Below are 72,089 nucleotides of genomic sequence, written 5' to 3' on the forward strand. Positions count from 1 at the left end.
CAGATGAGACTAAAATTGAGCTTTTTGGCCATCAAGGAAAACGCTATGTCTGGTGCAAACCCAACACCTCTCATCACCCCGAGAACACCATCATTGGCAGGGACTGGGAAACTGGTCAGAATTGAAGGAATGATGGATGGCGCTAAATACAGGGACATTTTCTTAGGGAAACCTGTTTCAGTCTTCCAGAGATTTGAGACTGGGACGGAGGTTCACCTTCCAGCAGGACAATGACCCTAAGCATACTGCTAAAGCAACACTCGAGTGGTTTAAGGGGAAACATTTAAATGTCTTGGAATGGCCTAGTCAAAGCCCAGACCTCAATCCAATTGAGAATCTGTGGGTTTGACTTAAATATTGTTGTACACTAGCAGAACCCATCCAACCTGGTGCACGTTTAGATTTTTGCCCTAGCAAAACACTAGCTGATTCAAATAATCAAAGCTTGATGATGAGTTGGTTACTTGAATCAGCTGTGTAGTGCAAGGGCAAAACAACTACATGTGTACCCAGGGGGGCCAGGTCAGAGCTTGGGAAACAATGGGTAATGGAGGGTAGACACAGTTTACGCACCTTTTTTTGCCTAACAGTTCACCCACCTTTTGTAGAAAATGCATTGAAAGTATAGGGAGCGTTACCTTTTTCACCGCGACCTGCGATCAGAGCTTACCTGCCACCTTTTTTTCACACCACTACATCGCTGATCATTACCATAGTATGCTGTGCTGTGTAGGACTGTAGCTCTCCTAGACGGACAACAGATGGCGCCAGGGTATGAGAGGCGAGTTTAATATCTGCCCTCCCTTCCTTGTTGACAACCCTTGAACTACCGCGGGAAACTCATTGCTTGCACTGTGTCACTGAAGGAGAAGCTCAGTCCGTGTAGGTTATTTACATTGCAAAATGGTAAGTTAGTTACACCTTTTTACAGTCAACATCCTTGCTCCAATTCAATTGCACACTGGCTGAGCTAGATAGCCAGTTGAAGAAGCTTTGTCTGAACTCTAGCTAGCTAAGTATAGCTTGTTAGCACATTCACCTAAAGCTAACTAGCATGTATCCTAGCTTGGCATGTCTCTTTGCTAAAAAAACAACAGTTGCGTCCAAATGCTAGCTAGGACTATGTTATATGTTGTTGGCGTTTATTTATGTTCACATGCTCCTTTGAGCTTGCTTGCCTTGGTGCCATGCTCTATGTATAAATAAGCTGCTTGCCACCGTCCCTCAGCGAAAGTCTGCAAAGCTTCATTGACACTAATATATCAAGAGGCACATTGTTTATGTGCCTTTAAAGGGCAATGGCCACCCCACGTCTGTTTTGGTAAATAGCTGAGGGATGGGGATGGAGAGATGTAGGCTAAAAGCCAATTTGTTTGATCTGAAAATGTGGTCGGAGGCTTCGTATGGAAGGTATTACGCAATTGCGGATCCCCCAGATGCATGAAGAGGTCAAATCAAGCTCTGTACCACATCGCCCTGTGCCTCAAAAATTTTGTAACAATGTGGAGGGCTCCGCATTGACATGATTGGTTAACGGTAGGTGGGGGCGGGAGGTCCAGTATAAACACACAAGCTCACTTCCTTCACAAAGATATGCTCTGCTAAGCGCAAGAAGTATGAAAGCCCTGAAGTCTGCAGAGTCATCAACTCAGTAAATGCTGTATGGCCACTTCAGACGTTGGATGCAAGGACTGACCATCCATGAGAAATAAATTATAGTTTTAACCATGTTTTGAGGCTATACAGTTTTTTTTATACAATTACATTGTTTGCATACATTAAGTAAAAACCTATATTTGGGGTTCTGATGGGGTATGACAGTTGAACTAAGTTCATGAGGCATTTATAAGTTCAATTCTTCAAGAATCAATGAATGACTTGCAAGAATCCATTTTGAAAGTCCAAAAATGTATGTACCAATTACAGATTGCCACTTTAAGACTTTATTCTTTTTTTGTCTTGCAGTCTAAAAAGAAAGGTCTCAGTCTTGAGGAGAAGAGGACACGCATGATGGAGATTTTCTTCGAGACAGTGAGTTAAAGAGAGAGTACACCAAAATGACATATTGGTGTCCTTGCTAATCTGTCCCATAACGTGAATGGGATTTGTGCCTTTATTTAACCAGGTAAGCCAGTTGAGAACAAGTTCTCATTTACAACTGCGACCTGGCCAAGATAAAGCAAAGAAGTGTGATTAAAAACAACAACAACAACACATAGTTACATATGGGATAAACAAAACGTACAGTCAATAACACAATAGAAAATCTATATACAGTGTGTGCAAATGTAAGTTATGTAGGTAATGCAATAAATTCGCCATAGTGCAAAATAATCACAATTTAGTATTAACACTGGAGTGATAGATGTGCAGAAGATGATGTGCAAATAGAGATACTGGGGTGCAAAATAAATAACAATATGGGGATGAGGTAGTTGGGTGGGCTAATTACAGATGGGCTGTGTACAGGTGCAGTGATCGGTAAGCTGCTCTGACAACTGATGCTTAAAATTAGTGAGGGAGATAAAAGTCTCCAGCTTCAGAGATTTTTGCAGTTTGTTCCAGTCATTGGCAGCAGAGAACTGGAAGGAATGGCGGCCAAAGCAGGTGTTGGCTTTGGGGATGACCAGTGAGATATACCTGCTGGAGTGAATACTATGGGTGGGTGTTGCTATGATGACCAATGAGCGAAGATAAGGCAGAGATTTGCCTAGAAGTGATTTATAGATGACCTGGAGCCAGTGGGTTTGGTGACGAGTATGTAGTGAGGGCCAGCCAACGAGAGCGTACAGGTCATAATGGTGGGTAGTATATGGGGCTTTGGTGACAAAACGGAGGCTATTTTGTAAATTACATCGCCGAAGTCAAGGATCGGTAGGATAGTCAGTTTTAGGAGGGCATGTTTGGCAGCATGAGTGAAGGAGACTTTGTTATGAAATAGGAAGCCGATTCTAGATTTAACTTTGGATTGGAGATGCTTAATGTGAGTCTGGAAGGAGAGTTTACGGTCTAACCAGACACCTAGGTAATTGTCCACATATTCTAAGTCAGACCTGCCGAGAGTAGTGATTCTAGTCGGGCGGGCGGGTGCAAGCAGCGTTCGATTGAAGAGCATGCATTTAGTTTTACTAGCGTTTAAGAGCAGTTCGAGGCTACGGAAGGAGTGTTGTATGGCATTGAAGCTCATTTGGAGGTTTGTTAACACAGTGTCCAATGAAGGGCCAGATGTATACAAAATGGTGTCGTCTGCGTAGAGGTGGCTCTGAGAGTCACCAGCAGCAAGAGCGACATCATTGATATACACAGAGAATAGAGTCGGCCCGAGAATTGAACCCTGTGACACCCCCATAGAGACTGCCAGAGGTCCAGACAACAGGCCCTCCGATTTGACACATTGAACTCTATCTGAGAAGTAGTTGGTGAACCATGTGAGGCATTCTTAAACGTTAGCATGTGGAAACAGTGCCAGGGAAACTAAACCAAAGCATGAATTGCTGTCATACCTTGGCTTGTCCATAGACGTCCTACAGCAGCGTTTCCCAAACTCGGTCCTAGGGACCCCAAGGAGTGCACGTTTTGGTTTTTGCCCTAGCGCTTCACAGCTGACTGCAATAATCAACCAATCATCAATCTTTGATCATTTGAATCAGTTGTGTAGAGTTTGTGAAACGCTGGCCTACAGGGTGAACTATCCCTTTAATAATTTGACACTTTGTTCTATTTCATAACCCAAATGCAGTTTCACTTCAAGCTGTGTATGGAGGTCCAAGAGTATCCATGGAGAGTAGCGTGATTGTGGGAGTTTTGAGTCAGTTGGTGAAACCGATGACTGGTTTCGCGTTGCAGTTAGAAAGCTGGCGCGGACGCCTGGGTTGGCTATGACACCTGAGCTAAAGTAAACAGACCAAACACAGCACCTTGAGCGTGCCTCCGTCTCTCAAAAACACACACACACACACACACACAGGCTCTCCCTCTAGTGTGAAGCACCCTTGGACATGTTGGGGCCGGGAACTTGGTTTCTAAGCTAGGGTTAACCAGTAGAAGAGGTTTTCAGGACGATACATGCTGTATTGCTGATTCAGAGTAAAGTTAGTTTGAACATGAATTTCTGCAAATGGGAAATATCGGTTCTCCGGATCTTTTTGAAACTGAGCCAAACCCAAAATGTGTCCCTAATTGCACCCTTTTCCCTATTTAGTGCACTACCTTTGACCAGAAACCTATGGGCCCTGGTCAAAAGTAGTGCACTACATAGGGAATACGGTGCCAATTGCGACGCCGACGCACATGGTTTGAATAGCGGGAACCGGGTTACCGAGATTTCCCACCCAAACAAACTCTCTTTTCCCGGTATAAGTAACTGCTGGAAACCGGAAGTCTGCAGTTTGACAAGTCTGCAGGGATTTCCCTATGTAAACAACCTGTTTGTCACACTCTTATTGCTCGCTTAAAGGTTTAAAACCAAATAAATATAATCAATTTCTAGGTGTAAAGCATTATTAATCCCATCATGTTTGATCATGAGTTATAGGCCTAAACCGGTTTTTGGTATCCTTTAACGGTTTCCATGCCCTCTTTGACTTGAAGCAAAACCTATAAATGTCAGTTTTCACTGTCTTTACAAGAAACAAAGAATGTTGACACACTGAATGCATGCATATGGCCTATAGGGGTTATTTTCTCTTATGGCCCAGTTGAAAAGGTAGTTTCTAGAGAATTAGTTTAAGACAGCTTGGCACCCTGTCTAACGTGCTCATAATTATTTTAATAAAATATAGTAGTATGGAGTTTTTTTCTCTCTCTCACCAGAAAGAGGTGTTTCAGCTGAAGGACATTGAGAAAATCGCCCCCAAGACTAAAGGAATAAGTGAGTAATGATTAATTGAGACGAACCTGATGGGTCGTTTTACAAGTGAAACCTGGTACTCGTGATTTATTTTCTACATAAATAAAATAAAACTCAGCATTAAATTAAATCATTTCCCTGCGATGCCAAGGTGCCTTTTCTACTCAGTGACGGCGTTTGGATCCCAAATCTTTAAGACCGGCATACTAAAATTCCCAGAGGTAATTTTTCCCCTCTTGAAGTTAATAGTGTCTGTGTTTTTGGGCCAAGCATTCTGCGGATGCTTGAAGTAGTTCCGTGTCATTTTCTTCCCATGAACGTGCGGTCTGTGTCAACACGGAAAGGTGCCCTCATGCACCCATAACAACATAATGGTAAAATAGTCCCGACATAATCGTCTTGGCAACCGAGTCTAGCCCTAACCACTATGACTCATCCCATATTTAGGCTGTAGGATGGAGTGGGATGACACTACTGCCAGAAGGCACTAACTTCTAATAGCAATGATACAGATGAAACGGCTAAGTTTGAGTATTGCTAAAAACTGCATTAGCTTGAACACACAATGAACCCTTTACATGGTGTCTGTGTGTGTACAGAGAGAAAAAAACGTATGTGAAAAGTACACGTTTTAAGTGCTGGCCCCATCGAGCCGTGCTGTTTTGGTACGCACCCAAAAGGGACTTTATTTTTCTTTTCTTTTTTACAGTGGATGTTACATTAATTTGGGGAAACTTGATCGGGCTGCTCGCGACTGATTAGAATCACATGTTTTTAAAGGCCCTGCTCTGGCATCGTGATGTACTTACTGGGGCAGGAGGAGAGGGGGGTGGGAGGAGGGGGGGTCTGTAAGGGACTGTGTGCTATAAACAGCAGTTTACCACACACAGCAGAGAGGGATGGAGGGAGAGAATGAAAGGGGGAGAAAGGGAACTAGTGGGAGAGAGTGAGATCAGGGCCCTCTTTGAATACGTTGAATATGCCTCCATCCTTTTCCTTGATGTAGCCTAATCATTCATTTCAAGTCATTGGATAAGCGAAACCAAGGATTCAACTGCATCCACCAATCCAGCTATGTTATATCAGTGAGGGAAAGGAGGGAATTATATATTTTCTAAAGGCCCCAGGAGAGAAATAGTGAGTGAGCGAGTGATGGAAGAGGGAGAAAGGCAGAGGCAAACAAGCAAGACAGAGAGACTAGAAACTAGCCAGTCCAGATGTGCCAGACTAGCGAGAAATTTAAGCATGTTTGATAAATGAGAGGCCCTGAAATCCTTGTTCCAGAGTTTGCTTGAACAGGGCCCATTAGTTTGATTCTCCCTGCTGCCCAACATCCTCCCAGTACTTAAAGGGGAAGTTCAGTGTTTTACATATACACAGTAGACTATATATAGCTCAAATTTGTAGTGGCTGTTTAGAGAAAACAGAACAATGGATTACAGTTTCTCCTGGCCATAGACTACTTTCAGGATGTGGAGCCATCTAACTTTAAGTTGTAAAATACTGAACTTTCCCTTTAACACAGCTCGCTCCAAAACACACCAGATCAACTTTATTAGTGCTACGGCAGAGGAACAGAACAGTGCATGATGTGGGACTATCGCATTTCACCAGCCGTCTTCGTTCCAGATGTAAGAACGTTATTTTATGCTCGGTGGTAAAGTTTCCCCTAGGTACAGATCTAGGACCAGCTTCCCCTCCCCCAATCTATCCTTAACCATTGTGGAGAAAATGCTAAACTGACACAAAATCAGTTTCTAGGGGCAACTTCATAAGCCCTCTATCACTCTCGGCTGATTTGGGATCGGTTAAGAGAGGGAGGGAATACACAGAAGAGCCCCGGACTCTGCAAATTAAATCAACGTTTTCCCTTATCGCTGTAATAAATGTAAAGCAATTACGCGGCAGATGTGTGGGCTAGGGCTGTGTCCCAAATGGCACCCTATTCCTTATATAGTGTACTACTTTTGACCAGGGCCCATTAGCGCTTTGGTCTGAAGTAGTACACTATATAGAGAATAGGATGCCATTTGGGATGCAGATTGATTCTGCTCTCGGTACATCTGGACCACAGAGTTGGAAGATTGAACCTATATGAGCCTGGATAGTGTAATGTGCTTTACTCTGTAATATGATGATTTGAAACAAATCCAGTTGTTTTCCTATGGAGTGTGAATTGATCATTAGTACAGGTCCCAAATGGTGCACTTGACACACTATATTACCCTAGCAATGACAATGAGGTTACAAGATCCACAGTTTTTGTCAACCACTAATGACCAGGTTGAGGGAGGGGTACTGAGGTGCAGTAACACGTCCCCACTAAGTACACTTACCTGCCACCCCAAACTCATATCAGACATAAGGTGCTCTTAAAGTAAAGTGCACTTCCTAGGGAACTAGGGCACTAACACACTCCTGGGCTCTACATCAATTCACCTTTCTGTGATTCCTCACATCCTTTTCAACCGTATTGGAGGAGATGGTCCAAGGTCCCTCCACTCTGACCTTTTTCACCAATGGGTTTTGAGAAGGAGGTGAGGAGAGAGGACGCGACTAACCCAGGAAAGATTAACTGAGAGCCCTTGCTTCTCTCCTCCTGTCTGCAGCACCCATGTCAGTGAAGGAGGTTCTCCAGAGTCTGGTGGATGACAACATGGTGGACTGTGAGAGAGTGGGCACCTCCAACTACTACTGGGCCTTCCCCAGCAAGGCCCTGCACGCCCGCAAGCGCAGGGTGGAGGAGCTGGACAAGCAGGTGATTATAACAGGGGTGTATTGTGGCCTAGGGTGGTCTAAGCCACTGCCTCCAGAGCATACCACTGCAGCATGGGTTAGAATCCGACCCACTGCTACAGCAACTCTCTATCCTCTGTCTTTCCTCTATTTATCCTATCCAATAAATACAAAATATGTGAGTGGGACTGCCCCCTCAATTGTGTGATCTGTCTTCTCTGACACTGCAGGGGAGGGAGTATTTTGGTTTTCAATAGGGCAAAGTACACAGTCACCCCCCACCTGACCTTAAGCTAATGCTGCAGGTCTACTGGCCCGCCTCCCCTCCAATTTGAACAGCTTGCTGGGCTCTTTATCGAGTTCACGCCGGCGACTCATATGCTTCTTATTACAGAACATCGCATGCCTATAGACCTCATGTACCTAGGATGTGTCCCAAATGGCACCCTATTGTCTATATAGTGCACTTCTTTTGACCAGGGCCCTATTGGCTATACTTAACTAAATAACCCTATGTGCCCTGGTCAAAAGTAGTGTACAACATAGGGAAGAGGTAGCATTTTGGGCCCTGGTCAAAGTATTTCTCTACATAGAGAATAGGGTTCCATTTGGGATGCAGCCCCCATGTCTGCGTAGTCTCAAGCCCACAGACAGACTGGTCCATTTCCTGTCCCAAATGCGTTATCTGTTCTCAGAGCTGTGGTTAACTGTACTCTGGTTTCTGTAGCTAGCACACCAAGCAGGCACACTTGTTTGCAGTAAAGTATATGCTTTTACTGTAAGTGGGAGGTAAAGGAATTACTACTACACTCAAACAGGCGATAAGACTTAGGAAACAGAGTGTAATGTTTGCACAAAACTCGAACTGTCCATGTTGTGTGATCAGTATTTAATTTTGTTCATCAAATGGCACTTTACATATCTTCAAAATAATACAATTATGACTGTGAAGGCTAAATTAAAATATACCTAGACTGGCTTTGAGGTCCAGAGTTGAGTTTGAGGGAAGCGGTTAAGACCGCTGTCTTCAGAGCACACACATAGCCTACCTTGTCGGCGTGTGTTCGAAATCCAGCCCACACCCTTCTGGCACAATCTTCTCTCCCATCTTTCCTGTCTGTTTCTCTATCCCCAACAAAAATAACAAATCCGTAAGGAGTACATTGTCAACTCCGTATCTAATTTGGTCATGATCACAAGAGGAAGCTCAAGGTTCAGAACCAAACTAGCCTACATCAAAGACCTAATAGTCTCATTGCAGACTCGGCAGACTCGCTATCAGTAGCAGCGCTGAAGGTGGTGGTGGTGTGGCTTGTCGCAGGCGGCAGTGTCACTTGAACAGTTGGTGGTCCTCTCGTTAGCATTTCCTCCTCGTGATGACCAAGTTCCCCAGCCCCATGCCACATACCAGACGGTGTGAAGGCGTGTACTGGGCGGCGAATAAACAGCTTCTGGTCGCCAGTGGTGCCACTAATGCGGCCGCCGCAGAGTTGGAAATTAAACACAGTGGCGTGAATATGTGGTCCGTTGTCAGTGACATATTTATATGGGAACCCTCCCGTTTCTCATTCCATAAACAGAGGACAAGGAAGGGGACTGTTTCTTTGTTTTATAGTCAATAAAGTTTTATTAAAATTGTATTTGAGTTATTGTTTTATCACTGTCTGAACTTTTGAATACAAACTGTTTAATGCGAGTTATGATGTATAGAGAGATGTAAATTAACGTGCCCCAAATGACACCCTATTCCCTGTGTAGTGCACTCTTTTTTTACCAGGACCCATAGGTGGACACAGCCAATGCCAATGTGTAAGAATACTAACCAGTGCAGAATAATTTTGTCTCATTGTTCTTTGCCATGACTTTTGATTGAGTGTTGAGAAATATTATAGCTGCCTGACTCTTGCCTTCTGTTACCATGGGGATGACAGGCTTGGGGAGTGTCCAGATTTTCATACCGGTGTGTACGGTATTACCGGAAGTGCACACGAGGGCCACTATTTATTTTGACGCACAAAACAATATAGGCAACAGGTATTTTGATCCAGGAGGGGATTGAATGTCACTGTTGTAACCAAGAAGCTTGATCTTGACATCTAGCCGCTTAGCTAGCAAGTTAGCAAAACAAATGCATAGCTGGGGCCCTGAGCTGGATATAATTTATTTGACACATCTTAGCTTTCTTATAATTATACTTAACTGATTGTTATAAGCAGTGGTGTAGCACACACCCCTGCAGGTATTGAAAATCATACCGTTGGTATTTCGAAATACTCCGATATACATTATATTTACATTTACATTTATATATATCGCCCAAGCCTAATGACTGTAATGGCAGCTGTTTCATGAACACACGATTAAGAATTTGATAATGTATGTGCATGATATCTAGTTATGATGATATGTGCATGATTATTTAGTTGATGATATTTATGTGCGTGATGCATAGTTACATGTGTCAAGTTGAAGCACACAAAACACAACATTGATGTGAAAATGTAAATGTGGTGTTCAATTGTGTTACCTTTTCTCGCCATAGCATACCGAGGCGAAACAAAGGAAGATGTCTCTGCAGCAGGCTGTCGACAAAGCAAAAGTAGGACGTCAAGATACAGTAAGTACATTTACGCCCACATGCCAACCTTAAAAGGAAAGCAGGCCATTTATCATCCTTCAATTTATCACTGAAATTGAGATTCTGTCTCACAGCAAGACTTACGAATTTGTTAATGATGAGTGATTTGTTTTCATCTGCAATAATTTAGAAAAATAGTTTTTGTATTGTTGTAAGATATAAGGACTAGAATGTTTTGCTGCATATACAGTGCATTCTGAAAGTATTCAGACCCCTTGACTTTTTCCACACTTTGTTACGTTACAGCCTTATTCTGAATTTTTATTTATTTTATTTTTTGAAATCCCTCATCAATCTACACCCAATACCCCATAATGACAAAGCAAAAACTGGTTTTTAGACATGTTTGCAAATGTATTCAGACCCTTTACTCAGTACTTTGGCACCTTTGGCAACGATTACAGCCTCGAGTCTTCTTACATTTACATTTACGTCATTTAGCAGACGCTTTTATCCAGAGCGACTTACAGTTAGTGCATACATTATTCTTTTTAATTTTCATACCCCATGGGAATCGAACCCACAACCCTGGCGTTGCAAACGCCATGCTCTACCAACTGAGCTACCTCCCTGCCGGCCATTCCCTCCCCTACCCTGGACGACGCTGGGCCAATTGTGCGCCGCCCCATTGGTCTCCCGGTTGCGGCGGCCGGCTACACCAGAGCCTGGATTCGAACCAGGATCTCTAGTGGCACCACAGCTAGCACTGCGATGCAGTGCCTTAGACCACTGCGCCACTCGGGAGACTAGTACTTCTTGGGTATGACGGTACAAGCTTGGCACACCTGTATTTGGGGAGTTTCTCCCATTACTCTCTGCAGATCCTCTCAATCTCTTGTCAGGTTAGATGGGGAGCGTTGCTGCACAGCTATTTTCAGGTCTCTCCAGAGATGTTCGATTGGGTTCAAGTCCGGGCTTTGGCAGGGCCACTCAAGGACATTCAGAGGCTTGTCCCGAAGCCACTCCTGCGTTGTCTTGGCTGTGTGCATAGGGTCATTGTCCTGTTGGAAGGTGAACCTTCGCCCAGTCTGAGGTCCTGAGCAGGTTTTCATCAAGGATCTCTCTGTACTTTGCTCTGTTAATCTTTGCCTCAATCCTGACTAGTCTCCCAGTCCCTACCGCTAAAAAACATCCCCACAGCATGATGCTGCCACCACAATGTTTCACCGTAGGGATGGTGGCAGGTTTCCTCTAGACGTGACACTTGGCATTCAGGCCAAATAGTTTAATCTTGGTTTCATCAGACCAGAGAATCTTGTTTCTTGAGTGGCGCAGTGGTCTAAGGCACTGCATCGCAGTGCTAACTGTGCCACTAGAGATCCTGGTTCGAATCCAGGCTCTGTCGCAGCCAGCCGCGACCGGGAGACTCATGGGCGGCGCACAATTGGCCCAGCGTCGTCCAGGGTAGGGGAGGGAATGGCCGGCAGGGATGTAGCTCCGTTGATAGAGCATGGCGTTTGCAACGCCAGGGTTGTGGGTTCAATTCCCACGGGGGGCCAGTATAAAAAAAATATGTATTCACTAACTGTAAGTCGCTCTGGATAAGCGCGTCTGCTAAATGACGTAAATGTAAATGTTTCGCATGGTCTGAGAGTCTTTAGAGGCCTTTTGGCAAACACCAAGCGGCATGTCATGTGCCTTTTACTGAGGAGTGGCTTCCGTCTGGCCACTCTACCATAAAGGCCTGATTGGTGGAGTGCTGCAGAGATGGTTGTCCTTCTGGAAGGTTCTCCAATCTCCACAGTGGAGCTCTGGCAGTGACCATCAGGTTCTTGGTCACCACCCTGACCAAGGCCTTTCTCCCCCGATTGCTCAGTTTGGCCGGGCGGCCAGCTGTAGGAAGAGTCTTGGTGGTTCCAAACATTTAACATTTTAGTCATTTAGCAGACGCTCTTATCCAGAGCGACTTACAGGAGCAAGTGGGGTTATAGGATTAAGTGCCTTGCTCAAGGGCACATCGACAGATGTTTCACCTAGTCGGCTCGGGGATTAGAACCAGCGACCTTTCGGTTACTGGCACAACGCTCTTAACCACTAAGCTACCAAACCTCTTCCATTTAAGAATGATTGAGGCCACTGTGTTCTTGGGGACCTTCAATGCTGTAGAAATGTTTTAGTACCCTTCCCCAGATCTGTGCCTCGACACAATCCTGTCTCTGAGCTCTATGGACAATTCCTTCGACCTCATGGCTTGGTTTTTGCTCTGACATGCACAGTCAACTGTGGGACCTTATATGGACAGGTCCCACTGTTGACAGATCATGTCCAATCAATTGAATTTACCACAGGTGGACTCCAATCATGTTGTAGAAACATCTTAAGGATGATCAATGGAAACAGGATGCACCTGAGTTCAATTTCGAGTCTCATAGCAAAGGGGCTGAATAGTTATGTAAATAAAATTGATAGAAACCTGTTTTCACATTGTCATTATGGGGTTTTGTGTGTAGATTGCTTAGGATCTTTATTTATTTAATCAATTTTAGAATAAGGGTGTAACGTAACAATGTGGAAAACGTAAATGGGGGAGAATCAATAGTTCGATTTTGGGATGTTATTTTTGACTGTATCGTTTTGACAATATCACAATATTGTTTTTGCGGTAGTTGGCTGTACCTGCACCAAAACTCCTTCCTTCATAGCTTTTTCTCGATCTTCTTTTTAAATAGGGAGCCAATTTAGTTTTCAGCACTTTTATTTCCCTCACTTTTATTTCCTTTGTCTCTCTGCAGCAGACATATGGTGAGCAATATGTTTGGAACGTCGAATCACAATAAAATCACAGTATCGAATCGCAATACACATAGAATCGTGAGAATTGCAATACATATCATATCGGCACCTAAGTATGGCGATAATATCGTATCGTGAGATCCCTGGCAATTCCCTGCCCTTATGTGTTTGCACACTTGGTGTGTGTATACTTGTTCATATGTTTGTGTGTACGTAATGTGTGTGTTTGTGCATACATGTGTTTATGTGTGTGTGTATGTCTTTGGGTTTTCACCTGTGTGTGTGTGTCCACCTATCAAGGAGGAGCGGGCCTCTCTTCTAAATGAGCTGCAGGCTCTGAGGGAGAAGAGGAGTCATCTGAAGGCAAAGCTGGAGAAGTACAGGGAGTGTGACCCTGAAGTGATCGAGGAGATGAGTGAGTACCCTGTAACCAGCCTCTCAAAACATGGAGGCTGCGTCCCAATAATCTGACCTTTTTCCTGAAGTGTGCACTCGTTCACTACTCACCACAAATTTACAAGCATTGGATTGGTGTAGGAATGAGCTAGAGGAGTTTCCACCATTTTCTTCTACCAGTCATTTCCATGAAGGGAAGTGAACAAGTGCACACTTCGGTAGAAAGGGTTAGGGGAATCATTGGGATACACTTGGAAATACACCCAGATGTCTCTCCAAATGTCAGACATTAACTTTTATCCGTACTCCTTCGGTTCTCGAGAAAGAGGCTATTTAGGATTTTATAGGTCATATCAACATCAAGTCCTGCTTCAACCACAAGCTCATTTTACCTGGAATTTGAACCTTGCCCCCATTTTGTCTATCATCGAACTTTCGTCATTGTTGAAACCTCCCCATACAAATTCAGTTTGGGTCAAATTAATAAAAGGAGGGAATCCAATGAAACATCAGGTGCCTCATCTGGACAGATGGCCCGCTCCACAGCTGTCCATCAGGCCTTCTTATTAAAAGCCCAGAGATTGAGGAGAGGGCTGGACAGGTTCCAAGATAAAGAAAGCAATCAAGCAGCCCCATACAAGTAGCCTACGAGTCCAGGCTTGAGTCTGGAAAACCTGGATCTGCTCCAGAAATAGAATCGATAAATCGGACATGGATCCAGTCCATCACATTTAAATAGAATCCATAGAACGGACACTCCTCATGATTAGTCATGGCTCATCCAAAATGGCGACGCCATCAGATGTGTACACCTTGCAGTTGCGTGAAGCACGTAAAAAAGGCAAAGAACTGATGCACAGAGAATGTAGTCATCGAGCATTCCAAACAGCATTTTTAAACACCCACCGGTCCACCGCTACTGAACATGGCTTTGAATTGGAAGGCCCGTTCTATCCCTTTCCAAATCTACGCTTCCCAGCTGTTCTAGTTTAGTGCCTTCCCCTCCTCAACTTCTCTGGTTTCACGACTTGCTCAGTTTAACCCATGTCTTAAAGCAGGAACTCTGACTAAGCCCATGGTTGTTATTGCGTACACAACATTACTGACCTTTTGGGCCTGCACGAAATTTAACCGGTCGGGATTAACAGCTTATAACGGTCTGCCCTTTTTATCCTGATTTTATAGACTGTTTATTTTTACACACCTCTCAACTGGTATAGGAACAACAAGCGATCTGCTATTAGGAGTCTAGAAAGGAATCGTTGTAGTGGCTTTAGTTTATGTGTGTGTGTGTGTGTGTGTGTTCTTCCGTTTTGTATCTTTGCGAGAGTGTGTTTTTGGCTTTAGTTTGTGTGTGTGTATTTGCACGAGTGCCTGTGTTTTTAGACCAAGCGACTTTGCGTACCCATGTGATTAAATGTGTGATTTGATTTATCTTGTCGTCCTCTCTCCTGTCCCTCAATGCTTGAGGCCTCGCTATTGAGTTGTCAAGCACATGTACAGTGCTGTCGTTTTAATAGCCCCGACACTGCACTCCACGGCTCCGCTAGTGTCACTGAAGAAACCATTACTGTCCAGAGTGACTTAACACATAGACTCGGCTCAGAATCTTGGGGAAACAGCTGGCCTCTCATGTCAATTACAGAGTCCCCTTAGAAACAGAGCCCATTTCCCAATGATGTACACACACGGCTAAACCGCTACAACAGCTGTGTGGCTCCCGCGACAGGGAAGTCTTTTAGTCTGTCCTTTTATGGGTTGAAGGAGTTCTCTCCATTTTGCCTGTGAAATTGCTCTGCAAGACCCTAGCAGGTGTGTGTTTTCACGTTTTTATTAGTCGTATGAACGGGATACACATGGGATACACCATCCAACGAAATGCTTACTTGCAGGTTCCTTCTCGACAATGCAACAACAATAACAGTAGAATATAATAAACATTTTAGCATGAGTGCCTTCAGAAAGTATTCACACCCCTTAACGATCTGGCCTTAATGACCATATACTCTTATAATCGCCACCCAGCACAGCCAGAAGAGGACTGGCCACCCCTCAGAGTCTGGTTCCTCTCTACGTTTCTTCCTAGGTTCCCTGCCTTTCTAGGGAGTTTTTTCTAGCCACCATGCTTCTACATCTGCATTGCTTGCTCTTTGGGGTTTTTGGCTAGGTTTCTGTATAAGCACTTTATGACATCTGCTGATGTAAAAGGTCTTTATAAATACATTTGATTGATTGACCCCTTGACTTTTTCCACATTTTGTTGTTACAAAGTGGGATTCAAATGGATTTCGTCAACGATCTACACAAAATACTTTGTCAAAGTGAAAGAAGAATTCAAACATTTGTAAAAATAAATATGAAAAATAAAACTCATATAATATATCTTCATTAGATAAGTATTTATCCCCCTGAGTCAATACATGTTAGAATCACCCTTTGGCAACGATTACAGCTGTAATTATTTCTGGCTAAGTCTCTAAGAGCTTTCCACACCTGGATTGTGGACCATATGCCCATTTATTCTTAAAAAATTATTCAAGCTCTGTCAAATTGATGGTTGATCATTGCTAGACAACCATTTTCAGGTCTTGCCATAGATTTTCAAGTAGATTTAAGTCGAAACTGTAACTCTGCCACTCGGGTACGGTCACTGTCTTCTTGGTAAGCTACTCCAGTGTAGCTTTGGCCTTGTGTTTAAGGTTACTGTCCTGCTGAAAGGTGAATTCATCTCCCAGTGTCTGGTGGAAAGCAGACTGAACCAGGTTTTCCTCAAGGATTTTGCCTGTGCTTAACTCCATTCCATTTATTTTATAACCTGAAAAACTCTGTCCTTAAAGATTACACGCATACCCATAAAATGATGCAGCCACCACTATGCTTGAAAATATGGAGAGTGGTACACAGTAATGTGTTGTATTGGATTTGCCCCAAACATAACACTTTGTATTCAGGACAAAAAGTGAATTGCTTTGCCACATTTTTTGCAGTATTACTTTAGTGCCCTGTTTCAAACAGGATACATGTTTAAGAATATTTTTATTCTGTAGTCTTCCTTCTTTTCACTCTGTCAATTAGGTTAGTATTGTGGAGTAAGTACAATGTTGTTGATCCATCCTCAGTTTTCTCCTATCACAGCCATTAAACTTTGTAACTATTTTAGTCACAATTGGCCTCATGGTGAAATCCCTGAGAGGTTTCCTTCCTCTCCGGCAACTGAGTTAGGAAGGACACCAGTATCTTTGTAGTGATTGGGTGTATTGATACACCATCCAAAGTGTAATTAGAAACTTCACCATGCTCAAAGGGATATTCAATGTCTGCTTCTTTTTATTTTTACCGACTTACCAATAGGTGCCCTTTTTCCGAGGCATTGGAAAACCTCCCTCGTCTTTGTGGTTTAATCTGTGTTGAAATTCACTGCTTGACTGAGGGACCTTACAGATAATTGTATGTGTGGGGTACAGAGATTAGGTAGTCATAAAAAAAAATAAAACACTATTATTGCACACACAGTGAGTCCATCCAACTTATTATGTGACATCTTAAGCACCTGAACTTATTTAGGCTTGCCGTAGAGCCCCACAGTGGAGGCATCATAATACCCATAAAACCTAGCGGTCAAACAAAGAAATGGTTCAATCGTTTTTCTACCATTTGTTTTTCCCATAGGGGATTTTAGAAGCACTTTAAAATAAGGGCTGTGTTTCGTGTAGGCTTACGATGGTGTGACATTTTTGATAACGTGTAAATCTCTCTAGGACAAGGTGACTTTTATCAATATATTTGCGTGTATTTACCTCCCAAAAATGAAATGCTAATCAGCTGCCAATGTGGCTATCATAAAGAACTACAAATGCCATGATGGTCTGGACAAGACTGCCGAATCGAGGCAAAGGTAAAAGTATCTGGATTAACTCATGTTAGCAGCAGGATAAATAATGTCTATAGGGAATGTCTGTAACTCCAAAAAAACATATACGGCTAGAGAAGTTTATGGATACATATTAAGAAAGCAGTCGTAGTCAAAACATGTCAGCGGGGAACCAGGGAAAAAATGGAGAACCAAACTCAAAGCGAAAACAAACTACGAGACTCCTCGACAGACACTGATGATTTATGCTTTTCACCACCTGGTGTGGAAACCGACCTGCTAAAATCAATAAATGATAAATTAGGCGTACTTTAACTTGTCAGTAAAGAAATAAAGGAGCTAAAGGCGAGCCTCAAAATGAGTGATGAAAAAGCTGCGACAATGGACAAAAAAACAAACAAGCTAAAAGTTACTATTGAAACGGACGTTAATTAACTTAAAAAAGAGAATGTTTCTGAGAGGAGCCTTATTTGGAATACAGACTAGATCCATGCAAGTAAATCTAGTACTTACTGGTATAAAAGAAAATGAGGGTGAAGAGCCTGAAAGCGTGGTAAAATAATTCCTCCTTAAAGCGCTACAGATCCCAGGCGATACTGTCAACAAAATCAAATTCGAACGTGTACACCATTTCGGACAGCGATCTGGCGCCTAATCGTTGCCAAATTTGCATTCTTTAGAGATAAAACAATGGTTAAATGCCTGGGCAATAGACTCGCTGGCACGAAAATAGGAATGAAGGATCATTTCCCGAAGGAAATTGCAGAACGGCGCAAAGTTCTGTACCCATTCTTCAAGGCAAATAGACTTAAAGGGAAACATGTAGCTCTTGTAGTCGTTCAACTGTACGTTGATAACCAACTGTTCCGAGACACCAAGACTACTCCATGGCTGTCCTAAATAATATTCATAGGATTTATAAATAGATAAAAGACAGCATTAGAAGAAAATATAAGGAACTGGAACACAAAAGTACTTAAAAGCCCAAAATTAGGTAGGAATCAACATGGTAGGGATAAAAACAGAGGACATAGAAGGCACAGTATGTGGGTACGTGTGGGTGTATTGTGATGGAAGGTGGGGTATGTTTTTGTGTTTGGAAAAGTCTGGAGTTAGTGCATTCGGAAAGTATTCAGACCCCTTCCCTTTTTCTACATTTTGTTACGTTACAGCCTTATTCTAAAATGGATTAAATAAATACAAAATCCTCATCAATCTGCACACATTACCCCATAATGACCAAGGGAAAATAACTGTTTGCAAATGTATGAAAAATAAAAAAACAGAAATACCTTTATTTGCATACGTATTCAGATCCTTTGCTATGAGACTCGAAATTGAGCTCAGATGCATCCTGTTTCCATTGATCATCCTTGAGGTGTTTCTACAATTTGATTGGATTCCACCTTGGTAAATTCAATTGATTGGACATGATTTTTCCACAGTTGACAGAGCAAAAACCAAGCCATGAGGTCGAAGGAATAGTCCATAGAGCTCCGAGACAGGATTGTGTCAAGGCACAGATCTGGGGAAGGGTACCAAAAAAATGTCTGCAGCATTGAAGGTCCCCAAGAACACAGTGGCCTCCATCATTCTTAAATGGAAGAATGGAAGAAGTTTGGAACCACAAAGACTCTTCCCTAGAGCTGGCCGCCGGGGCCAAATTGAGCAATCTGGGGAGAAGGGCCTTAGTCAGGGAGGTGACAAAGAACCCGATGGTCACTCTGACAGAGCTCCAGAAGGACAACCATCTCTGCAGCACTCCACCAATCAGGCCTTTATGGTAGAGTTGCCAGACGGAAGCCACTTCTCAGTAAAAGGCACATGACAACACCCTTGGAGTTTGCCAAAAGGCACCTAAAGGACTCTCAGACCATGAGAAACAAGATTATCTGGTCTGATGAAACAAAGATTGAACTCTATGGCCTGAATGACAAGCGGCATGTCTGGAGGAAACCTGGCACCATCTCTACGGTGAAGCATGGTGGTGGCAGCATTATGCTGTGGGGATGTTTTTCAGCGGCAGGGACTGGGAGACTAATCAGAATCGAGGGAAAGATGAACGGAGCAAGGTACATGAAAACCTGCTCCAGAGCGCTGAGGACCTCAGACTGGCGTGAAGATAGCCCTATTTGGTAAAAGACCAAGGCCATATTATGGCAAGAACAGCTCAAATAAGCAAAGAGAAATGATAGTCCATCATTACTTTAAGACATGAAGGTCAGTCAATACGGAAAATGTCAAGAACTTTGAAAGTTTATTCAAGTGCAGTCGCAAAAGCCATCAAGCGCTATGATGAAACTGGCTCTCATGAGGACCGCCAAAGGAATGGAAGACCCAGAGTTACCTCTGTTGCGGAGGATAAGTTCATTAGTTACCAGCCTCTGAATTTGCAGCCCAAATAAATGCTTCACATAGTTCAAGTAACAGACACATCTCAACATCAACTGTTCAGAGGGGACTGTGTGAATCAGGCCTTCATGGTTGAATTGCTGCAAAGAAACCACTACTAAAGGACATCAATAAGAAGAACAGACCTGCTTGGGCCAAGAAATACAAGCAATGGACATTAGACCGGTGGAAATGTGTCCTTTGGTCTGGAGTCCAAATTGGAGCAGTGTCTTTGTGAGACGCGGTGTGGGTGAACGGATGATCTCCACATGTGTAGTTCCCACCGTAAAGCATGGAGGAGGAGGTGTTATGGTGTGGGGGTGCTTTGCTGGTGACACTGCCTGTGATTTATTTAGAATTCAAGGCACACTTAACCAGCATGGGTACCACAGCATTCTGCAGCGATACGCCATCCCATCTGGTTTGGGCTTAGAGGGACTGTCATTTGTTTTTCAACAGGACAATGACCCAACACACCTCCAGGCTGTTTAAGGGCTATTTTACCAAGAAGGAGAGTGATGGAGTGCTGCATGACCTGGCCTCCACAATCCCCCATCCTCAACCCAATTGAGATGGTTTGGGATGAGTCGGATGGCAGACTGAAGGAAAAGCAGCCAACAAGTTCTCAGCATATTTGGGAACTCCTTCAAGACTGTTGGAAAAGCATTCTAGGTGAAGCTGTTTGAGAGAATGCCAAGAGTGTGCAAAGCTGTCATCAAGGCAAAGGGTGGCTTTTTTAAGAATCTCAAATATAAAATATATTTTGATTTATTTAACACTTTTTTTGGTTACTACATGATTCCAAATATGTTATTTCATAGTTTCGATGTCTTCATTATTATTCTACAATGGAAAAAATAGTAAAAATAAAGAAAAATCCTTGAATGAGTAGGTGTGGCCAAACCTTTGACAGGTACTGTATGTGTGAAATTTGTTTCGATTTAGAATGGACCATTATCATGCACCTGTCTCAAAACAGGGACAACGGGAAAAAAGGCATGTCATCTATGCACTTAAATGCGAATGTAGGACGCTTTTCCCGTGATTAATTTTCATGCCAGCCAGGTAGGCTGTACTTACTCCTGTTGTAAAGATAAGCAATGCGCTTAATATTAGGAAAGTTTAGAGATAAATAATGTAAGCCTACAGAAAGCTGATGGCCTCTACTAAAAAGAGGAGGATACCATCACTCTGTTTTCTTCCGCAGTTGCATAGCCTATAGAAATGTTCTATTAGATTTTCGAAGTGATTAGAGGGACAATAGAGTGCTGAGTACCAGGCAGTTAGCAAGTTTGGTAGGCTACTAACACAAATATACCAATTTATAAAAAAAGAACTATTTCTGGAAGAAAAGTTAGGTCACACATCCAGCTTACAAAAATATATGGAAACGTCTGCTCTACTCAAAATTACAACCAACTAATTGCAGCATTACCGTAAAAATGGAAGAGGCAAGTGGAAGGGGGAGAAAGTAAGGAACTTGTCTGTCGGCCCTGCATTAAAGACAGAAATTGGCTAAAGAAAATTGTGATAAATATAAAAGTATACCAGTTTCATTTAAGGACCAAAACATTTACAGCTATGCCAAATAGATTGCAAAATAGCTGGGAAGAGATTTTCGATGTACCGATTCCATGGCAGCTGGTTTATGAACTGTTGAAGCCTCCTGCAGCTCAGTTGGTAGAGCATGGCGCTTGCAACGCCAGGGTTGTGGGTTCGATTCCCACGGTGGGCCAGTATGAAAAATGTATGCACTCACTTACTGTAAGTCGCTCTGGATAAGAGCGTCTGCTAAATGACTAAAATGTAAAAATGTAATACACAAGCTGGATTCAAAACTTAGTTTTTCAATTTAAATTATTATATGAAATTCTTGTAACCAATAGAATGTTATATACAGTGCATTCGGAAAGTATTCAGACCCCTTGACTTTTGTTACATTACAGCCTTATTTTAAAATTGATTCAATCGTTCTTTCCACCTCATCAATCTACACACAATACCCCATAATGACAAAGCAAAAACAGGGTTTTAGACATTTTTGCAAAGGTATTACAAATAAAAAACTGATATTACATTTACATAAGTATTTATACTTTTTACTCAGTACTTTGTTGAAGCACCTTTGGCGGGAGGCGAGTGGAGATGGTTGAGTGTGTCGGGGAGGAAGGAAGTGATATGGTCTTTGACTAGCCTCCCGAAGCACTTCATGATGACTGAAGCGAGTGCTACTGGTCGGTAGTCATTCAGTTGTTACTTTCCCTTTCTTGCGTGCAGGGATGATAGTGGACATATTGAAGCAGGTGGGTATAGAGGCCTGAGCTAGGTAGAGATTGAAAATGTCAGAACACAACAGCCAGCTGGTCTGCACATAACAATTTTGTTAATGGTCTTGTGCAAGTTTTAAATGAACACAATACAGTGGAGGCTGCTGAGGGGACATGGTTTCCATGTGCTTGATGGCATTCAATGACTCCATTCCAGCCATTGTTATGAGCTGTCGTCCCCTCAGCAGCCTCCACTGACACAATACCTGTTAGCAAAGGTGTCAGCTAGAGATGACGTGCAGGAGCTTGCAAGGATTTGTGGTGTTGCATGATGTCTACTTGTCTCAAATCTGAGAGGAAATAGAGGCAAATATATTAATCAAAGTCACCTTGTCTGAGAGAGATTTAGATGGTTATCAAAATGTCACGCCAGGGTAAGCCTACACCAAACACAGCACTTATTTGAAGTATTTCTAAAATCCCCTATGGGAAAAAATGAATGGTGGAAAAAAGGATTGACACCTCCACTGTGGGGCTCTATAACAAAGGGGTTGAATACTTATTGACTCGACATTTCAGCTTTTCATTTTTAAATTAGTTTGTAAAAAATGTATAAAACATGTGTGTGTGTGTGTGTAGGCCAGTGACGACAAATCGAAAATGTTCAGGCAATAACACAACACAATGTGGGAAAAATCTAGAGGGGGTGTGAATGCTTTCTGAAGTTGGTTTCTAATTGTGGCCCGTCTACCGTGGCTCCCTGGTGAAAGTGGATGCCCCCTCCGCTCCTCCCCACCCTAGCCCACACAGCCTGTCCCCTGAGCGCTGAAAGACGAGTCCACGTGAAATGTCAAACCCTCACCCTGTGTGTGTTCTGCTTAAGCCTGAATGATGAGGCGTGAAAGTTGAATAACGCGATCCATATCCTACACACGCACGGCACTCCCAGATGGATTGATGGATGGCGGGAGACAGAATGAGCGGGACCGCCCCTATTCTGGTGCTCCCCGCTAGCGGGTTTACCCACATGTCCTCCAGGAACTGATTGATTCTGGTGACACTGTTGTCGGCAGTGCGAACCGGATACCCCAGCGCAGGCGGATGCCAAGGAGGACTCCACCTCCACCCCTAATGCTTCGCCCTTCTCTCTTTCACCACCATCTATCTCTCCCCCCGCAGCTTTCTCGTTGCCGGAGGGGCTCCACAAGGCTGGGCGTTCAGCCCTGCACACATTTTCAGATAATCATGTACCCCCATGAAACGCTAATTGTATTTCCAAAGCTGCTTGTGGTTCTCGTGAGGTTATAGGACACTGTGTTGTGTCTAGGTTCAAACGGGGTGTGGATTCAGCCTGCAGAGTGTGCTAAGATCAGGCCTCTCTAGAGAGTCAGGTTCTGGTCTAGCAGAAGGCTGTGGGCATAAGGGTTCATTAAGAACCTACTATTAGACTTGCAATCGAGATTTTTCACACTTGATACAACTGAGTTTAACTGAATTAAATAATAACATTTTTACATTGAAGGACTCAGTCAAGGGATACAATTAAAACATTAAAAGCAAATAGACTACTTCAAACCTCAATGGACATATGTATAAGAAATAATACACAACCATCAAGGAAAGAAACATAAACATTATTCTGTACTGTAAATATTATGCAGCTGAGCTATACTTTGCTGTGTTGGCTCCTACAGGTGAGTCTGCTTTGAGTTAACAATTAGCCCCTAGCACTGATATCCTCGTATTTGGAGAAGCTTACTTTGAGTTTGAGTTATGGGTAGGCTACTTTCTCACAGATTCACTGCATTGTGTATCATGCCAACTCTCCAAAAATAGGTCCATCTCTCTGCACAGTCCTCATCCTTGCCTTGATAACTGTTAGGCTCCCTTGCGCCCAGTACCTTGTGGTCAGTGGGGTGCCGTCCACCCATTTCCACATCGCTTCTTTGTTGAGATCCATAATATTTTCCTCTGCCTCACCACTGTCAGTGGTGTCATAGATACTCAGACATCTCCACTACTTATGTCACTAAGTTACCCAAAAACCCCAAAATGGGGTGTACTCTTGCATGGGTCTCTGCTCAAATCATATCGAATTTTATTGATTGAGTACACATATTTTGCAGATGTTATCGCTGGTGTAGCGAAATGCTTATGTTCCTAGCTCCAACAGTGCAGTAATACCTAACAATACAAAAGCTCTGTGTCTGTGACAGTACTGTCCATTTACGGACTGTATTACCTATCTCCCTCAGTAAACAGGATGCTGTGATAGGAAGAAACATACTTTGTGAGTGGCTGTGGCTGAGGTGCAGCCCTGCTCTGCAAAAAATAGCTTTGACCTTTTGAAAACAATGGCAAAATAAACGCTGGCTCTTTGAAAAAGGTCATCAGTGTGGTCGTCGGCTAAGTGTAACACTTCTCTGCAATGGTATTTTGACTTTCGATACAAACTCGGGGCTTGAGCAGAGTTATTTTATATTTTTCCGCATTGAAGCAAATGTTCAAAATAACTGAAACTCATTCTTAAAAGCTAATTCTGTTCAATTGTATTCCAATATGCCTGTGACTTCACTTTCAGGGCTCTACAGTGCGACCATTTTTATTCACAAATGTGCCTAAATATTTTAATGACCAGTAGTTTTGTTATAATCTCTAAGTGGGGAGACAACTTGGTTTTGCAGCTTGCTAGCTGACTTCCTTGACTGCTGACGTTGATTGAGGAAACCACCAGTGTAATGGAAAGTAACAGTTTCCAGCAGTTAGCTAGCTAATGTTAACTGCTAGCAATCATGGCGAACTACTTAGCTAGCCAAAGAACGAAGAATGCCAGGTAAAAAATCAAAGTGATGGACAGAAACAACTCTCATTTGTGAAATAATCAGTCTGTGTTTATTGCTGTTACAGTGCCTTCAGAAAGTATTCATACCCCTTGACTTATTCCACATTTTCTTACAGCCTGAATTCAAAATGGATTAAATAGATTTTCTCTCCCATCTATACACAATATCCCATAATGACAAAGTGAAAACATGTTTTTAGAAATGTTAGAAAATATATTGAAAATTAAATACAGAAATCTCTCATTTACATAACTATTCACACCCCCTTTGCTATGACACTCCAAATTGAGCTCAGGTGCATCCCATTTCCTTTTATTATCTTTGAGATGTCACTACAACTTGATTGGAGTACACCTGTGGCCAATTCAATTGTTTGGACATGATTTAGAAAGAAACACACCTGTCTATAGAAGGTCCCACAGTTGACAGTGCATGTCAGAACAGAAACTATACCATGAAGTCCAAGGAACTGTCTGTAAATCTCCAAGATAATTGTGGTGAGGCATATATCTGGGGAAGGGTATAAACAATTTCTAGAGTGTTGAAAGTTTCCAAGAGCACAGTGTTTTCCATCATTGGGAAAATGAACAAATATGGAACTACCCAGACTCTGCCTACAGCTGGCTCTTCGACCAAACTGAGCAACTGGGCAAGAAGGACCTTGGTCAGGGAGGTGAAGAACTCAATGACCACTCTGACAGAACTACAGAGTTCTTTGGCTGAGATGGGAGAACCTGCAGAAAGGACAACAGTCTCTACAGCACTTCACCAATCTGGGCTTTATGGGAGAGTGGCCAAACAGAAATCACTCCTGAGAAAAAGGCACATGACAGCATGCTTGGAGTTTGCAAAAGGCACATGAAAGACTGAGATCTGTGGTCTGATGAGACAAAAATGGAACTGTTTGGCCTTAATGGCTATGTCTGGAGAAAACCAGGCACAGCTCATCCACCCGTCTAACACCATCCCTACCGTGAAGCATGGTGGTGGCAGCATCATTCTATGGGGATGCTTTTCGCGGAAGGGACTCGGAGACTGGTAAGGATAGATGGAACAATGAATAGAGCCAAATACAGGCATGTCCTTGATGAGAACCTGCTTCAGAGTGCAAACAACCTTAGACTGGGGCGAAGATTTACGTTCCAACAGGACAATGACACCAAGCATACAGCCAAAGCAATGCTGGAATGGCTTCAGAACAAGAATGTGAAAGTCCTTGAGCGGCCCAGACAAAGTCCAGACTTGAATCCCATTTAAAATCTGTGGAAAGACTTGATTGCTGTTCACCGCCGCTCCCCATCTAACTTAACAGAGCGTGAGAAAATCTGCAAGGAAGAATGGGAGAAAATCACCAAATCCAGATGTGCAAAGCTGATAGACATACCCAAGATGACTCAAAGCTGTAATCGCGCCAAAGGTGCTTCTACAAAATCTTTTAAATCTTTTTTTAATTCAGGCTGTAACACAACAAAATGTGGAATAAGTGAAGGGGTATGAATACTTTCTGAAGGCACTAAGTACCCCAGTAGTTAGGTCATTTTGTCTTTGAAAACTCAGACATTGAACATATACTTTAAATTCAGCAATACAGTGTCTCCAATGGATGTGTAAAAGTAAGTGGGGGTACTTCAAACCTAAATTTACATTCATAAGAAATCTTGGCTCCTACATGTGAGCCTGCGTTGACTTAGCAGTTAGCCTCTTAGCACTGATGGGTTTGGAGTTTCAGTTATTGATATGCTACTTTCTCACAGATCCAGAGGCGCAATTCACTGCATTGTGTATTATGCCAGCTCTCCGCTGGGTCAGAAATAAAAGTCCTTCGCTCCACACAGTCCTTTTCATTGCCCTGATAGCTGTTAGGCTCCTCTTGCGCCCAGTACCTTGTGGTCAGTGGGATGCCGTCCACCCCATTGCCAGGTCCCTTCTTCATCTCGGTCAGTCAGACCCATCCAGAATCCCTTGTCAATGAATTCATGGATAAATACCTATTCCTCTCTGCTGTTTGTGATCACCAGGTCTGAACCTCTTCTTAGACGGTCCTGTCTGCACTCCTCCCAGAATTTAGTATAAACACTACCCTCACCATAATGAGAGGTAGTAAAAACTGGAGCTGAAATATCTCCATCCATGTAGAGAATATTGCTCTAGCACAGAGCCCGTAACTGGTCTTTCTCAGCAAAGCAGTGGGTTTTAAAAACACTCGCCCCAAGAATCATTCCATTAAAGTGGACATGCATGCCTGTGATCCCAGCCGTAGAAGAATACACAGCAACCCCAGACACACTGCAGCAGCTCTTTTAGCTGAGATCTCCAAAACGAGATCCTGTTCTACTGGTTGGCTCCTTGGGGTGTTTCCCTCTGTCTCAGTGCTGGGGTCAAGGCATCTGAGGCTGCCTGCACTGCTGTAGGTATTGACAAGATGTTGCTGTAGATGTTATTTACTCTCCTCTGCCTCACCACTGTCAAGGCTGTCTTTGTTGTCATAGATACTCTGACATCTCCATGTACTACCTATGTCAAGCTGATTCAACCTAAATGTCTTTACTGCTCTATAATACTTGTCTCTTCTCTGAATGTGTGACAGAACTGTGCAGTTAGGCACTCTGTTAAGGACTTCCTGTGTTGTACCAGGAAGAGAGAAAGTCTTCTATATATGTGACTAGCTGTAACACAGTTATTTTCAACTTGAGGTGGCCAGATCGCTCTTTTAAAAAAAAGCAGCAATATGAATATTATTTTATTTATTTTTTACAACCATTTCAGAATGTACACTACTTAAAGTTTTTGTTGCTGAACAAACAATTACTGAGGTGTGACAAATTTTTGATTAATCTTTGGGAGGTTTTATTTTTCCAAAAGTACCACAAAAAAAAAACAATAGATCTCTCCTTAGCAAAGTAAAGTAGCAAAGTTTTATTTTATTAGCTGAAAGACCTCTACTTGAAAAGCCTGTATCAGTCAACAAGCTCATGTCCATTTTTACTTGAATTTCTGCTCTTAAATCTTGAGTAGCTTCAGCACCAGCTATTAGATTTGCTATCAAGAGATCTTGATACAACTACAGTGGGGGGAAAAAAGTATTTAGTCAGCCACCAATTGTGCAAGTTCTCCCACTTAAAAGATGAGAGGCCTGTAATTTTCATCATAGGTACACGTCAACTATGACAGACAAATTGAGAAGAAAAAAATCCAGAAAATCACACTGTAGGATTTTTAATGAATTTATTTGCAAATTATGGTGGAAAATAAGTCTTTGGTCACCTACAAACAAGCAAGATTTCTGGCTCTCACAGACCTGTAACTTATTCTTTAAGAGGCTCCTCTGTCCTCCACTCGTTACCTGTATTAATGGCACCTGTTTGAACTTGTTATCAGTATAAAAGACACCTGTCCACAACCTCAAACAGTCACACTCCAAACTCCACTATGGCCAAGACCAAAGAGCTGTCAAAGGACACCAGAAACAAAATTGTAGACCTGCACCAGGCTGGGAAGACTGAATCTGCAATAGGTAAGCAGCTTGGTTTGAAGAAATCAACTGTGGGAGCAATTATTAGGAAATGGAAGACATACAAGACCACTGATAATCTCCCTCGATCTGGGGCTCCACGCAAGATCTCACCCCGTGGGGTCAAAATGATCACAAGAACGGTGAGCAAAAATCCCAGAACCACACGGGGGGACCTAGTGAATGACCTGCAGAGAGCTGGGACCAAAGTAACAAAGCCTACCATCAGTCTTTCAGCATGACAATGATCCCAAACACACCGCCCGGGCAACGAAGGAGTGGCTTCGTAAGAAGCATTTCAAGGTCCTGGAGTGGCCTAGCCAGTCTCCAGATCTCAACCCCATAGAAAATCTTTGGAGGGAGTTGAAAGTCCGTGTTGCCCAGCGACAGCCCCAAAACATCACTGCTCTAGAGGAGATCTGCATGGAGGAATGGGCCAAAATACCAGCAACAGTGTGTGAAAACCTTGTGAAGACTTACAGAAAACGTTTGACCTGTGTCATTGCCAACAAAGGGTATATAACAAAGTATTGAGAAACTTTTGTTATTGACCAAATACTTATTTTCCACCATAATTTGCAAATAAATTCATAAAAAATCCCCTACAATGTGATTTTCAGGATATTTTTCTCATTTTGTCTGTCATAGTTGACGTGTACCTATGATGAAAATTACAGGCGCCTCTCATCTTTTTAAGTGGGAGAACTTGCACAATTGGTGGCTGACTAAATACTTTTTTTCCCCCACTGTATGTGTTAAATTGAATGTATTTATTTTTAACATTGAAGGATTCAGTCAAGGGGTACAATTCAAACATTAAAAGCAAATAGAGTACTTCAAATGACATTGATAAGAAATCCATACAAACCATTAGGAAAACAAAACATTATCAGCACTCAATACATTTTAAGAAATGCAGCTGAGCCATAAATTGCTGGCTTGGTTCCTACAGGTGAGTCTGCTTTGAGTTAGCCACTAGCATGGATGCCCTCGTATTTTGAGAAGCCAACTTAGAACTTTTATGTAGATTTTGGAGTTATGGATTGGCTACCATCTCACAGATCCAGAAGCGCAATTCACTGCATTCTTCTCTTGGGTAGAAAAATGGGTCCATCACTCTGCACAGTCCTCATCCTTGCCTTGATAACTCAGGTTCTCCTCTTGACCAGTACCCTGTAGACAGAGGTGTGTCGTCCACCCATGTTTATGATCACCAGGTCTGCTTTCCTCCCAGGATTTGGTCTCAAACTGGAGCTAAAATGTCTCCATCCCAGTTTCTCTAGCCCAGAGAGCTTTTCTTGTAGACTGACAATCACTTTATTATAGTGGACACTCAGGCCTATGATCTCAGCCAGAAGGACAACAGCCCCAGCAACTCTGGACGGTCTGGAGTGCTGATCTCCTTGGGGTGTTGCCCATTGTCTCAGTGCTGGGATCATGACCCTTGCGGGTGCCTGCACTGCTGTAGACATTGACAAGATGTTGCTGTATATATTCATATTGACTCTCTTCTGCCTCATCCCTGTCAGTGCTGTCTTTGTTGTCATAGATACTCTCAGACCTCTCCATCTCCATGTACTACCTATGTCCTTCTGATTCAACCAGAATGTCTTTACTGCTGTCTAATACATGTCTCTGCCATGTGTCTGTGACAGTTCTGTTTAGCTAGGGACGCAGTTAGGGACTTTCTGCCAGACCAGGAAGAGAAGGGCTTCTATATATGTGACTGGCTGTAGCGCAGTTATTTTAACTTGAGGCGTCCAGATTGCTCCGCCAAAAAAGCATGAGGCGTGTTCCTTCGGTTGAGGAGTGGGCCTAGCACATTCACATAATTTGAAAATGATGGCAAAAAAGACGCTAGTTCTGTACACACATTGTAACTGCCTGAGTGAGACTTCTAACATCTATCCAGCATGTGGTTCTTCAATTGACCCAATAGGGTTTAAAAAAATAAACTGTTACCTTTGCTGTCAAAGGCAACATTACTTTTATTATAATGAACAAAAATATAAACGCAACATGTAAAGTGTTGGTCCCATGTTTCATGAGCTGAGACATTTTCCATACACACAAAAACCTTATCTCATTTTGTGCACATTTCTTTACATCCCTGTTAGTGAGCATTTCTCCTTTGCCAAGAGATTCCATCCACCTGACAGGTGTGGCATATCAAGAAGCTGATTAAACAGCATGATTATTACACAGGTGCCCCTTGTGCTGGGGACAATAAAAGGCCACTCTAAAATGTGCAGCTTTGTCACACAACACAATGCCACAGATGTCTCAAGTTTTGAGGGAGTGTGCAATTGTCATGCTGACTGCATGAATGTCCACCAGAGCTGTTGCCAGATAATTTTATGTTAATTTCTCTACCATAAGCTGCCTCCAACGTGCGTTTTAGAGAATTTGGCAGTACGTCCAACCGGCCTCAAAGTCGCATACCACGTGTAACCACGCCAGCCCAGTACCTCCACATGCGGCAGCTTCACCTGGGGGATCGTCTGAGACCAGCCACCCGTACAGCTGATTAAACTGTGGGTTTGCACAACCAAAGAATATCTGCGTAACGTGTCAGGAAATCGTCTCGGGAAGCTCATCTGCATGCTCGTCGCCTCACCAGGTTCTTGACCTGACTGCAGTTCGGCGTCGTAATCGACTTCAGTTGGCAAATGCTCACTGGCACGCTGGAGAAGTGTGCTCTTCAGCGTTTCAACTGTACCGGGTAGATGGCAGACAGAGATCCTGAGGCCTATTGATGTGCCAATAATCCACTGCCATCACCTCATGTTTCAGCATGATAATGCCCCATGTTGCAAGGATCTGTACACAATTCCTGGAAGCTGAAAATGTCCCAGTACTTCCATGGCCTGCATACTCCCCAGACATGTCACCCATTGAGAATGTTTGGGATGCTCTGGATCGACGTGTACGACAGCGTGTTCCAATTCCCGACAATATCCAGCAACTTCGCACAGCCATTGAAGAGGAGTGGGACAACTTTCCATAGGCCACAATCAATGCCTGATGAACTCTATGCGAAGAGATGTTGCGCTGCATGAGGCAAATGGTGGTCACACCCAGATACTGACTGGTTTTCTGATCCAAGCCCCTACTTTTTTTTTTTACTATCTGTATTCCCAGGCATGTGAAATCCATAGGTTAGGGCCTAATTTATTTATTTCAATTGACTGATTCCCTTATATGAACTGCAACTCATTAAAATATTTGAAATTGTTGTGTTTTATATTTTGTTCAGTGTAGGTGAAACTCAGAGCAGATTACTTTTAAAAAGCCTGTATCAGTCAACATGCTCATGTCCATTTTTAACCTGAATTTCAGTTCTTAAAGCTCGACTAGCTTCAGCAGTTTTTAATTGATCTACACCGCTGCTTGTCTTAACTTGCCATCCTTTTAGCAGCATCAGAGAAATCAAGAATCGGTAAACAGAACTCCCTTGTAAAGCACATAACGCCGCCATTATTGCCAGGGACAACATTTACACACACAGGCGCTATGGATATACTGTAAGTCTGCTAAGGATGTTTAATCTTTGTTATAAATTCAGGATTTAGAGTTAAGACTGACAAGCGCTTTGTTTGGTTTCTATGGTCTAAGTGCTATGATAGTGTGGTGCTTTGTAAAGAATAGAGTTCAGATAAAGTTGGCCCTTGTCTTTCAGCTTCAATACTGTTGCTTAAGTCAAATGTTGTTGTTTTTTTCCTAGACCAGCATCAAATCTGTTAGTAATTTGTGTGGACATAAACCTTGACTTATGCTTACTTACGTTAAACATTTATGCTTACTTAAACACTTGAGCATTTTATGCTTACTTTTATTTATTTGCACGTACAACTTTTTCTTATAAATTTGAGTTGCCAGTGAAATCCAGTTGAGCAAGCAAAAAGCGGAAATGGTATTTGCAATTCAAAGTGCGGCCTCTGACATGTCAAGTTTGTTCCCCATAACCAGTTTTTGTTTTGTTTTTGTATCCTTTCTCTTACTGAGAGGACTCACTTATTGTTACTCATTTTACCATTTCCCAAATTGCCTTTTGTGATTAAACCTGTGTAAGTACGTTGACTTGGACATAGTTACTGTATGTATTCTTTGGTCTCAATGGGTTTGGACAATTAGTTAATGTAGTTTAAGAGATGCGAAACGGTATAGCTCTGTCCTTTTTCCTGATGGAGCCGTATTGAGTTCTTGTTCTTTGGGGACAAAGGCCTGTGACTTGCGTGACAAACAAAAAAAAGGCCACAGATATGAAATTAGATTTTATTTATTTCAAATGACTGTTGCATTCGTTGCTACAGCAATAGGTACAAATCAAAGTTACCCCCTGCCTCTACTCGCTGATCCGAAGCAAGATTTCCTTTCTCATCTAGTAACCACTCAGCATATCATCACTGGTGTCGAAAATCTGATCCAGGAACAGCTCCTTTGAGGGCATCTTTTCCCTGGAGATGGAGGTGTTACTTGGCTTCCAGCGAACAATGTGGCTTTGGCCAAGCTAATGTGGCCCAGCTCCCCCCTTGGCTGGCGCTCCCGTGCCCCTCTGCCAAGAAATTGGAGCCCCAGCGCTGCACTCTCTCCTCGGTGCTAGGCTAGGTAGCGTGTTACACTGACTTAGCAGATTGACCTGTCAACTCCCCCGAGCCATGGCTATTCACAAAGGGCTGTAATGGATGGGGCACACAGTGTAACTCTCACTTTGGAATTGAAAGTGGTTTGTGTGCGCTTGAGGTGATGGATTGGCTTGGACAGCGAGCGTCAGGGCTGGGGAGTCGGACTGCGGGAGGGATTTCTCTGGTCAGAGCATTGAAAAAGAAACGCACTCCCCCAAAGGGCTCAACTCCAATTCAATTAAAACTGGCACTGTAGTGTTTGCGTAGTAGTGTGTAAACGTACCTTTGTTTCCTGTAGTCAAGTGATATGTAAGAATATTCAATTAATTGCATCGACTCTTTCGAATGAGAGGCTGGTTTCCTGGACCCAGATTACTCCTGGACTAAAATGCATGCTCAATGGCAAATTTATCTCGAAAGGGTTTGTTAAGTCCAGGAGTAGGCTCTGGGTCATGGATACCTACCCTCAATATCTGATCAGTTTTTGGTCTTTGTCTAACATTGCAGACAGTTGCATAAGTACAGTACCTGTGTGTTGATGGTGGGTTTGTGTCTTGCAGGAAAGTCCAATGTCACAGCTAAAGAGGCAGTGTCCAGATGGACAGGTGAGTCAACTGAAAGACAAACCTCACACACACACACACACACACACAAGAAATCCAGACAAACACAAGTTTTCTTCCCATGACCTTTTTTTTTTGAGTCGTGTAGGAAGAGGCACAAACCGTTTCAAAGGGGTATTTCTCTAGGAATCCCATTCTGTGATGACAAAGCTCTTGTTTGCCATCACAGAAAATACCTGAAGGTTCTGAAAACACACAGTACCTACTAACTGCAGCCCTAAGCACTCCCCATTGTGGCCTGTGTCAACTCCCCGCATACACTGCACAGGCTCCCTGTGCACTACATTTTTTACATTTTTAGTCATTTAGCAGACGCTCTTATCCAGAGCGACTTTATTTTATTTTTTATTTATTTTACCTTTATTTAACTAGGCAAGTCAGTTAAGAACACATTCTTATTTACAATGACTGCCTACACCGGCCAAACCCGGACGACGCTGGGCCAATTGTGCGCCGCCCTATGGGACTCCCAATCATGGCCGGTTGTGATACAGCCTGGAATCGAACCAGGGGGTCTGTAGTGACTCCTCAAGCACTGAGATGCAGTGCCTTAGACTTACAGTTAGTGAGTGCATACCTTTTTCATACTGGCCCCCCGTGGGAAACGAACCCACAACCCTGGCGTTGCAAGCACCATGCTCTACCAACTGAGCTACGTGACCCCGGCGGTAACCTGGGGCGACCAGTGATCTCAGGGTGATTATGGTCGTGGGGAGGGACTACAGGGAGTTAGGTGCTACTAGGTGGTGTTTAGTGAGGAGCAGGGTTAGTGTTTACATACCAGCTATCGTGTTGCAGTGGATAACTCACCTTAATCTATGGCCCTTTCTCACTGGGTGAACACACACACAGGCTTTCCCCTCTCACGATCACACACAGCTTTGCATGCACGCGACACACACACACACACACACACACCAGGGTTCACACCACACCCACTCTGTAAATACAGTGTCATTACATAACGTTAGAGAGTGAATGTTATCCGGCCTGGGTTTATTGTTAAGTCTGACAAGTCACTTAAAGGTGCAATTAGACCTATCCGTTGATCCCGCGGGCCCCAGGGAGTGAAAGTGCTCTGCTAACCTTCTCATAAAGTATCAACTTTTACTCACAACAAATCTCTATTAGGCAACATTGAAGTCACGTCAGAATTCTTTAAATGTAAGTTATATTTGTTAATCTGTTTGATGAATGATAATGCGACGCATCGGAGTGAGAACACAACAATATGCGGTGATCCCATTGTTCTAATTTGACTGTATTTGTGAGTCAAATTAATTCATTTCACTGTTTCGAATGAATGAGATCAGTGAGAAACATGAGTTGTTAATGTAGTTTTCTAATCATTGTATTTTTGTCTGCAGATAACGTCTTTGCCATCAAGTTGGGCCAAGAGGAAGTTTGGTTTCGACGACGGACGCATCGTATAAAGCCTTCGGGATACCCGAAGACTTTGATTACATGGACTGAATGCACTATCTGTAATTTCTATGAATTGTTTTTGTTAATTGAGTGACAGCCATTGCACACACGCAATGCAAGTCAAACATGTTACTTTATGTTGGAAGGACACTAAATCCACTCAGGCAAGCACCCCCAAAAAACAGCCTTATGCTTTTGTAGTTGACTCGGAGCAGCAGCCATTTTGGCGCTCGCTCAAGGCCCTCGCAGGTGCAAATGCTGCTTATGTGGAACCTGAGAAGGCGCTGTGCTAACCTTTTGGCTGTTCCATGTGGGGGGGCTGACTTTTGGGACACCTGTTTGCATGAAAATCGAGAGCCCAGAGTCGTTGTTGATTAGCTGTGTACTGCACTTGACCCCACACACACACACATCAAACACCCATGCAATGTTAAAAATCTGATCTTACGTGATTTAAACAGATGGAAATGAAACCAGCCACTCATGTTGTTTTTGCTCCCCCCACGTACCCTATCTCAATTTACTTTGACAAAAGACGCATCTGCCACTGTGGCACCAGGACTGACTGAACCTGCCTTATCTCATGTTTAAATCAAAGGGAGAGAGGGAGAGGGTCGGTTGTCGACAAAAGGTGCTTGGTGATTGACAATGCAGTGGCGTGGAGAGCGATGCAAGGAGCACCGAAGCACAATAGAAGCGCCACTGAAATATCGTCAAGGAGGCTTTTCAGTGGGGATATGTTTAGAATTCACAAAATTTAGAAGAGCCATAAATTATAGCTCCCTGTAGCTTTATGGTCTTGTGGTTCTGTAGAGTCGAGACTGAGGTGTTCAGATTTTGTTGTTGAAAACATGATGGATGATCCGTTTGAATGGAGAGGTGAATGATTGGTAACATTGCATTAAAGTCTTTGTTATGTTTTATCTTAACTGTTGTATTTTCCACAGGCCCACGTGTACCTTAACTGATTTCATATGCCTTGAATTTCCAAGCAACAGGGTGAGCGCATCACCTTTAATTTTCTGTCAGAACTGGAATGTGGCGAAAACCTCTCAAACACAAAGGGCAGCATTTTTCTGCCGTAGCCGTGATTTATTCCAACGTGGTAAGAGCAGAAGGGGTATTGTTGTCGTGATCGGTCCAGAATTGTTTTTGTGTTTTTGCTGTCTTGAAGTATTTGACTGTTTTTGTCAAACTGCACAAACAATGGGTAGAATTTCTGTGCTCATGGAGTTGACTCTCCAGATGCCATTATACTACTAGGGGTATGAGAAGTATCCACACAGATCCTACCCATCTCTTCACTTTGTTCAAACTGTACATGTATTGTCACTGCACCCATTTACTGCTTTATCCTTATGTATGTTGTTCATGTATTTAAAAATGTTCCCATAATTCCATTCTTCCATTATAGCAGATTCAGCATTATTGTATATAGGGAAAGTGGGATATCTAGTCAGTTGTAAAACTGAATGCATTAATCTGAAATCTGTCTTCGCATTTAACCAAACCCCTCTGAATCAGAGAGGTGCAAGGGGTGGCTTTATCGAAATCCACATAATCAGCGCCCCGGGGATCAGTTGTTGTTGGGGTTTAACTGCCTTGCTCAGGGGCGAACGGACAGGCTCTGAGATTCGATCCAGCAACCTTTCGGTTACTGGGACAACACTTCTACCAGCCATGCTACTGCTGCCCTGTATGACATGCTTACTACTATACTAATACTATACTGAACAAAAATATTAACTCAACATGTAAAGTGTTAGTTTCATGAGCTGAAATAAAAGATGCCAGAAATGTTCTATATGCACAAAAAGCTTATTTCTCAAATGTTGTGCACAAATTTGTTTACATCCCCGTTAGTGAGCACCTCTCCTTTGCCAAGATAATCCATCCAACTGACAGGTGTGGCATATCAAGAAGCTGATTAAACAGCATAATCATTACACAGGTTCCCTTGTGCTGGGGACAATAAAAGGCCACTTAAAAAGGTGCAGCTTTGTCACACAACACAATGCCACAGATGTCTCAAGTTTTGAGGGAGTGTGCCATTGCCATGCTGACTGCAGGAATGTCTGTTGCCAGAGAATTGAATGTTCATTTCTCTACCCTAAGCTGCCTCCAACGTTGTTTTAGAGAATTTGGCAGTGTGTCCAACTGGCCTCAACCGTGGACCACGTGTAACTCAGGCAGCCCAAGACCTTCACATCTGGCTTCATCACCTGCAGTATTTCTGTCTGTAAAAGTATTTCTGTCTGTAAAAAAAGCCCCTTTTGTGTGGAAAAACTCATCCCTGATTGACTGAGCCTGGCTCCTCAGTTGGTGGACCTTGGCTCCCAAGTGGGTGGGCCTATGCCTCCCAGTCATGTGAAATCCATAGATTAGGGCCTAATGAATTTATTTAAATTGACTGATTTTCTTATAAATTCGTAACTCAGTAAAATCATTGAAATTGTTGCATGTTGCATTTATTTTGTTCAGTATACTTTACCTGAACCCTCTACCGACTACAGTGTGCAGATATTATTTCAAGCATAACATACCTAGTCTAAACATTCTTGGCCTGAACGTTTGAACAATGACACACCCACCACAGAAGAGTATTTGTGTGTGAACCTGCTTAGTATGTCCATTCTCATTCATGGGATTGACCCGAATGTACCAACTCCAAGTCTGCACACAAAAAAATTAAAGTTCACACCCTAGAGCTGTAGTTTCCAAAGTGTACTTAATTTACATATAGGCTATTGACTTTTATGTATGCCACTAATTGTCTACCAACCATTTTTTTCTAACCCAACACTGGCCTATAGCACATGGCCTGTTTCAATGTTGAACTTGAATACTGTAATTGGTATTACTATAGCAGTTATCTCACAGCCAATGTCCTTTATAACTCTATTCAAGTATAAAGCTAGTATTAGATGAAATGCAAGAAATGTGCTTTATGTGAAAGGGTTCTTATGGCATAATTTGAGTTTGCAGGGACTTCATTGGTGTGGATGTTGGAGGGACTTCTAGCCTATGAATATTGCAGTTTGATTATTCTATATGCAGAAACCACATGATGGAATCTCTCTTAACCTTTGGATTGATGATGCTATTGACTTTGTTCATGATCATTTTGATAGGCACAATGTTTTTCAACCTCAGTAGTAGGGGGGTAGTATAGACAATTTAAAAACAATGGGTCTACAAGCACATCATCACAACCTAGATTTGCCGCATGGTAATTGTTTGCCCACGCGGAAAAAAACGAAATAGAATGTTTCGCATAAACTTTGTTCTCTGTCCGATTTACTTGCGTATTGAATTGTGCACGCGATATTCCCACGAGTTTAATAATTTGGTGGGTTTAGTTCGTCACGTTCAAGTCCGCCTCATTGTGCCAGAGTCACCAAACACACGCAGGCAGACGAATGCAACCGCTTGGCCGTAGTCGGCGCATACTCTCCACATACACAGCGAGAAAGAGGGCGAGAATTGAGGAACAGAACAGGGTGGGAGGGTTTGCGAGAGAAAGAGAAAGCCAAGCGTAGCACAAGGCCAGGCTGCTAGCTGAACAGGGCAGCATGGCGGGTGTACGGGAGTTCCAACAAGGCAGCCACTGTCACAGAAAAACGTGGATTAATATTCTACTCGGAATTCTACCACTACTTTTGCCCTGCGTACAGCATGGAGGGGCTCAATTACAAGGTCTGGAGAAGTACATTTGCTTCAATAATTCAACACCCGTTGCGAAAATGTCGGCGAGAACTGCCAGTAACGTTACAGCTAACGTTACTGAGTTGACAGTGAAGACAAGTCGCTATGCGAAAACAGGGAATGCTACTGCAACCATCGTATTATGGATTAAAATTCGGCATAATTTGCCCGATAGTATCGAATATGTTGATGTATGCAGACCATGTAGGCAGCTAACGTTATTCACTTATAAATGTTAAGACTATTTTATTAAGTATTTTTTGATCAGTGGACAGTTTCCTGTGTTGGTTCATACAAGCCATAACGTTACTTATTTCAGTTAAGTGTCGCGTTACAGTAGCTAGCTAATTTAGCTACAAGAAAACTTCGTTTAATTGTAACAGTAGTTATCTAGCTAAATGACATTGTTTTGACTTTGGACTGGCTGTTTTAAATGTTTCAATTTATTTATTGGTTACGTTAAAATGTATAGCTCGGCTTTTATAAACGTTAAAGCTATGTGTTTACAAGCTACCAAAGCCATCGCTAACCTAAAGGCAAGCTAGCCGGTTTAATAATAATTTGGTGGGTGCTTATTGGCCTGTTTAACATGTACAAGTGTATATTAATACGCATGTGTGAATTGGAAAATAGATTTTTTGCATATCCCACTCTCGCCCTCGGCGAGTGAGATCACAGCCAGTTGAACACACGCCTTTGTCAGTCAAGCGTTTGCACACGTTTATGCTGAACGTTGACAAACAACCGTTTGCGCAATCCACACTCCACGGTTATAAAAATTCGGGTAAAGCATTTTATCTAGACAATATTTCTATGACAGCTATCTGTGTTTGACAGTGAGTGTTCCTCTCAAGCTTTCATGTTTACACCTCTTGCCCCTCTCTTCCTCCCACCAAGCCCTGAGTCAAATGTCCAGCGTGGTCGAGGTCTGGCAAGCTGAGGATGCTGACCCAGTAGTCCCAACTAAGGTAAATGCAATACACAATTTATTGAGCTGGTATAGAACTTAATTTACAATTTACATAAAGACAGCCAGCCATTTATATTTCTTCTACACAAAGCCCACCACCCCATATCACCCCATTGTGTACGATTTTTGGCTCTCGTTTGCACGTGCCTTGGAGCGCAATGACATCAAAGAGATTAGCTAACTACTGCTACATTGTATCACTTTTGTGTATTGTCTAATTCGTCGAACTATTCATTATTGTTCTATTTTGCGAAGTCAGCTAAACGTGTTCCTGTTCGAAACATGAGGATTTATGGTTGAAGCGAGGAGTCCAAATGGAGGCGGGAAGAACTTGCCAAGGCCACCTGCTAGAGGGTGACATGTGGCCTAGCCTGTTCCTTGTCTGAAGTGTGCAATAGTGTCCATGAACAGCATAGCAAAGCCCTATCTGAAATAATATCTCCATCTCATACATATCTAACATTGCATTATATATATATATACACACACCGCATGCATACATACATACATACATACATACATACATACATACATACATACAGTTTGGACAACTACTCATTCAATGGTTTTCCTTTATTTTGCTATTTTCTACATTGTAGAATAACACATGGAATCATGTAGTAACCAAAAAAGTGTTAAACAAATCAAAATATATTTTTAGATTCTTCAAAGTAGCCATCCTTTGCCTTGATGACAGCTTTGCACACTTTTGGCCTTCTCTCAACCAGCTTCATGAGGAATGCTTTTTCCAACAGTCTTGAAGGAGTTCCCACATATGCTGAGCACTTGTTGGCTGCTTTCCTTCACTCCTGCGTCCAACTCATCCCAAACCATCTCAATTGGGTTGTGGTTGGATGATTGTGAAGCCAGGTCATATGATGCAGTACTCCATCATTCTCCTTCTTGGTCAAATAGCCCTTCCACAGCCTAGAGGTGTGTTTTGGGTCAAACAAATGACAGTCCCATTAAGCGCAAAACCAGATGGGATGGTGTAACGCTGTGGTAGCCATGCTGGTTATGTGTGCCTTAATGAACACAGACCGTGTCACCAGCAAAGCACTATAACACCACTTCCTCCATGCTTCACGGTGGGAACCACACATGCAGAGATCATCCGTTCACCTACTCTGCGTCTCAGAGACACTGGCGGTTTGGAACCTAAAAATCTAATCAGACCAAAGGACAGATTTCCACCGGTCTAATGTCCATTGCTTTCGTGTTTCTTGGCCAAAGCAAGTTCTCTTCTTATTATTGGTTGTCCTTTAGTAGTGGTTTCTTTGCATCAAATCGACCATGAAGGCCTGCTTCACAGTCTCCTCTGAACAGTTGATGTTGAGATGTCTGTTACTTGAACTCTGTGAAGCATTTATTTGGGCTGCAATCTGAGGTGCAGTTAACTCTAATGAACTTATCCTCTGCAGAAGAGGTAACTCTGGGTCTTTCTTTCTTGTGGCGGTCCTCATGAGAGGCAGTTTCATCAAAGTGCTTTATGGTTTTGCGACTGCATTGAAACTTTCAAAGTTCTTAATGTTCTGGATTGACTAACCTTCATGTCTTAAAGTAAGGATGGACTGTTTCTCTTTGCTTATTTGAGTTGTTCTTGCCATAATATGGACTTGGTCTTTTACCAAATAGTGCTATCTTCTGCTATCACCACCCCCTGACCTTGTAACAACAAAACTGATTGGCTCAAACGCATTAAGAAGGAAAGAAATTCCACAAATTAACTTTGAACAAGGCACACCTGTTAATTGAAATGCATTCCAGGTGACTACCTCATGAAGCTGGTTGAGAGAATGCCAAGAGTGTGCAAAGCTGTCAAGGCAAAGGGTGGCTATCTGAAGAATCTCAAATATAACATTTATTTTGATTTGTTTAACACATTTTTTGGTTACTACTTGATTCCATATGTTTTATTTCATAGTTTTGATGTCTTCACTATTCTACAATGTAGAAAATAGTAAAAAATAAAGAAAAACCCTGGAATGAGTAGGTGTGTCCAAACTTTTGACTGGTACTGTATATATTACTGAGAAAATAGCCTAGCTATTCAAATCAGTGAAGTTGGGTGCATTACTGGTACTATGATGCAATATTTTTTTTCATGATGACACCTCACAAACTTCCCGAATTTCAAGTAATGCATTTTCAGTGCTTTAGTGTGCTTTGCATTTTGGCCAAGTCTGCACTGTATGCTGTAGCTGTTATGTAATCCAGGAACACACTACAGTTTTTGTTTTACTGATTGTCAGTGAAGTCACAGCGGACTGTCATGTTACCTGCAGACAACAGAGGCTTCTTTTAATTGAACCCTAGGATAAAATATATTTGAAAAGTTTTCAAACACCTGGTCATTTAGGTTGTGTACACCCTTTGAGAGTCGGGCAGAACATTTTGCTTTCAATTGTAGTCTATTTGATGGGGCGAAGTAGAATTTTCCTAGTTCCATTTTCACATAGAAATTGTGTACATTTCAGAACCTTACCCTGAGTTATATCACCTAAGATGGTCCAGTTGTTTTGTTTTGGTTCGATATTCCCACCAAAGAAAGGGTGTGTACTGTGCATCACAACTTAGTTAGGCGACTTCTGCTCAGCAAGGCCAAAGGGGAACCAAGGTAATCCTGTCAGGGTTGCAAATTATAGGAACCTGTTGATAGCAAGTTAAAGTGACTGACAGAATGCTGAAATTGTTTACGTTTCTCAGTATTTGTCAGGCTCAGGTAGGCAGGGCTGTGCTGTGAATGGACTAGCTGTGTCCCAGCGCACGGTTTATGTGAAATGTTTGCAGTGATTTGTTACGTAATCTGCCTGCACTTGGCTGTGTTCAGTAGGTTCACACTTTAGCAAAACGTTTCTTATCGAGGTAGTCCATCCCTGTTTCAGTATGTTTTCTTCCGTTTGGTGCCTAATGAACACAGTCCTGGATTAAGGTTGTTATTAAGGGTGTTGAAGATGTTAGTAGCTCACTGAGGTGATTCGGTGTAAAAATATCATGGCATGTTTTAGCCACGCCACACAACAAACCACTCCTCTCTGTTAAACCGTAACTGGTGGTCTTGGTGGCAACAATTACAATGTTAATAGTAAATACAAAAATTGGTGCCTTTTGAGGAGTGTAACTTGGTCCAGAAACTTGATTTCACATCATTTTAGCATTCTGTCATAAAGAGCACATGTTAAAACTTAATATAAAACGTTTTCCCCATCTCAAGAGGTTAAATAAATGACTATAGTAAGTGCCTATTACGTACAAATAAAGTAACATGGTTGACTGTAACAGGCTTGGCGATTTCATCTTAAATCAAGCCATAAATCCCCTGGTGACAGGGGGAATGGAAGTGTGTTGTGTGCAACAGGGAGTGGCAATTGAATGCAAGCTTCACAAACAATTTAAATAGTTAAAACAATTCTAGCCTCTATCTACAGTGAGGGGAAAAAAGTATTTTGATCCCCTGCTGATTTTGTAAGTTGCCCACTGACAAAGAAATGATCAGTCTATAATTTTAATGGTAGGTTTATTTGAACAGTGAGAGACAGAATAATAACAACAAAATCCAGAAAACGCATGCCAAAAATGTTATAAATTGATTTGCATTTTAATGAGGGAAATTAGTATTTGACCCCTCTCAATCAGAAAGATTTCTGACTCCCAGGTGTCTTTTATACAGGTAACGAGCTGAGATTAGAGACACACTCTCAAAGGGAGTGCTCCTAATCTCAGTTTGTTACCTGTATAAAAGACACCTGTTCACAGAAGCAATCAATCAATCAGATTCCAAACTCTCCACCATGGCTTAAGACCAAAGAGCTCTCCAATGTCAGGGACAAGATTGTAGACCTACACAAGGCTGGAATGGGCTACAAGACCATCGCCAAGCAGCTTGGTGAGAAGGTGACAACAGTTGGTGCGATTATTTGCAAATGGAAGAAACACAAAATAACTGTCAATCTCCCTCGGCCTGGGGCTCCATGCAAGATCTCACCTCGTGGAGTTACAATGATCATGAGAACGATGTGGAATCATCCCAGAACTACACGGGAGGATCTTGTCAATGATCTCAAGGTAGCTGGGACCATAGTCACCAAGAAAACAATTGGTAACACACTTACGCGGTGAAGGACTGAAATCCTGCAGCGCCGCAAGGATCCCCCCTGCTCAAGAAAGCACATACAGTGGGGAGAACAAGTATTTGATACACTGCCGATTTTTGCAGGTTTTCCCTACTTACAAAGCATGTAGACTGTAATTTTTTTTATCATAGGTACCACTTCAACTGTGAGAGACGGAATCTAAGCAAAAATCCAGAAAATCACATTGTGATGATTTTAAAGTAATTAATTTGCATTTTATTGCATGACATAAGTATTTGATCACCTACCAAGCACCAGTAAGAATTCGGCTCTCACAGACCTGTTAGTTTTTCTTTAAGAAGCCCTCCTGTTCTCCACTATTACCTGTATTAACTGCATCTGTCATTGAACCGTTACCCTGTATAAAAGACACCTGTCCACACACTCAATCAAACAGACTCCAACCTCTCCACAATGGCCAAGACCAGAGAGCTGTGTAAGGACATCAGGGATAAAATTGTAGACCTGCACAAGGCTGGGATGGGCTACAGGACAATAGGCTAGCAGCTTGGTGAGAAGGCAACAACTGTTGGCGCAATTATTAGAAAATGGAAGAAGTTCAAGATGACGGTCAATCACCCTCAGTCCTGGGGCTCCATACCCAAGATCTCACCTCGTGGGGCATCAATGATCATGAGGAAGGTGGAGGGATCAGCCCAGAACTACACGGCGGACCTGGTCATTGACCTGAAGAGAGCTGGGACCACAGTCTCAAAGAAAACCATTAGTAACACACTACGCGCGTCATGGATTAAAACCTGCAGCGCACGCAAGGTTCCCCTGCTCAAGCCAGCGCATGTCCAGGCCCATCTGAAGTTTGCCGATGACCATCTGGATGATCCAGAGGAGGAATGGGAGAAGGTAATGTGGTCTGATGAGACAAAAATAGAGCTTTTTGGTCTAAACTCCACTCGCCGTGTTTGGAGGAAGAAGAAGGATGAGTACAACCCCCAAGAACACCATCCCAACTGTGAAGCATGGAGGTGGAACACATCATTCTTTGGGGATGCTTTTCTGCAAAGGGGACAGGACGACTGCACCGTATTGAGGGGAGGATGGATGGGGCCATGTATTCGAAAGATCTTGGCCAACAACCTCCTTCCCTGGAAGAGCATTGAAAATGGGCCGTGGCTGGGTCTTCCAGCATGACAACGACCCCGAAACACACAGCGCCAGGGCAACTAAGGAGTGGCTCGTAAGAAGCATCTCAAGGTCCTGGAGTGGTCTAGCCAGTCTCCAGACCTGAACCCAATAGAACATATTTGGAGGGAGCTGAAAGTCCGTATTGCCCAGCGACAGCCCGAAACATGAAGGATCTGGATAAGGTCTGTATGGAGGAGTGGACCAAAATCCCTGCTGCAGTTTGTGCAAACCTGGTCAGACCTACAGAAACCGTATGATCTCTGTAATTGCAAACAAAGGTTTCTGTACCAAATATTAAGTTCTGCTTTTCTGATGTATCAAATACTTATGTCATGCAATAAAATGCAAATTAATTACTTAAAATCATACAATGTGATTTTCTGGATTTAAAAAAATTACAGACCTCTACATGCTTTGTAAGTAGGAAAACCTGCAAAATCGGCAGTGTATCAAATACTTGCATTCTCCCCACTGTATACAGGCCCGTCTGGAGTTTGCCAATGAACATCTGAATGATTCAGAGGAGAATCTGGATGAAAGTGTTGTGGTCAGATGAGACCAAAATCGAGCTCTTTGGAATCAACTCAAGTCGCCGTGTTTGGAGGAGGAGGAATGCTGCCATTGACCCCAAGAACACCATCCCCACCGTCAAACATGGAGGTGGAAACATTATGCTTTGGGGGTGTTTTTCTGCTAAGGGGACAGGACAACTTCACCGCATCAAAGGGACGATGGAGGGGGCCATGTACAGTCAAATCTTGGGTGAGAACCTCCTTCCCTCAGCCAGGGCATTGAAAATGGGTCGTGGATGGGTATTCCAGCATGTCAATGATCCAAAACACACGGCCAAGGTAACAAAGGAGTGGCTCAAGAAGAAGCACATTAAGGTCCTGGATGGCCTAGCCAGTCTCAGACCTTAATCCCATAGAAAATCTGTGGAGGGAGCTGAAGGTTTGAGTTGCCAAACGTCAGCCTCGAAACCTTAATGACTTGGAGAAGATCTGCAAAGAGGAGTGGGACAAAATCCCTCCTGAGATGTGTGCAAACCTGGTGGCCAACTACAAGAAACGTCTGACTTCTGTGATTGCCAACAAGGGTTTTGCCACCAAGTACTAAGTCATGTTTTGCAGAGGGGTCAAATACTTATTTTCCTCATTAAAATGCAAATCAATTTATAAAATTTTTGACATGCGTTTTTCTGGATTATTTTGTTGTTATTCTGTCTCTCACTGTTCAAATAAACCTACCACTAAAATTATAGACTGATCATGTCTTTGTCAGTGGGCAAACGTGCAAAATCAGCAGGGGATCAAATACTTTTTCCCCCTCACTGTATGGGTATCAGGGTTGATGTGTTATGCTCGACACGCTCAGTTTTCCACCACAAAACACCGGAAAATGGCCAAAAAGAGTAGAACCAGCTCACCTGCATTTTACACTTTGATTAGACTATTAGATGTTCAATGTTTCTTTTGAAAAATATATTTTAAAAGGAATAGTTTCACCATATTAAAGCAGAGTTCATTTCAGGGGTTGACCTTAAAATGAGGGACAAATGTAAATTAATCACTAGTCACATTAAATAAGTAATCTTCAGAAATGACTTTGTCAAAGCAACAAAATAACTACGGCTTTACAATGATGGTAAAAACTTGGAGAAATGTTGGGGTTAAAGCGGGTTAAAATCTTCTTAGAAGTTACAGAGGGTATTTGCATTTATTAAGGATCGCCATTATTTATTTTATGCTGACTTGGCAGCTACTCTTCCTGGGTTCCAGCAACATTAAGGCAGTTATATACAATTAAGTGATAATGCCAGAGAAGCCGGTGTTTTGAGGATATATTGGCACGGGTGTTGTTAGGCCCGAGACAAAGACGGAAGGTGGGCAAACCGTGCCAATATATCCTCCAAATACCGGCTACCTGCTTGTCCGTCTCGTCCCGACACATTCATTACTATGGGACAGCTGGATATTGAATTTCATTATTGAAACAATGTTGCAAATGTCGGAGCGACAGACAGCAAGGTTTATACAAATCTCCGCTGTTGAAAGCAAATGTTAGTCTTAAAGAAATGTGAGAATGTCTAGATGCTTTTTATAGTGGAGATCAAGTTAATAAATTGGCTGTCTGGGCTGGTGAGACAGTGGATTGCGCAGTCAGATGGAACAGAGTAAATAGGCATTTTAACGTCATAGATTTAGCCGGTGGTAACTTGTGGACTAGACACAGGCTGGAACGTGGTTTTAAGCAATCAGCGTTCAGGACTAGACCCACCAGTACAATTATACATATTACATTACATTTTATAGCACTTTCACAGCGCATTTACATTTTAGTCATTTAGCAGACGCTCTTATCCAGAGCGACTTACAGTTAGTGACTACATACATTTTCATACTGGTTCCCCGTGGGAATCGAACCCACAACCCTGGCGTTGTAAACGCCATGCTCTACCAACTGAGCTACACGGGACTACATTGTGTGCCCTCAGGCCACTATTCTACTACCACATATCTACAATACAAAATTAATATGTACTTGAATTGCGCGTGTTAGTATGTGTATGCAGATTGCAGGGTGCACGGATTGCAAGTCTGATTTATTGAATTCTCCATGGTCTATATTAAAGGGCACTTCATTTAATATAACAGGCTTTTAAATTCAATATTGGTGCCTAATTTCTACTTAAAATGTCAAACGGATGCAAAATGTACTTTTCGTGGAACAACCCATTAATTTGTTGTAAGATCTTGTCTTAATGGGAAGGAAATACACCTGTTTTGTTTCCCTGTTAGCTTTTATTCCTAAATGCTCTGATGTCCAAACTGGTTTTACGATAGATATGCCTAGCCTAATCCGATTTTTTTTTTTTTATACGTAGCTTTTATCGGAACATCTCAGTTCAAGATGAGTCGACTAGGTCTGTCTCTTTGGCTGCATTTTAGATAGGTAGCCCAATTCTGATATTTTTGACCAATCAAATCAGCTCTGAAAAGATCTGACGTGAAAAGATCTGATGTGATTGGTCAAAAGACCAATTAGTGGAAAAAAAGCTCAGAATTGGGCTGCTTGTGTGAATGCGCAGCCTAAGAAACAACAATATATCACAATTTCCATGCTTTGTTAAATGTTTAAATTGCGTTTGATCCATGAGTGACTAGGCCTATATGCATGCAACATCATATAGGCTAGGTAGATTAACCTACACTAAAGCACCCTACCCTTCAACTATACTGAACAAAAATATAAACGCAACATGCAACAATTTCAAAGATTTTACAGAGTTACAGTTCATATAAGGGAATCAGTCAATTGAAATAAATTCATTAGGCCCTAATCAATGGATTTCACATGACTGGGAATACAGATATGCATCTGTTGGTCACAGATACCTTCAAAAAAAAAAAAAAATGCATCACAATGGGCCTCAGGATCTTGTCACAGTATCTCTGTGCATTCAAATTGCCATAGATAAAATGCAATTGTGTTCGTTGTCCATAGCTTATGCCTGCCCATACCATAACCCCACCGCCACCACGTTGACATCAGCAAACCGCTCGCCCACACAACGCCATACACATGGTTTGCGGTTGTGAGGCCAGTTGGACGTACTGCCAAATTCTCTAAAACGACGGAGGCAGCTTATGGTAGAGAAATTAAGATTCAATTATCTGGCAACAGCTCTGGTGGACATTCCTGCAGTCAGCATGCCAATTGCGCACTCCCTCAACTTGAGACATCTGTGCCTTTGTGTGAAAAAACGGCACATTTTAGAGTGGCCTTTGATTGTCCCCTGCACAAGTTACACCTGTGTAATGATCATGCTGTTTAATCAGCTTCTTGATATGCCTCACCTGTCAGGTAGCTGGATTATCTTGTCAAAGAAGAAATGCTCACTAACAGGGATGTAAACACATTTTGTGTTGTACATTTCTGGGATCATTTATTTCAGCTCATGAAATATGGGACCAACACTTTACATTTACGTTTCAATCATTTAGCAGACGCTCTTATCCAAGAGCGACTTACAGTTAGTGAGTGCATACATTATTTTATTTGTTTATACTGGCCCCCTGTGGGAATCGAACCCCACAACCCTGGCGTTGCAAACGCCATGCTCTACCGCCCGACATGCCAGCTTGGTGTTTGCCAAAAGGCCTCTAAAGACTCTCAGACACATTTACATTTACGTCATTTAGCAGAAGCTCTTATCCAGAGCGACTTACAGTTAGTGAATACATATATATTTTTTATACTGGCCCCCGTGGGAATTGAACCCACAACCCTGGCGTTGCAAATGCCATGCTCTACCAACTGAGCTACATCCCTGCCGGCCATTCCCTCCCCTACCCTGGACGACGCTGGGCCAAAGTGCGCCGCCCATGAGTCTCCGGTCGCGGCCGGCTGCGACAGAGCCTGGATTCGAACCAAGATCTCTAGTGGCACAGCTAGCACTGCGATGCAGTGCCTTAGACCACTGCGTTTATATTTTTGTTCAGTGTAGATTGGCACTTAATCACAGTTGTGTGTCTTGGTTGATTGCCTGGTCAAGGCTTTCAATTAGTGACCCCTAGACATGCATGAAGATTCAGCGTTGCAGTGAACAAAGGCCCTGCAACTCAACATTAGGAAGGTGTTCCTAATGTTTGGTATACTCCCTTGTATATATTGCATATACCTTTCCAATCCTTTTAGATCTACTTAGTGTCTAGAGATATAGGGATTACAGGTAGTGTCTGGACAGGGCCTGTCAATCTACATAATGCCCTTGCACACACAAGATTTGCATCAGAGGACATACACAGTCATCTATGACCTCTTGTGCACACCTAGTCCTTCTGCAAAAATCTGCTGAGTGTCATTTGACATTGAAACAAGTATAGTCCCTTAACTTAGGCTACTCCTGAACCAGTCAGCCTTGGAGCCTCTCCCAAATGTCAACTATGTATTTTCAAGCCAAAATCGCTTGCACCCTAGACATTTAAATTAAGGTACAAAACCCCTTCACTCTACTCTATCATGCACTAGGATGTATTAAACAGGCCCCCCTGCTAGTAGGATGTGAAAATGAAACTGTAAAGCAGTGGTCACCTTTTCTGAGTCAATATACTTTCTGAGTCAAAATTCAAGCCGAAATCTACTGCTCAGAACACGTCTTAAAAAACATAATCCCAGGGCCTCTGAGTGGCGCAGCGGTCTAAGGCACTGATCAGTGCTGAGGCGTCGCTACAGATCCGTGTTTGATCCCGGGCTGTGTCGAAGCCGGCCGCGACCGGGAGACCCATGAGCCGGCGTACAATTGGCCCAGCGTCGTCCCGGGTTAGGGGAGGGTTTGTGTCAAGAAGCAGTGCGGCTTGGCGGAGTCAGTGTTCGGAGGACGCATGGCTCTCGACCTTCGCCTCTCACAAATCCGCACGGGAGTTGCAGCGATGGGACAATACTGTAACTACCAATTTGGATATCACGAAATTGGGGGAAAAAATAATGAAATAATACATTTGAACATAAAAAAGTAAGTAAATAAATACACTGCTCAAAAAAATAAAGGGAACACTTAAACAACACAATGTAACTCCAAGTCAATCACACTTCTGTGAAATCAAACTGTCCACTTAGGAAGCAATACTGATTGACAATAAATGTCACATGCTGTTATGCAAATGGAATAGACAACAGGTGGAAATTATAGGCAATTAGCAAGACACCCCCAATAGAGAAGTGGTTCTTCAGGTGGTGACCACAGACCACTTCTGAGTTCCTATCTTCCTGGCTGATGTTTTGGTCACTTTTGAATGCTGGCGGTGCATTCATTCTAGTGGTAGCATGAGACGGAGTCTACAACCCACACAAGTGGCTCAGTAGTGCAGCTCATCCAGGATGGCACATCAAGTGGGAGCTGTGGCAAGAAGGTATGCTGTGTCTGTCAGCATAGTGTCCAGAGCATGGAGGCACTACCAGGGAGACAGGCCAGTACATCAGGAGACGTGGAGAAGGCCGTAGGAGGGCAACAACCCAGCAGCAGGACCGCTACCTCCGCCTATGTGCAAGGAGGAGCAGGAGGAGCACTGCCAGAGCCCTGCAAAATGACCTCCAGCAGGCCACAAATGTGCATGTGTCTGCTCAAACGGTCAGAAACAGACTCCATGAGGGTGGTATGAGGGCCCGGCGTCCTCAGGTGGGGGTTGTGCTTACAGCCCGACACCGTGCAGGGACGTTTGGCATTTGCCAGAGAACACCAAGATTGGCAAATTCACCCCTGGTGCCTGTGCTCTTCACAGGTGAAAGCAGGTTCACACTGAGCACACGTGACAGACGTGACAGCGTCTGGAGACGCCCGTGGAGAACGTTCTGCTGCCTGCAACATCCTCCAGCATGACCGGTTTGGCGGTGGGTCAGTCATGGTGTGGGGTGGCATTTCTTTGAGGGGACGCACAGCCCTCCATGTGCTCGCTAGAGGTAGCCTGACTGCCATTAGGTACCGAGATGAGATCCTCAGACCCCTTGTGAGACCATATGCTGGTGCGGTTGGCCCTGGGTTCCTCCTAATGCAAGACAATGCTAGACCTCATGTGGCTGGAGGTGTCAGCAGTTCCTGCAAGAGGAAGGCATTGATGCTATGGACTGGCCCGCCCGTTCCCAGACCTGAATCCAATTGAGCACATCTGGGACATCATGTCTCGCTCCATCCACTAACGCCACGTTGCACCACAGACTGTCCAGGAGTTGGTGGATGCTTTAGTCCAGGTCTGGGAGGAGATCCCTCAGAGACCATCCGCCACCTCATCAGGAGCATGCCCAGGCGTTGTAGGGAGGCCACACACACTAATGAGCCTCATTTTGACTTGTTTTAAGGACATTACATCAAAGTTGGATCAGCCTGTATTGTGGTTTTCCACTTTAATTTTGAGGGTGACTCAAATCCAGACCTCCATGGGTTGATACATTTGATTTCCATTGATAATTTTTGTGTGATTGTGTTGTCAGCACATTCAACTATGTAAAGAAAAAAGTATTTAATAAGATTATTTCATTCATTTGATCTAGGATGTGTTGTTTAAGTGTTCCCTTTATTTTTTTTGAGCAGTGTACATAAGCCTATGCAACATTAACCAATTAAAAACAATTCTGTAACAGTCGGAGTGACAGACAGCAAGGTTTATACAAATCTCTGCGGTTGAAAACTAAGCGTTAGTCTGAAAGAAATGTGAGAATGTCTAGATGCTTTTTATAGTGGAGATCAAGTTAATAAAGAACCTGGCTGGGCTGATGAGATAGCGGATTGCGCAGTCAGATGGAACAGAGTAAATAGACATTTTAACGTCATAGATTTAGCCTGTGGTAACTTCTGGAATTGACACTGGCTGGAATGCGGTTTTAACCTATCAGTATTCAGGATTAGACCCACCCGTTGTATAAGAAGTACATAATGTACCCATCTACCTGCTTTGAGCATCGGTGTTCAACTCTTCTGCCTGCTTCTATGGAACCCTGACCTGTTCACCGGACGTGCTACCTTGTCCCAGACCTGCTGTTTTCAACTCGCTCTATCTACTGCACCTGCTATTTCAACCTCTAAATGCCCGGCTATGAAAAGCCAAGTGACATTTACTCTTGATGTACTGACCTGTTGCAACCTCTACAACCGCTGTGATTATTATTTGACCCTGCTGGTCATCTATGAACGTTTGAACATCTTGGAGAAAAATCTGGCCTTAATGGCCATGTACTGTTATAATCTCCACCCGCACAGCCAGAAGGGGGAATGGCCACCCCTCAGAGCCTGGTTCCTCCTAGGTTTCTTCCTAGGTTTCTGTCTTTCTATGGAGTTGTTCCTAGTCACTGCTTCTACATCTGCATTGCTTGCTGTTTGGGGTTTTAGGCTGGGTTTCTGTATAGCACTTTGTGACATCTGCTGATGGGCCACCATTGACCTTAGGAGCATTTAGAATGCTAGTCATTTTGAGGTTTAATCTTTTCTTCATACTGAATTCCTTTTATCCAAAACAGAAATGTTTTAAACTTAGACGGCAGCTAATCTGTTGATACATTTGGGTTTATGTAAGCCTAAAAACGCTTGATTAATTATATGAATTATCAAATGCTGAAATCCTACTAATGATGCTCATCAAATACTAATTTGCACTATAATACAATGACTCAATATAGAAACGATTACGCTAAACTGTAATTACAAGACAAATATACATTATTTAACCTGCCATGTCTTCATGGAGATTTAGTTGTTGTTTTGTAATTTAGTTTTGTTTTCTGGTCTACATAGGTGGAAGAGCGCAGCAAAGACAGTCTTCCACTGGAAGAGAGGTAAGATCTTATCCCTGCTCTCCCTTGGCGATGAGAAACCAACAGCCTTGTTATATGTTACTCATTTGTTTCACTCACACCACGACACACAACAACCATAGGTGAGAAAAATGTCAGATAAATAATATCCCACCATGATCAGAAAGGATTTGCTCCCTGAGTGGAGAGAACGGTCCACTGACGGCAAGAATGAATAACAGAATATACAATTTTAGAAACGGCGACGTGTAGGTAAGTTAGGTCTATGGAAACAAACCACTGCAGCAGCATGCAGTTTAATCGAAGCTCGGACTTTGACAGGTGTGCGTCTTTCAGATGAGAGAACCAAAGTGGGCGGAAGACAGAAAAGCGGGGGTGGTGTGCGCAGTGGAATAAGATTTGTCGTTAAGTCAAGCATCATTTTGACTTGTCACACACATTCACATACACTGTAATGTGTAGCCTGCATGTATTCAGATGCATTTATATTGTGTGTATGTATTCAGATACATTGTATCTATGCTGTGTGCATTTATTCATTGTGTACTGAACTCTATGCCTATATGTTGTGTTAGATACTCGAGTTTCAGAGGGGGTTTTAAGAGGGCCTTATTGGGGCCTTTTCAATATGGTGTGGCGTTTATATTGGTATGAGTGTGGGGGCGTGAACATGAGTGGGGGAGGGGGGGTGAGCGAAAGAGCAGCACAGTACTGCATTCCCGACTAATTTTAGAACTCCTTTAAAGAAAATGCAGAAGAGGTCCATCTGACCAGGCTTTTTTGTTTCACTAAAGAATGGGTAAAGTATCCTTATCTTGAAGGCAGTTAAATGTCTTCTTGTTACATGAAAGAGTGAAAGCATAGAAGCCAATAGCTCGTTTGAAGTGTTGACTTGGTGCTGCGTTTTTAAGATAAAAAAATGAACTATCTTGGCAATGACTGAAGGAGTGAGGACATGGACAAGTCTCCAAAGTAACATTCCACATTCAAGCACATTCATACTGTGAATATAGGCCTATTCTTTTGTGTTTTCTGGTTAGCCATAGCACTAGTGACTAGAGAATGACATTACAAGAGAAGTCGAGAAGACAGAACTGGGACGTTATTTTTCTCTCAAATTTCATCTAAAGTTATTTCTGTTCTAAGATGTAGCAGGGACTGTCATGGCAGCCACTGCTGGCTAGCTGCGTACTGCTGGTTAGTGTCAGCTTTTTCTAAAAGCCCCTGACAGTCAAGAAACAGAGCCCTGAGTCTCCTGTGTGTCCTCAACTTGTCACTGTGGCACTGTAAGTGGCTCAGCTTGCTCGCTCACAAAGCCCTAAAATGAATTTTATGTTTTGTATGGGAAGTTGGCGTTTTGATTTACTAGCTAACACGTAGCTAACCTAGCCTACAACTTAGGCTGCAAAAAATGTCCCCCAGTACAAACATGCTGGGAATATGTGGAGTCCTTGGACAGGGCTAACTTTCAACAACACTAAATTGAATTTGATACTAAACAGTGCTGCGCTCCTCAGCGCATCGGTAACAAAATGCCTGTTGATGACTTCATACAGTCTCCCTATCAGTAGTTAATACAAGCTAACCATGTGCTAGCAGGATGCACCATTGACTTTAGCTCCAAATAGCTGTTGATTGATTACCTCAGGCACAGTCCCTCCAGACCCAGTGTGGAAGTGTCTCTGAGCCCAGAGAAGTGATAGGAAAGCGGGGACAGGCAGGGCTGGTTGAATCCCCTCCAGACCCGGGGACCAGGGCCTCTTGTGCCTGTTATCGTACCTGCCAGCACTCTTCTCCCACCTGGAGAACAGGCTGGAGATGGGGGGGAGCGGGATGTGGGCCAATGATCTCGCTGTTAGTGTGTGTCATCGTTTCCGATAACTAACAATTGCCGGGTTTTGCCCCAAAAATAATAATGAAAAGGCGATCAATAAAACCCATTGCAAAATAATGCTTTTTATTCATTGATGGACTTATCAGTCGATGTAAATACATTTGACCGTCATGCTTATAGGTACATTTGCGTAATTTAGTATAATTAAATTGGCCTGTATTTTCGCTAGTCATCATGCATCTTATTTATCCAACACAACTATCACACGTGCACAGCATACAGAGCCTATTTTGAGCTGAATTTCTCCTGCAGTTCCTCAGCTGGTTGCTGCTGGAGTAAAACGTGCTTTTATAAACCCATTCATTGCACAATCATTCTAAATGCTGTCGCTTGTTAACAGTTTTGGTGCACGATTAAAAAAGAGCTGCTATTTTTCTCAACTGGTAATTGAAATGCGCCTCCCATTCAAGTGCAGGCAACAGGCTATCAGTGCGTCACCCACCACTTTACAATGTGAGCTGGAGGCAGAATGCATTTTCAAAACATACTTAATTGTTTGAAACCTGAATGTTTTATTTCATATTATGAGGCCTTACTTAAAAATAACCTATAGCCAAAATCTGACCATTGAAACATGGAGGCAATTATTTTATAAATACTTCATAAGTGGCGCGTGAGTTTCAAGTTTGGGGAAGCTTACAATTTATCCTACCGTTCTGCGTGCCAGTTATGATTTTCATATGCACATTTTCGTGGAACAGTTTCATTTCAATAATGTTTTAGTTTCTCAAAATCATTGTCACATGGTTAATCATAAAAATCTGAATTCAAATAATATGTGGACACATTGATACACCGTAGCCAATAGGCCAATGCAGCAGTAGGTCTATAACTTCCATTGCTCTTTCACACCGAGGATTGATGATTATCAAGGGGAAGATTGTTGGCGTTTTCATATAGCTTATCATTTGCAATGGATGTTAAAAAAACACTTTCCTACTTTTCCACGCAGCAAGCCAAGTACATTTTATACGTGCTCAGGTGCGTGCACTCCCTCAACATTATCAGGACAGAGAAACCAGACACATACTCATTGACACATCTCGTAAATTAGGGAATAAACTAAAATCAAAGGGTAAACAATTCACACAATAAAACAATGAATGCACAAAAATTGGCGGAAGACCGCTGATCCATTCTGGAGAGAGTCGCCCACAAATGTTCTATAGGATTGAGGTCAGGGCTTTGTGATGGCCACTCCAATACCTTGACTTTGTTGTCCTTAAGCCATTTTGCCACAACTTTGGAAGTATGCTTGGGGTCATTGTCCATTTGGAAGACCCATTTGCGACCAAGCTTTAACTTCCTGACTGATGTCTTGAGATGTTGCTTCAATACATCCACATAATTTTCCTTCCTCATGATGCCATCTATTTTGTGAAGTGCACCAGTCCCTCCTGCAGCAAAGCACCCCCACAGCATGATGCTGCCACCCCGTGCTTCACGGTTGGGATGGTGTTCTTTGGCTTGCAAGCCATCCCCTTTTTCCTCCAAACATAACGATGGTCATTATGGCCAAACAGTTCTATTTTTGTTTCATCAGACCAGAGGACATCTCTCCAAAAAGTACCATCTTTGTCCCCATGTGCAGTTGCAAACCGTAGTCTGGCTTTTATATTGCGGTTTTGGAGCAGTGGCTTCTTCCTTGCTGAGCGGCCTTTCAGATTATGTCGATATAGGACTAATTTTACTGTGAATATAGATAATTTTGTACCCGTTTCCTCCAGCATCTTCACAAGGTCCTTTGCTGTTGTTCTGGGATTGATTTGCACTTTTCGCACGCAAAGTCGTTCATCTCTAGGAGACAGAACGCGTCTCCTTCCTGAGCGGTATGACTGCTGTGTGGTCCCATGGTGTTTATACTTGCGTACTATTGTTTGTACAGATGAACGTGGTACCTTCAGGCGTTTGGAAATTGCTCCCAAGGATGAACCAGACTTTTGGAGGTCTACAATTTGTTTTCTGATGTCTTGGCTGATTTCTTTTGATTTTCCCATGATGTCGAGCAAAGAGGCACTGAGGTTGAAGGTAGGCCATGAAATACATCCACAGGTACACCTCCAATTGACTCAGGCTAATTGACATAATTTATCAGAAGCTTCTAAAGCCATGACATCAATTTCTGGAATGTTCCAAGCTGTTTAAAGGCACAGTCAACTTAGTGTATGTAAACTTCTGACCCACTGGAATTGTGATACAGTGAATTATAAGTGAAATAATCTGTCTGTAAACAATTGTTGGAAAATTACTTGTGTCGTGCACAAAGTAGATGTCCTAACCGACTCGCACAAAACTATAGTTTGTTAAGAAGAAATTTGTGGAGTGGTTGAAAAACGAGTTTTTAAATGACTCCAACCTAAGTGTAGGTAAACTTCCAACTTCAACTGTAGACACATTCTATGTGTTTTAATCTAATCAACTACAGTGCCTTCAAAGTATTCAGACCCCTTGACGTTTTCCACTTTGTTAGGTTACAGCCTTATTCTAAAATGGATTAAATAAAAATCCTCAGCAATCTATACACAACACCCAATAATGACAAAGCGAAAACAGGTTTTTATTAATCTTTGTAAATGTATAACAAAAAAATAAAATAACTTATTTACGTAAGTATTCAGACCCTTTGCTATGAGACTTGAAATTGAGCTCAGGTGCATCCTGTTTCCATTGATCATCCTTGAGATGCTTCTACAACTTGATTTGGAGTCCACCTGTGGTAAATTCAATTGGTTGGACATGATTTGGGAAGGCACACGCCTGTCTATATAAGGTCCCACAGTTGACCGTGCATGTCAGAGCAAAAACCAAGCCTTGAGGTCAAACAAATTCTCCGTAGAGCTCCGAGACAGGATTGTGTCGAGGCACAGATCTAGGAAAGGTTACAAAAACATTTCTGCAGCATTGAAGGTCCCCAAGAACCCAGTGGCCTCCATCATTCTTAAATGGAAGAAGTTTGGAACCACCAAAAATCTTCCTAGAGCTGGCCGCCCGGCCAAACTGAGCAATTGGGGGAGAAGGGTCTTGGTCAGGGAGGTGACCAAGAACCTGTTGGTCACTCTGGCGGAGCTCTAGATTTCCTCTGTGGAGATGGGAGAACCTTCCAGAAGGACAAACCATCTCTGCAGCACTCCACCAATAAGGCCTTTATGGTAGAGTGGCCAGACGGAAGCAGCAACTTAGTAAAAGGCACATGACCATTCCGCTTGGTCATGCACCTAAAGACTCTCAGACCATGAGAAACAATATTCTCTGGTCTGATGAAACAAAGATTGAACTCTTTGGCCTGAATGCCAAGGGAAACTTGGCACCATCCCTACAGTGAAGCATGGTGGTGGCAGCATCATGCTGTGGGGATGTTGTTCAGCGGCAGGGACTGGGAGACTAGTCAGGATCGAGGGAAAGATGAACGGAGCAATGTACAGCAACATCCTTGAAGTAAACCTGCTCCAGAGCGCTCAAGACTTCAGACTGGGGCGAAGGTTCACCTTCCAACAGGACAACGACCCTAAGCACACAGCCAAGACAAAGCAGGAGTGGCTTCGGGACAGGTATCTGAATGTTCTTGAGTGGCCCAGCCAGAGCCCGGACTGATCAAACATCTCTGGAGAGACCGGAATATATGTGCAGCAACAATCCCCATCCAACCTGACGAGATTGTTAGGATCTGCAGAGAAGAATGGGAGAAACTTTCCAAATACAGGTGTGCCAAGCTTGTAGCGTCATACCGAAGACTTCGATGATGTAATCAAAGCCAAAGGTGCTTCAACAAAGTACTGAGTAAACGGTCTGAATACTTATGTAAATGTAATATTTCAGTTTTTCTTTTTTTATACATTTGCAAATAAATTCAAAACTTTTTGCTTTGTCATTATGGGGTATTGTGTGTAGATTGAGGGGGAAAAAACTATTTAATCCATTTTAGAATAGGCTGTAACGTAACAAAATAATGAGGAAAAAGGGGTCTGAATACTTTCCGAAGGCACTGTATATGCACTAAGCTTGTCTGATGCTTTAAGAAAACCGTTTGAAATAATTAAGACACACAAATGACTAGAGGGAGTCCGACCGGAATTGATTCGATTGTCTTCCTGGCTCAGACTTGCTGTGTTTAAAAATAAATTTAAAAAAATTAAAAAGTCAGCGAGTGACTGAGTAGCACCCGTTGTTTCTCTCTCCTCCCTACTGCTGTGACCACCACAGAACATCAACAATGTGTATTGCGCTGTCCATGTTGTTGAAGCTGCAACATAATTACAGCCGTTTCTGATTGAAAAGTTACTTAACCGAAATCCCTAATTTGTTTAGGAAAAACATTCCCTATTCTCTCAACCCTTGCTCTCTTTACGTGACACATGTATGCATTGCGTGCACGTGACCAATAGGGCCTGACCTATATCATAATTACATTAATAAATTGGTTATAACCAACTCTGAACACCGTAACACTTGACAGGAAAATGGATGCACTCGAAACGGGGGAATGTTTACTGGTTGCTCAGGAGGTAAAGGGGTAGTCAGATGTGTGGAATAAATTTGACCAGTTGTGGAAAATACTGGAGATCCAGAAAAAAAGGAAAGGAGCAAGCGCTGCGTGCATATTATGTGTGCCAAAAAGGTGCTGTTGGATTACAATATACTTTTTCTGACCGTTTGGAACAATGTAAACAACACTAAATAAATGATAAGCGTACCAGAGTCTGTTGTAATGTTTTTTTGTAAAGCCTTTATTAGACTAAAAACAGTCGCGTTCATTTGTGAATGCAATTTCCAAAATGGAACGGTTTAGGCCTATTTATTGTTTACGCTAATTATTCAATGGTCGCTTGATTGCATTTCAAATCATGAATGACTCGTATGCTGTGTGATGACATGAACAAATAAATGATTGATACAGTAGCCTATATAAGTATTGAAATATAGGCCTAAATTACGGTATTAAGACTAAACAGGATGTGCTCTTAGGCCTACAGCTCGATGGTGGTTATACTAGGCTGCTATACTAAGCCTACTAATGATAATGACGTTACTTATTATTAAAATGATGATCATAATAATAATCATAACAATCAGAATACATTTAAAGGAGAAAAAAAAAACGAAATGGAGAAACTTATTCAAGAAAGATCAAGTGTAATATACACTGCTCAAAAAAATAAAGGGAACACTTAAACAACACAATGTAACTCCAAGTCAATCACACTTCTGTGAAATCAAACTGTCCACTTAGGAAGCAACACTGATTGACAATACATTTCACATGCTGTTGTGCAAATGGAATAGACAACAGGTGGAAATTATAGGCAATTAGCAAGACACCCCCAATAAAGGACTGGTTTTGCAGGTGGTGACCACAGACCACTTCTCAGTTCCTATGCTTCCTAGCTGATGTTTTGGTCACTTTTTGAATGCTGGCGGTGCTTTCACTCTAGTGGTAGCATGAGACAGAGTCTACAACCCACACAAGTGGCTCAGGTAGTGCAGCTCATCCAGGATGGCACATCAATGCGAGCTGTGGCAAGAAGGTTTGCTGTGTCTGTCAGCGTAGTGTCCAGAGCATGGAGGCGCTACCAGGAGACAGGCCAGTACATCAGGAGACGTGGAGGAGGCCATAGGAGGGCAACAACCCAGCAGCAGGACCGCTACCTGCGTTTTTGTGCAAGGAGGAGCAGGAGGAGCACTGCGAGAGCCTTGCAAAATGACCTCCAGCAGGCCACAAATGTGCATGTGTCTGCTCAAACGGTCAGAAACAGACTCCATGAGGTTGGTATGAGGGCCCGACGTCCACAGGTGGGGGTTGTGCTTACAGCCCAACACCGTGTGGGACGTTTGGCATTTGCCAGAGAACACCAAGATTGGCAAATTCGCCACTGGCGCCCTGTGCTCTTCACAGATGAAAGTAGGTTCACACTGAGCACATGTGACAGAGTCTGGTGACGCCGTGGAGAACGTTCTGCTGCCTGCAACATCCTCCAGCATGACCGGTTTGGCGGTGGGTCAGTCATGGTGTGGGGTGGCATTTCTTTGGGGGGCCGCACAGGCCTCCATGTGCTCGCCAGAGGTAGCCTGACTGCCATTAGGTAACGAGATTAGATCCTCAGACCCCTTGTGAGACCATATGCTGGTGCGGTTGGCCCTGGGTTCCTCCTAATGCAAGACAATGCTAGACCTCATGTGGCTGGAGTGTGTCAGCAGTTCCTGCAAGAGGAAGGCATTGATGCTATGGACTGGCCCGCCCGTTCCCCAGACCTGAATCCAATTGAGCACATCTGGGACATCATGTCTCGCTCCATCCACCAACGCCACGTTGCACCACAGGAGTTGGCGGATGCTTTAGTCCAGGTCTGGGAGGAGATCCCTCAGGAGACCATCCGCCACCTCATCAGGAGCATGCCCAGGCGTTGTAGGGAGGTCATACAGGCACGTGGAGGCCACACACACTACTGAGCCTCTTTGACTTGTTTTAAGGACATTACATCAAAGTTGGATCAGCCTGTAGTGTGGTTTTCCACTTGAATTTTGAGGGTGACTCCAAATCTAGACCTCCATGGGTTGATACATTGGATTTCCATTGATAATTTTTGTGTGATTTTGTTGTCAGCACATTCAACTATGTAAAGAAAAAAGTATTTAATAATATTATTTCATTCATTCAGATCTAGGATGTGTTGTTTAAGTGTTCCCTTTATTTTTTTAGCTATATATATATATATATATATACACAAACAAATACGTATCTTTAAAAATATATATATTTCCCTTTATTACTTTCCAAACCCACCACCCCTTCCCAAATTGGAGTAAACTAGTGAACAACAATGCTTAGGCCTCTACATCAAGCTTATACATACTATATACATTTTACAATAATTATATTCTGTTTGTTTTTACTCATTTTTTTTTTTTTTTTTTTGCGAGAGAAAAAAACATGGGGGATTGGAAGTGATGCAGACAATTACATTGATTGAAGTTACAATATATCTGCAATATTAAAGCTGATCTACCCCCTACATTTTTTTACATATCAAATCATAATAAGATCAAGGATAAAGGACTATATGGAACAGTGTAAGCAACACTAAATACATTTATAAATAATACCAGAGAGGCTGTAAAGTGTAAAGCCTTTATTACAGCGTAGCAAAGATAATAAGCAGCGGAATTTGTGAAATTGTTTATCCGACATGTGGTTGCGTGAGGCTTTGTGCTCACGGAATCAGTATGCTATTAAACAAACACTCAAACAGGCAACAGAAGCAGGATCTGTCTTATTTCTGTAGATAATATGGATGATTTATAAAGCCAGGCACCTTTTTAAGGTAGGCTATTGATTATAGACCTAATTATGTTGGTTTTCACATTCACACATTACATTTTAGTCATTTTCTCTCCTCACTTTTCTTAGACAATTAAGGCAAGGGCTGTTTTCTCTTCTCCTAATGCCGCTGCTGCCTCCGCCGCATTGTTCTCAACACCAATATGCTGGTTAACTTTGCTATTATGCACATAGAAACATAGTCTAGGAAAAGGTGCTAATTCAACAGCGCACTGATGCTTTTCAGAACCACTGATAGCGACCACTATCCAATGCGGGAGAAAGCGCATTTGTTATAAAATAATATTGTTTTTATTTGTTGCACCATTGTTTTTACATAACATAACCATATACAATTTCAGTAGCACATGTCTTAGAGTGATGGACAGTGCCATCCCCACGGCCTCCACAATGGATCAGTCCACTCAGACAGGCGCCTTGTACACCATGATATTAGATTTGTTTGCTACTGCTCGACTAAAATCTCGGTTAACCAAACAATCGACCAGTCAACTAAATGGGGTCAGCCCTAACCCACATCCATCATTTTAGGTTCTGGGTAAAAAATTAATAATGCATAGTCAGCTATCTTCCTGCATTGCGCATATTGCAATTGCCAGGAAGATTTTTGTTTGTTAGCTAGTTTTGTTATTATTAAATGGTGGTTTTGACCAACTTTACCAACCTGTTGCTGTGTCTGCATCTGAGGGCCAGGAGTGATCCCATGTGATGTCATATCACTAGTGCCTGGAGTTATTCCTAATCAGGTCACATGGTCAGGGAAACCTCCTGGCTCTATGTTATACATTACATTTACATTTTACATTTTCGTCATTTAGCAGACACTCTTATCCAGAGAGACTTACAAATTGGTGCATTCACCTTATGATAGCCAGTGGGACAACGACTTTACAATATATCAAAAAAAAAAAAAAAAATTCTTTGGTGGGGTAGGGGGAGGGTAGAATAATTAATTTTAACCTATCCCAGGTATTCCTTAAAGAGGTGGGGTTTCAAGTGTCTCCGGAAGGTGGTGAGTGACTCCGCTGTCCTGGCGTCGTGAGGGAGCTTGTTCCACCATTGGGGTGCCAGAGCAGCGAACAGTTTTGACTGGGCTGAGCGGGAACTGTGCTTCCGCAGAGGTAGGGGGCCAGCAGGCCAGAGGTGGATGAACGCAATGCCCTCGTTTGGGTGTAGGGACTGAACAGAGCCTGAAGGTACGGAGGTGCCGTTCCCTCACAGCTCCGTAGGCAAGCACCATGGTCTTGTAGCAGATGCAGGCTTCAACTGGAAGCCAGTGGAGTGTGCGGAGGAGCGGGGTGACGTGAGAGAACTTGGGAAGGTTAAACACCAGACGGGCTGCAGCGTTCTGGATGAGTTGTAGGGGTTTAATGGCACAGGCAGGGAGCCCAGCCAACAGCGAGTTGCAGTAATCCAGACGGGAGATGACAAGTGCCTGGATTAGGACCTGTGCCGCTTCCTGTGTAAGGTAGGGTCGTACTCTGCGAATGTTGTAGAGCATGAACCTACAGGATCGGGTCACCGCTTTGATGTTAGCGGAGAACGACAGGGTGTTGTCCAGGATCACGCCAAGGTTCTTTGCACTCTGGGAGGAGGACACAACGGAGTTGTCAACCGTGATGGCGAGATCATGGAGCGGGCAGTCCTTCCCCGGGAGGAAGAGCAGCTCCGTCTTGCCGAGGTTAAGCTTGAGGTGGTGATCCGTCATCCACACTGATATGTCTGCCAGGCATGCAGAGATGCGATTCGCCACCTCGTTATCAGAAGGGGGAAAGGAGAAGATTAATTGTGTGTCGTCTGCGTAGCAATGATAGGAGAGACCATGTGAGGATATGACAGAGCCAAGTGACTTGGTGTATAGAGAGAATAGGAGAGGACCTAGAACTGAGCCCTGGGGGACACCAGTGGTGAGAGCACGTGGTGCGGAGACAGATTCTCGCCACTCCTCCTGGTAGGAGCGACCTGTCAGGTAGGACGCAATCCAAGAGTGAGCCGCGCCAGAGATGCCCAACTCGGAGAGGGTGGAGAGGAGGATCTGATGGTTCACAGTATCAAAGGCAGCAGATAGGTCTAGAAGGATGAGAGCAGAGGAGAGCGAGTTAGCTTTAGCAATGCGGAGAGCCTCCGTGACACAGAAGAGCAGTCTCAGTTGAATGACCAGTCTTGAAACCTGACTGGTTTGGATCAAGAAGGTCATTCTGAGAGAGATAGCAGGAGAGTTGGCTATAGACGGCACGCTCAAGAGTTTTGGAGAGAAAAGAAAGAAGGGATACTGGTCTGTAGTTGTTGACATCAGAGGGATCGAGTGTAGGTTTTTTGAGAAGGGGAGCAACTCTCGCTCTCTTGAAGACGGAAGGGACATAGCCAGTGGTCAAGGATGAGTTGATGAGCGAGGTGAGGTAAGGGAGAAGGTCTCCGGAAATGGTCTGGAGAAGAGAGGAGGGGATAGGGTCAAGTGGGCAGGTTGTTGGGCGGCCGGCCGTCACAAGTCGCAAGATTTCATCTGATATACCCTCTACAGTATCTCTACACAAGGTGGCGTGTCGTATGAACAGCTGACCAATTTTCTCTGCTGGTTCTCACCTCTCTCCCTTGACGCATGTTTGTCAGGTTAACTGGTACAAATAAGGTCACAGCTAATGTTAGCTTTTTTCAAGGTAGATCCAGGGATCAAATGACGACCAAACATAACTTATTTCTGCACTGTGTCTGTGGACAAAAACATGGTCTGGGGCACACAGCATGCTTGCTGAGAAGGTGAATTTTGCCAGGGGCTGGGCTTTTTATTGAAAATAAACACACAGCCTCGTGCAAGGGCAGCTCTGAGCTCTCCTCCTTCAACAAACAGTAGACCTATATAAAGCCACCTGACTGTCTGAGAGTGAGAGCGCGTGTGTGTCGTCATCCTAAAAGGTTTGCTTGTCTCCTAATATTTGACCATTGTTAACCAGTTTGGGTAAAATCTGGGGAGTTCTTTAGGGAAAGTTAGATTCTTTATAACTTAGTAGCCTGCATTCATAGCCATAAACACCAGTTATTTGCTTATAATGTATCTAGTAGCCTATTACATAAATAAAACCTTTTGCTTCATTGTTGACTAACACCATCTCAATTACAAGTTTTTCCTTGACAGATGGATAGTGGATTGAGATACATACTGGTAGTTCAAATGCTGTTAGTTCAAAGAAAGAGGGGAGATTGGCTCCCTCCTCCTTTCAGACAGAAAAGCGCACGGCGACCAACAATTCCAGAGTTTGATCTGTCCAGACTCCTTTTCAGAATCACATCATATCAGCTGTCAGCCACCGTTGCAGAGTCAAGCGTCCAATCGCAGATGGCCTCGCCACGGCGGTTTCCTCAGAGCGACGACCTCGTTGACCTTTCACCTTTAACCCCCCCCCCTCCAAGATCACTCTTCCCTCCACACACACCTCTTCCGCATTGACAAACAGAACTGGGGGTAATGCTATCTGACAGGGTATGAACTAGCTAGCGATTATGACTGTGGACGGCCGGAGAGAAGAGGGAGAGAGCAGCCCTTATGTAATGGAGAACAACAATGGCCTGACTCACATTGATTGGTGTCCTGGGCTCGACTTGAAGTACAGCCCTTACACTTCTAATGAGACCAGGGACGTTTGGCTCCATGTTTTGTTTTCACTGCTTGTTACACATGGTCAGGAGGAACTCATCAATATCTGTAGAGCAGTTTTACTCATTGTGAGTCGGTCACTCTGCTAGTTCCTTATGGTTTGTTGCTAAATACTGCTTTGAGGCTCAGCATATTGTTTTGTAGGCTTAGCCTATATTTGGTGGGCACAAGAAAATATGAAAAGGTTAATTTAGATGGGCCACAATGCAGACATTCTTTATACTGAACAAAAATATAAACGCAACATGTAAAGTGCTGGTCCCATGTTTCATGAGCTCAAATAAATGATCCCAGAAATGTTCCATATGCACAAAAAGCTTATTTCTCTCATTTTGTGCACATTTGTTTACATCCCTGTTCGTGAGCATTTCTCCTTTGCCAAGATAATCCATCCATCTGACAGGTGTGGCATATTAAGAAGCTGATTAAACAGCATGATCATTATAGAGGTGCACTTTGTGGAGGAGACAATAAAAGGCCACTAAAATGTGCAGTTTTGTCACATATCACAATACCACAGATGTCTGAAGTTTTGAGGGAGCGTGCAATTGGCATGCTGACTGCAGAAATGTCCACCAGAGCTGTTGCCAGATAATTTAATGTTCATTTCTCTACCATAAGCCGCCTCCCAACGTCGTTTTAGATAATTTGGCAGTACGTCCAACTGGCCTCACAACCACGTGTAAACATGCCAGCCCAGGACCTCCACATCCGGCTTCTTCACCTGCGGGATCGTCTGAGACCAGCCACCCTGATTGCTGAAGAAACTGAGGAGTATTTCTGTCTAATAAAGCTATTTTGTGGGGAAAACCACATTCTGATTGGCAGGACCTGGCTCCCCAGTGCGCCCCTGCCCAGTCATGTGAAATCCATAGATTAGGAACTAATTTCTTTATTTCAATTGACTGATTTCCTAATATGAACTGTAACTCAGTAAAATCGTTGAAATTGTTGCATGTTGCGTTTATATTTTTGTTCAGTATAGTATCCACTTCTGTAGTGTTGAGGATATCCTTATAGTTTAAATGCCCTCATCACAATAAAAAAAAAAAAGTTGTTTCACCACCAAAGTGGAAATGTTGTGGGAAGAAGTGATGCCATAGCCAGGAAGTGTGAGCGTAAGAGTGTGCCATAGTGTGTGCATTTCAGCTATTTCTCAACTGGATGTTGCTGCCTACTGTACATTTAAGTGCTTCTGCAAAAGTCTGTGATGTTCCTTAGGATTTTGCTGTAGGCTGCTTAAGACTGTGTTACATTACATTTACATTTTAGTCATTTAGCAGACGCTCTTATCCAGAGCGACTTACATGAGCAATTAGGGTTAAGTGTCTTGCTCAAGGGCACATCAACATATTTTTCACCTAGTCGGCTCGGGGATTAGAACCAGCGACCTTTCGGTTACTGGCACAACGCTCTTAACCACTAAGCTACCTGCCGTGTTCTCATCAACTTGGCACGTGGGGGTGGTGAATGTTGCATGTTGCATGGGGGCTGTGTTATCACGCACTCCACGCAACAAACTTTGTTCCTGACTGGGAAATTTGGAATGCTACGCGATTTAAGCAACCTGTGTTAGAAATAATGTTGCGGTTATAGTTGATAAGAAGCAAATTATATGTATGTTTCAATAGCGCAAATGTATTACACACAAAGCTATTAACTTTAGCTAGCTAGCCACATTAGCATCTAAGCTGGCAAGCTAACATTACCACCCTACAATGAATAATGGTGCATGTTTCACAGAATTCATTCCTATGCATCCTATACATATAATATCAGAGTTCAGAGCGTGATGTCAGATGTCATAATATCACTCGTGACAGCTGTGCGCAGCCAGCCGCATACCCTAACCAGCCATTAGTCTACTTATCTGCTTCTTTCCAGACCCGGCGCCAGGATAAAGTGACTAAGGGGAAGTTGAAATCGTTGAGGGGGCACACTTTTTGGGGGTTCTTGCATTGAAATTATATTGAATTCTGCTTATATCACGCTATACCACAATAAACATAAAGTTCAAATCCCTCTGAGACTGAGTGCTTTCTAAGTGGCAGGCTACAGATTTCAGGCCAACCTATCTCCACTGCGCTGTCTCGGCAGAATTGACAGTGCCCTACACTCTATAGCGAGGCCGTTTTGGTAATGAATATAGGCTAGAAGACTACAAACAGCCTATGTAAATGCAGCCGTACACACAGCTGTCTTTCTAAAATAATGCAAACTTAATGCTGAAAGTAGTAGACTAGTTATTCATGCATGCAAACAAAAATACTGAATAGCAGTTTGTCTTAGTGTACGAACACAACTGCGGATGCAAACAAATGAATGTAAACAGAACAAAACAGTGTTACCAAGTTGGCCTAGTAAACAAAATATCAGATCGATGAAAGCATGACACAATCTACATTTAGGCTAGTTACATTAAAAGTAAGCAAACGCAGTAAACAAAATGCGAATGGAGATCCAAATAACCAAAATATAGACCACAGCCTACTACAGTGAGATGCAGCTATGCACAGCTGTCTTGCCTAACAAAAAGGCCTATAGGCCCGCTTCAGACATGGAAAATCAAGCCACTCATGAGTACAGCAACACGTTGTGATATTGCACTATACACTTCTGTGGATTAAATTCGACCCACGTAATCAATTAAGCAATGCCAGCTTACCATAAACACGTTGCCAGAGTATTGCGATTGTTCAAATATATATTATGTACTTGTTATTTTCTGAAAATATGCATTGCCTTACTATTAGGGCTGGGAATTGCCAGGGATCTCACGATACGATATTATCACGATACTTAGGTGCTGATACGATATGTATTGCAATTCTCACGGTTCTATATGTAATGTGATTCGATACTTAGATTTTATTGCGATTTGATGTTCCAAATGTATTGGTCACCATATGTCTGCTGCAGCGGGACGAGACAGCCATGAGAAAACAAGTTTTGATCAGTCATGGAAATAAGTGCTGAAAGATGGAGAACAGTCCTCCCGTGTGGCTCAGTTGGTGAGCATGGCACTTGCAACACCAGGGTTGTGGGTTCGATTCCCACGGGGGACCAGTATAGAAAAAGTACAAAAATGTATGCACTCACTACTGTAAGTCGCTCTGGATAAGAGTGTCTGCTAAATGACTAAAATGTCAAAATAATAAAACAATTGGTGTAGGTACAGTCAACTAGTGCAAAAATAATATTGCAATATTGTCAAAATATGATATGACAGGGGTCTCCAACAGGTTGATCGCGAGCTAACAGTAGCTCGCCAAACAATTCTGAAAGTGCATGCAATTTTCACGAGTTCCACCGCAAATTGTCATAAACAAATCTCACAAGTATCAGACACCGTAAGCTCCCAGCTACTGTCTAATCAACGCAACATTGACATTATCCCTCGCCTGGTTAGCCACTATTGGCTTAAAAAGTCAAACCTTACACAATGTCTGCCAATTAATTTCCAGCAATATTGCCCGTCTGTCTGTCTGTGTGTGGTGTGCGCGTTTATCACTCTGTGTGTAGCCAGTTGATGTGCTAAGTCTTGTGGGTTGACAGAAATATTTCCCCCTAAACCTTATCAATTAAATGTTAACTGCAAAGTAGGCTTACCTGGCAGAAGTATATCATGAATAAGTATATAATTTGTATCTATTATTTGTTATTTGCAAACTTTGAAATGAGCAGAAGCAGTCAGAACCATCACTAGACCGGCACGTTAGACAGCACTTTCCTCACTCGCTATATGCGCATTTTAAGGGCCAGATGCGCTATTAAAGGGGAATTATAAAACAAATCTGAATTTGTTTTTCTTCCAGACCCCCATCCCCCATCCCCATAAATGTCTTCTGATGTGATTTAAGCATTGACATGGACTCAGAACATCACATTTTGTTTGTCTATGAAGAATTGTAATTTTAAGATTGAAAAACAAAAGTGAGAACACAATTTTGGAAAATATATCACAGATTTTATAGGGCCCCCCTTAGAGTTGTTTATGAACCATTATTTTACCAGGTATATTGACAGAACATAGTTTACTATGTTATCTTGTACAGTAAGGACCTGGGGAAGAGTTGCAGGGGAGAGGAGAAGAATGTGCTTATTTTAAAGCTAGAAAAAAATGAGTAGCTCACTACTTCCTATCCTTCATACCCCTGTCAAAACCATCATATCCAACTCTGAGCGTTGTGGTATAGGCCTAAACCTAATGTTTAGACTAGGCCTGGTGTATGACACTGTTGTATACGTTGCCAATTAAATTACACACATGGCATTGGCAATGCCCATGAACTTTGCGAACTGTGAACTTCTGTAACCTCTGATCTATCTAGAGTGTGAACTATGATCTAAGAATATGAACATTAACTTGGGTATTCATTCACTCCACTCTGTATTCACTTCCTCTAGATGCATAGATGGTACAAGGGTTGTGTCACAAATGGTACCCTATTCCCTATGTAGTGCACTGCTTTTGACCAGCGCCCTAGGACTTCATTGTCTGTATTACTATGACTACTAACCTCAATGTCAGCTAGCCTCACCCTTGCATGTGTGTTACTTTGGAGCTTTTGGGCAGGTGAAGACATCGGCCCTTTTTGCAGTTGGTTGTGTTTTTTTGCCCTGCTACGCTACAGCGAAGAGGGTATTGAAGCTCTGTGTGAAGTCTCTGCATTTAGCATGCTGAATCAGGCGCACGCACAGAGGCACAGGCACTTAGCACTGAGAAACGCATCGATCACACCGATCGCGTCATTGCATTTTGGTACACCAGAAGTACATTCATTTCCAATGGAGCGCTGCGTTTGCCTTGCAGCATTGCGTTGCAGAGGCAGTTGCAGTGCGTTCTTCTGTATGGTGCATACATTGGATTTATCGAACGTATGCATCAAACTGTATGCATAGACGGCTTGACAGAAATGGTAGCAGAAGGTGAATGTTGAAATTTTGTTGCACACATATCCAGATTATGCTGTGTACCATTTTGCGCTATAACGGTATCGGTGTGATTGAGGCGTAAGGGGAGTAAACTAAGCCCCCTTCCTCTCGCCCGACCCGAGAGAGATCATTCCGTGGCTAAATCAATCATGTCCAATTCGAGCAGAAACAGAAAAGAAAAGGAACCAAATAAGGGGAAAACAAAGACAATGCTTACTTTAAATCTAAGCCGAGTAGTGATGGTAATGTTCTCTCATGAAAGGAATTGACTCGTCAGTCAAACCTGTGGCTTTCACTGTGCTGAAGCACAAAGTGTAATTTTAGTATTGGCGTGAAAATAGTCATTACGGCTCAGAAGTTATCCAATGGCTTTCTCTGCGTAGCAGCTGTTGCTATGAATCCATTATGCTAAAGTGCTATCTGAACCGATAGGCCTAGATGTATATAGAGCTGTATCAAACCCTTTTTTAGGATGTGTGTATGCACCTTTGCGTGCAAGAGTCTCCCTTTCCCTCTTTCTGCTCGCTCGTCTCCCCCCTCGCTCTTTCGCTCCCTATCAGCGATGACCCAGTGCAAAGTTGGCAGATGAGGGGTGGGGAGTGCTAATCTTCACACCTCCTGCCGTTCCTGCACCCACTCTCCTGTCTGCTCCTCTCCAGCGTCCCCGGAGCCAGCCAAGCCTCCTATTACTCACCATGACGCAAATAGACCCACCACCAGCAGACCCTCAGTACGATATTTAGGCCCACTAGCCAGAGGTTAACCCTTAACTCAGTGCGAATTACCTGATCAAGTTATCATCAAGTTATCATTATTAAAATGAAAAAAACAGGTGTGTTCCAGTATAAATGGATTTCCGTTTGTTGTCAGTGGCCAATTACGGCTATTCATTGCTATTCAACCTCTATCTTTTGAATAGCCATTGGTTTCTTCCTCCCTTCCCACTTCACGTTGGCGGTGATGTATCTTAATGATCCCAGTGGCGGAGGTTTTACAGACTAGAACAATAAGGGTTACTAGGATATAATGACATCGTCCCCCACCTTTTATTCTACAACCTCTCATCTATGGCGGTGGAAAAAAAGCTTTGTCTCACCATAATAACACATTGG

General features: G+C 42.9%; 1 protein-coding gene and 1 non-coding gene across 2 annotated transcripts; one reads left to right on the top strand and one right to left on the bottom strand.

The window, feature by feature from the left end:
• Positions 1 to 778: 778 nt before the first annotated feature.
• On the top strand, positions 779 to 35,009 carry LOC121560100 (meiotic nuclear division protein 1 homolog). Its single transcript, XM_041873140.2, is given in 10 exon segments — positions 779 to 906; positions 1,966 to 2,031; positions 4,813 to 4,870; positions 7,459 to 7,607; positions 10,128 to 10,202; positions 13,257 to 13,371; positions 33,421 to 33,465; positions 34,851 to 34,869; positions 34,871 to 34,910; positions 34,912 to 35,009. Coding segments are annotated over 10 exon segments (615 nt in total). The 5' UTR covers positions 779 to 903; the 3' UTR covers positions 34,957 to 35,009.
• A 12,254-nt stretch (positions 35,010 to 47,263) lies between these two features.
• On the bottom strand, positions 47,264 to 47,334 carry trnav-uac. The gene has a single exon. It is a non-coding gene; the product is annotated as a tRNA-Val (tRNA).
• Positions 47,335 to 72,089: the final 24,755 nt, after the last annotated feature.

The sequence above is a fragment of the Coregonus clupeaformis genome, unplaced genomic scaffold, assembly GCF_020615455.1.
Source record: "Coregonus clupeaformis isolate EN_2021a unplaced genomic scaffold, ASM2061545v1 scaf0202, whole genome shotgun sequence".
Classification (NCBI taxonomy): Eukaryota; Metazoa; Chordata; class Actinopteri; order Salmoniformes; family Salmonidae; genus Coregonus; species Coregonus clupeaformis.